Below are 72,089 nucleotides of genomic sequence, written 5' to 3'. Positions count from 1 at the left end.
AGGGGAGCGTAAAAGGAATAAATACAGTGATGAGAGTAGAGAGCAAAATCCAGATGCGAGAAGAAAGGAACAGAGGGAAGGAGGGAGAGAGAGAGAGAGGGAGGGAGAGAGAGAGAGAGAGAGAGAGAGAGAGAGAGAGGAGGGGAACGAATGCGTGCTTAATAGACCCAGACGGAGAAGGAAATAGCAAACAACTGATAAAGAATGATAGAGAAAGCGCGTGAACGGCATACATACGGAGAATAAAGAGTGGAATAGCAAGACGCCAGTAGACAAATAGAGAGATGCTGGCACGCGTGCGAGAGCGTATAAGAGAGATATACATACAGATAAAGTAGGAAGAAATCATGATCATGATCATGATCATGATCATCTCGTATGGATCTCAGTATTCTGGTGTTGCCTAAGTTGACCAAATATTTTTCTCGTCAGAATTCTTTCTAGAAAGATATCGAGTATTTTCGGGAGGGATCACTTGAAGGTTGCCAACATCCTAAGTAAAGGATTTTTTGTGGAACTGGATTGAATCTTGGAACAGCAAGGTCGTCTGTCTGTGTCAGTAACGAATTGACGATCTCATCCCTCAAGAAAATGAGATGAGCGACAAACAGCGGGAGATGCAGTTGAAAAAAAAGATTTAGTGACGGGGAAAAAGAAAATGACTTTCTAAATAATAACGTCATTATTTCAGCACGGTCCGTATTCTGTATAAGTCAGTTTTTTGTTTATTAAGTTTTTAGACGAAAGTGCAGAATAGTAAAAAAAAAAAAAAAAATACCCTCCCTTCTAAATAAGAACGTTATTATTTAAGCACAGTCCATATTCTGTATAAGTCAGTTTTTTTTTTATTTAATCATTTGTTAGATGAAAGTACAGAATAGTTACAAAACACCCTCCCCTCCCCAGAGTAAAAATGACTTTCTAAATAATGACGTTATTATTTCTGCACGATCCGTATTCTGTATAAGTCTTTTTAAATTTAAATTGTTAAGTGAAAGTACAGAATAGTTACCAAACACCCTGTTTCACCATATTAAGAATGGCTTTCTAAATAAAACGTTATATTCAGTGTGAGTCCGAATTTTTAAAATTATATTGTTAGATGAAAGTAGCGGCAAAGAAAAGAGATAGAGAGAGACAGCAGACAAAAATGATAAAGGAAGAGCGATGAAATAACAAAGACAGACAGTTGGATGAGGATGGGGCTTGTGACAATGGTGTTAACACAGAAAATAAAGGGGAAGATTGAAGGAGGTTAATTGGGGAGTAGACCGTGTGAAAAAAAAAGAGAGAGGGCGAAGATGGAGTGGGAAAATAGAAAGAAAAAGCAACCGAGTGCGATCGAGACTGGGAAAAGGGTAACAGGTGCAAATAAGAAAGTGTATATAAGGAAGAGAGGAACGGAAACACGAGTTAAAGAGGCCATGTAAAGAGAAAGCGAACGCAAGGGAATTAATAGACGGGGAAAACATGTACAACCGAGAGAAAAGGGAACGCCCGCGCGTGCGTGAAAGAGAACAGGGACGCGATGAAACGGTGAAGAGAGCAAGTAACCGGAAGAGCTTATATATATATATATATATATATATATATATATATATATATATATATATATATATATATATATAAAGCTGAACGTCTGTGTGTGTGTGTCTGGTCACAAATAGGCTCCTATATGGTTGACTATTATAGAAAAAAGATCACATATAATGATAGAAGATGTATCGAAACACACGAATGGGTATGTTTGATCTGTCATAATGATGATTCATTAAAATTGTGGGGTCTGCGTACGCGCCTGGTCCACAAAGTATGGAAATAAAAAATGTAAAAATTAAAAAAAAAAAAAACGTTTACAAGTGTATTTGATATAGATGTACATAAGAATACTTTGATAAGTATGTTTTAACTTAAATAGGGATGATATAATAAAATTGTGGAGTCTGCGTTCGCGCCTGGCCTTCATAGAATGGAAATAGGCACAAACTTTAATAAAGACTTTTCATATCTATCTGCGTAGGTATACTTTGATAATTATGTTTCAGTTTGAAGAAATATGGTATAATAAAATTATGGGGTGTTCGTTCGCGCCTGACCTCCATAGAATGGAAATAGGTTACAAAGTTTAACAAGGTTTTTTAATATAGATCCAGAAAATATTGTGATAAGTGTTTCAGTGTGAACAGGTATGGTATAATAAATTATGGGGTTTATCTATTTTATTTTTACTTTCATCACATTTTGCTTTGGTTTGATACCCCCAAATTCGAAGCTACAACCCTTCCTTTTCATAACCTATCATACTTTCATAAATCAGAGTCCATTTTAGGCTGTTTTTGAACCCAGTCAACGACGGATACTTTTGCCAATATATATATATATATATATATATATATATCTATATATATATATGTATATGTATATATATATACATATATATATCTATATATATATATGTATACATATATATATATGTATATATATATATATATATATATATATATATATATATATATATATATATATACTGGCAAAAGTATCCATCGTTGACTGAACAAATGAGCACAACCAAAAGGAGCAAACAAGTAAATTGAAAGATATTTAATGAAAAATGAGGAATAAAAATTATGTATAACTTTACTATATTATTAGAACAATAATGAAAAGTAAAAGGAAAAAATTAAGAAAAAAGAAACCTCTTTTAGGTTATTCCATTTCGAAGCTAAATGCTTCTCATCAGAAGAGGAGCTTCGAAATGTGAAATAGAGAGAATTTTCTTTTTTCTTTATTTGTCCCTTTTCCTTATTGTTCTGATAATATTATAAAGTTATGCACAACTTTTATTCACTTCCTTTCATTTAATGTAGTTCAGTTAGACGCTAGTTTAGATGTTTTTTTTTTTATTTGTTTCTGTTTTGTGATAATTTTTTAACTAATTCGATTATTTATACGAAAGTGCCTTTTTACCGAAATGCGAGTTGGGAATAATTTTCCTTTTGACTAATTTGGCACCCCCAAATGGGGAGCGGCATATTTATTGTTTTTTTTTAATATAATTATCCACTGACACGTGTTTCGTCGTCTACGACTCATTAGTTTCGCTAAATTTAATATATATATTATTTTATACATCTGCATAAAATTGTGACACTATATGACGTAAGCGCCACTGTGTTGTCCCCCCCCCCCAACGATCGCCGGGAAGTGATTTGGTAACTTACAGAAGAATACGGGGGAGAGGACAACAATGCAATTCGCCAGGACTTTTTTTTTTTCGTCAGCGAGAGCATGGGGTGAGCACGTATATTTTTGTCTTTTCGAAAAAGGTGGGGTACCTCCGCTTCCCCGGCAATAGTTTAGAATAGCTAAGGTTAGTTAGCTTTTTTTTTTTTGTTTAATTGTTAAATTAAATTGTTATGAGTTTTTAATTGTTTTTATTGTAATGTATTGTGTGATATTTAGTGTAAAAAATATTAAGATTTTCTCATGTATTACAATTTGTGTTGTGTATTGTTGATCTGCTTAACACATCAACACGCAGAATAACATTGAGAAGTCGTGGACAGCTCAACAAAAGAGGTACGTCACTATTTGATTTTTCAGAGCATTACAGACGATAGCTGGTTGAAAGAAAGAGATGAACAATAATAGAGAGGAAGAAACCAACCAGACTGAGGTATGCTTATTGTTTTCTAGAATACTGATGTTAATCCTCGCGGAATCGTTCACCAGTGGAGCAGAAGAGTCCCAATGGCAACTAGTTAACTCACTACATACATATTTTTTATTACATTTTCACCCCAAACAAGGCACATTGCCACTTTGATGTAAGGGGCTGTTCTTCAGATGCTGCACTTCTATTTCTTGTTCTCTTGCGGTGGAGGAGAAATCTTTCACGACTGAGACAATTTTTATTTTTGTACCTTTTCTCCACGTTAAAAAACGACCCTGGTGTCTAACTCTGTCCCGTGGGGAGGCATAGTAAATAGGTACTATCAGGAGCATAACCTACAGGGGTACTATGTGGGGAGTTAGGCAGCAAGATGTCAGTTCACATTACAATTAAACTTCTGCATGTCAGTACAGTTGGGGAAGCAAGAACCCGGAAAAGAATTTCAAAGTCTAGCGGTTCTGGGGAAGAAACTACTGGAGTAGAAGGCTCTCTTACATCTAGGGATCTCTACTGTGAAGGGGTGGGATTGTACTGCTTGTCGGGGTTGTCGGGGTTGTCGGGGGTTTTTACATCGAGGGGGTACAAGTGCTTGCAGTTCGTCAGGGCATTCACCGTTAAAGTACTTGTAGAACAAGCAGAGGGATGCTACATTTCGTCGTTTGGACAGAGGCTGAAGCTTAGAGGGCAGTTCAGGACCTATCAGGTTAGCGACTCTCTTTTGAACCTCGCCTAGGAGCGAGAGACTAGTAGTAGATGCGCCAGTACAAATTGGTTGCCGATACTAGGCTGTTCATGATAAAGGTAAACCTCTCCGGGTAAACCAGCTTTGTTATAAAATATTATGCATCTATTTTCAGTATTTACTTCGACAGTGCTCGATAAGTAAGTTGTGCTAGGTAGTAAGTTATATTTTTTCATACTAGTGTATTTGTTTATATATCTATTAATTATTATTATAACTATGATTATCATTTTTGTGTTGTTATTATTTATTCATGTGATTTTTAGTGTGCATGTTATTCTCCCAAGGTAAAGTTTATTTTGGTGTATACATACTTTTGCTATTTCACCCCTGCAGTTTAATTAGTTTGGGGTTCTGAAAATTTAGGATAACTAATTTCTTATTAAAACGCAGTCTACACGGGTCGCCTAAGTTTCTACATATGCTCAACTTTCGTGCTATTTTTCATTCTTCTATCAACAACCTTTCATTTTCCCTGAGCTCCTACGAGTGGTTTGCTAAAGTAATTTTTATTCATATATAATAAAATGAAAAACACCTAGATAAAAACGAGATCATTTCTCAAAATAAACAAAAGAGAAAGCTGATCCCCCCCCCCCAAAAGGACAAATAAATAGGTGAATTAGAGATTAAATTTTTTTTTGCCAGATAAACGCGCACCCATTGACTATGATAAATGAGGGTGTGACTAACAAAGAATCGAATTGGCTGATTAGAAAACCAAGTACAACGGAAACATGAAAATACGTAGCCTGACGAATCCATACAAGGATGAAGCGCGGAAAAGTCCGTGTAACTTAACTGTCATATGTGGATTTTTTCAAAACTTACTATATATATAATGCTAAAATACTAAATTTGTTTGTCACTATGTAAAATTTTAACGTCATGTCGTAATTTCTAGCAAACTTTACAAACTTAACGACTAAAGCTGGAGCGTTATAAGTTTTGGTTTCAATACTGGCTGATAGCACTTAAATTATATTAAAAACTTTTAAAATAGCCAGTATATGTTTAAACATGATACTTTAATTACAATAGAAAATGCGAGCATGACAAGTAATATGGTTAAGCTTAAACATGGAAAAGAAAAGAACAAGATATTCCAGTAAAAAAAATATAATAAATTTATAGCTTAAAATATTACAGCATTAAGAACATTTAAAAAAATTCAATTTATAACATTATATAATAAATTCTTAATGCTACAGTATTTTAAGTTATAAGTTTATTATATTTTTTACTAGAATATCTTTCCTTTTCTTTCCCATGTTTAAGCTTAAGTATATTAATTTTCATGTTCCCATTTTTCTATTGTAATCCATGATTTTTGAAGGCTTCCGGTAAATTCACTTCTTCTTTGTTTAAATTCAGTTTCATTTTTTCCCCTCATAAACATAACATCCACATATGTAATAACAATGTACGACACTCGTCTGCTTTCAGTAAAATTCCTCCCAATTATCTCCCTTCTATTCTTTCATTTTCTCTGTTTCACTTGTTACTTCTCTTTTCGCGAGAGCGGTGAATTGTTAGCAACACTAGTCGCTGAAGTGACGTGGTTACTATGGAAGCCAGTAAAAAAAAAACGTCGCTCACTTCCTTAGGTTATTTTTACGATTTTAACACCAATAAATTCATCATAACTTTTGTTTTACTGAACGAAAATTAGGTGAAAAATGTTCACAATATAGCTAAGATGGTATATAAACTGTAATAATAGAAGACTATAAACTGTAATACTAGTTTGAAATTTGGTAGAAAAATGAGTGAGCGGTGAAGCTTTAAAGCAGTTCTAAATAGCTAAAACTGCCAGTTAACCATATATTCAAACACTACCATATTTGAGTGGTAAATTATATATTTATAATTCATAGTTATTTCACCACACCACAAGAAATTAATTCTTAAATGTTTAACACTGTCTGGGACATAAAAAAAAGACACCTAGCTAGCCTTGTATGAGATCGCGACTTCCTGTCGCTCGATCACTATAGATCGTCTGAATTAAGTAGAGTTTGAATGATATATGCATATATTGTATATATTATTGTAGAGCTAATTCTCTAGTAATCATTATATTGTACCCAATATAAAGTAGCGCCACACCTGTGTGACCCGGTCGTAAAGTCCTCTAAAATCCATTTTAATTCAAGCAGAGTTCTTATTTATTATTACAGAACCAATACTTTATTGATTATTATATTTTACCCAGTATAGAATAGTGATTTTAAAAGTTAAATGAAATATAATTGTTTTTATACTAAAACTTTGAATTTGTCACCGTCTCAAATTTTAATAACGTGACATCACTTCTAACAAATATTTAAAACTAAATAATTTGGTTTCGATTCTAGCTGATGGTACCCAAGTCATATTTAATAATAAAAAAAGAATTTTAAATAATTACTATATACTGTGGACAATATAATAACCATTAGAGTATTGGCACTATAATAACAATTACAAAACTGCATGAATTAAAATATATTTAAGCGAAATCGATACTATATATTAGGTACAATATAACATTCAATAGAGAATTTGCTCTATACGAAATCTGCATGAATAAAAAAATATCATATGCATACAGAGTGCGTATATTTGAGGACACTTGTACTTTTGTAATTTAAAAATTTACTAATTAATGATTTTTTGTTTTCAGAAGATCCCATGGCAGATACTACTACAGCTAATGGAATGAAAATACACACTGCATATTGTCTATAAAAGCAAAACACAGCAATTAAGAAATTGTAAGATTTTAAAAAATAGCCAGTGATGTTTTGATGTATTAGCATTGTAGGGCACATTATACCTCCTCTTTTTTCAGGAGGGCTTTGGAATAAATGCAGATGTTTATACCGACACTCTTGAAAATTTGAATAGACAACGTAGTTAATAGAAGGGCCTATGTCTTCCAACAAAATTCAGAATAATTTCATAAAGCTCTCAAAACCCAGGATTGGATGACCGGGAATTTTTATGATCATGTCACACTAAACTTATGGCCTCCTAACTCACCAGACCTAAATCCTTTGATTATTATGCGTGGAGTCTCGGTGAAAAGGAAGTTAATAAGAATCCTCATAACACCGAATCCTCTCTGATGGAAGCAATAGTCTGAGCAGTAGAGGACATAAATAAGGACCACCTGATCAAGACTTGCAGTCGTTTTCAAACTTGAATTGAGTCGGTGATGGAAATCAAAGGAGGATATGTACAGAATAAAACGTAAATTAACGTTATTTGTTTTGTAACAGGAAATTATAAATTTCAATGATTTAACAATTTTATTTTCTGCTTTTTTTTCTAAAAGTGTGTAAGGTGTCTGAGGACACACACACACACAGATATATATATATATATATATATATATATATATATATATATATATATTCGCGTTTCAAATCATAAGCGCGGATATGTCTAACGAATGAGAGCGAAACTCGAGTCTTGGACTTCCGGTTTGTTAGCTTTCTTGGCTCTTGTAGGCTGCGACGTTGGTTCAGCTGTGGAAAATAATTATATATGTATATATATATATATATATATATATATATATATATATATATATATATATATATATATATATATATATATACTTACAAAGTTCCTTTAGTAAGTTTCCAGACTTTTTTCTTATGGGCACTTTTATTGACGACACTTTAGTCCGATTCGAAGTGATCTCCTTTGGCTGCAATTCAAATAATCAAAAGTCACAGAGAGGAGAACTGTCTTGATAACAATCCTGTGTCAAATAGTCTCTGCCAAGATGAATATCATGGCAACGTCTTTCTTTCTGATCTTCTCTGAGCACCGTTTATACAAACTTCGCACAAATCTTCCACATCTTCAGTTCCTCGCGAATAATTGTGTGTACAGTTCCCACACTGACATCCAGCCGCGTACTTATTGTCTTTATTTTATTTGGCCAAAACTCTGGTGTTCTGACCTCTTTATTCCTCCGTCATCTCTCATCATCCCTCACAGACTCCTTGCCTTCCTTGAATCTCTTATGCCACTCAAAACTGATGCTGAATTCATGCAAGATGGTCCAAAAGCTATCTAAAGCATTCCATACGTTTCTGTGGCATTTTTTTTCAAGTTTAAAACAGAATTTTATTGTATATTGTTCGTCTAAAGTGTCCTCACGTCCGGGTTGCATTTTTGAAATTCACCAGCTGTGACGATCACGATTTAGTAGGGTGTATTCCCATTCCTACTGTAGCTGTTCATTTGAACCTGAAATCAGAAAAATTGGCCAGACATGGCATAACACGCATAGTAATAACTGAATACTGAATTTTCAAGAGTTTACAATGATTTTTAATGTCTATATAAATGTCTGGAAACTTATTTAAGGCATCTCGGATTTCTTTTAAACTTTTTATTACGTATGTAATAACCTCGTATATCTATAATATAAAGCTGAATGTGTGTGTGTGTGTGTGTGCGTGTGTCTGGTCACGAATAGGCTCCTATATGGTTGACTGCTTTAAAAAACTGATTACATATAATGATAAGATCAAAGTGTAGTATCTGTTCTTCAGATGCTGCACTTCATTTTCTTGTTCTCTTTCGGTGGAGGAGAAATCCTTCACGACTGAGACAATTTTTATTTTTGTACCTTTTCTCCACGTTAAAAAACGACCCTGGTGTCTAACTCTGTCCCGTGGGGAGGCATAGTAAATAGGTACATATAATGATAGAAGATGTATCGAGACACAGGAATGGGTATGTTTGATCTGGAAGAACGGTGGTTCATTAAAATTGTGGGGTCTGCATTCGCGCCTGGTCCACAAAGTATGGAAGTAAAAAATTTAAAAATTAAAAAAAAAAAAAACGTTTACAAGTGTTTTTGATATAGATGTACATAATAATAATTTGATAAGTATATTTTAACTTTAATAGGGATGGTATAATAAAATTGTGGAGTCTGCGTTGGCGCCTGGTCTCCGTAGAATGGGAATAGGCACAAACTTTAATAAAGACTTTTCATATCTATCTGCGTAAGTATACTTTGATAATTGTGTTTCAGTTTGAAGAAATATGGTATAATAAAATTATGGGGTGTTTGTTCGCGCCTGACCTCCATAGAATGGAAATATGTCACAAAGTTTATCAAGGTTTTTTAATATAGATCCACAGAATATTGTGATAAGTGTTTCAATGTGAACAGGTATGGTATAATAAATTATGGGGTTTATCTATTTTATTTTTACTTTCATCATATTTTGCTTTGGTTTTGATACCCCCAAATTCGAAGCTATCTCTTTACAACCCTTCCTTTTCATAACCTATCATACTTTCATAAATCAGAGTTCATTTTAGGCTGTTTTTGAACCCAGTCAACGACGGGTACTTTTGCTAGAATATATATATATATATATATATATATATATATATATATATATATATATATATATATATATATATATATAAGAGTGCTCAATACGGAAGTAGAGCAAGTTATATTTTCAATTTGTCTTTTCATAAGCAGTAATTTGTTGCTACACAGTCATGAGCATGTTTCGGTCTTCTAGTAACTAGAGACCTCTTCAGCCACAACGCTTATTTTAATAAGACAAATAGAATATATATATATATATATATATGTGTGTGTGTGTGTGTGTGTGTGTGTGCGCGCGCGCGTGTGTGTGTACAGATGGATAATTCTGTTGCGTGAGAAGAGAACGACACATAGTAATTAAAAAACAAAAAAAATCTATTGTCAGCTTTTAATGATATCGTGTGATGCCACTAAACTTTATTTTATTTAGTAATTAATATGTCACAGAAAATTATTGTCAAAACATAAATGCAACAAAATGGCGGTGATGATTATGAAGGGTTAGCGAGATTTTTTTAAGACCGCGGCGGCGAAAATATATTAAAAAGAATAAACACATTAAGAAGAATTCATGTTGACATGTGTTGGCCATCCCGCTGACTAGACAAGTAAGTCTTGATAACTATTAGTAATCCGATGATCGATTCATGCAAGATGGTCCAAAAGCAGTCTGAAGCATTCCATACGTTTCTGTGCCATTTTTTTTCAAGTTTAAAACATAATTGTATTGCATATAATTCTTCTAAAGTGTCCTTACATCTAGATTTCATTTTAGAAATTCACCAGCTGTGACAATCAGGCTTCAGTAAGGTGTATTCCAATTACTGCTGTTACTGTTCATTTGAACCTGAAATCATAAAATATGGCCAATCGCATAAGATGTATAACAATAACATACTTCAATATATTTCAAGAGTCTATGACAATTTTAAATGTCTATACAAAATTGTTTGGAAACTTATTAAAAGGACCTCGCACATTAAAACAGATATTCTAAATATCCAAATTCGGCGCGTGAATAGTTCAATTTTTAGAAAAAATCCATTTTTAATTAGATTGGCTAGTTTTTAATGGTAATGTGAATTATAACATAAAAATTTTTTCTTTGAGTTAAAAGTCTTGGCTGCTCATGAGGCTTGTAGGTGTTTATATATGGCAAAAGAAATTAAATTTAAAAGTGGTGTACTTGTTCCGTGACTCCGTGATAGCAGATCATTTTATTCTTATTTTATCCCTTGATTGAATTTAGACAACAAACCAACGAAAATATTAACTCGCAGATTGCCTGGCTCTGTCTGGCATTGACCGATCATAAAATACGCTTAAATAGGCTATTTTAATTTGTTCCGATTCTGTATTTTCTTTAATATAGAGCCAATTCTTCACTGATTATTATATTGTACGCAATATATAGTGGCGATTTCAAAGATTTAAAATAATAGCTTGGGTACCATCAGCTAGAACCGTTCAAGCATTAGTGATTACCATTTAAGCTATCGTCAGATGGATAAGAAAACGAAAAAATATAACCAACTTTAACGTATAAATATATATTTGCGCAGCATAAGAGAGCACTTTAAGTTGACTTACGCCTGATGAGTTCCACTTTTAAAAAGTTTAACTCCTTAGCAGCTATTTTTACCGGCTAAAAGTCAAATCAGATTTGTACTACAGGTCCAAATCCACTATGTTTTAAGTTTGTAGACTAAAAGTCTAGAGAGGAGTTTAGTAGATACCTTTCCTCAGACAAACAGACAGTATCACACACACACACACACACACACACACACACACACACTTGTATATATATATATATATATATATATATATATATATATATATATATATAGAGAGAGAGAGAGAGAGAGAGAGAGATTAGATTTGTCGAATTCACATTTTGTGGAGTCAATGCTACGTGAAATGCTATTCGGACCATACGGCATAATCACATTGAAACACGAGTTCCAGTTAGATGACCGGAGTTAAGCATCGTTGAACCTGCTCAGTACTAAAATGGTAACCATTTGGGAAGATTAGGTATGATCACTTCAGTTCTGTATTTTTTCATGAACCTTCCGTGTGGGTTTTTAACCCAAACGACTTCTCTTTTTATTAAACTTCCTTCTAGTCATATCTAGTTCAGGCAACTGGTTAGTCTTAATGGCCTTTAATCGGATATAGCATTATAACATTTTCATGGCCCTCAGGTGTAGTCATTTAGTGTTCATACTGTTACAAGTGCAGTCCTAGGTGGTTCTGCTCGAACATCTACCAAGGTCCTGCAACACAGTACTAGTCGGTCTCACGAAGGCAAGGTTGGTATAACGATGGACGTCATAGCAGTGATGATCTCCTCTTTGCACTGAAATGAAAGATCATTCAACTTGGTTGTGTCTTCCTTCTTGAGTTCACTTGTAAGTATTAACAACAATAAACAACGTTTGCTCTGGTTGTAGTTTTCATATGAAATCAATTATTCACAAAAGAGAAAAATAATAAGTATGTACAGTTTTTCACAGAAGAATAAAAAATAAAAGAAATAAAATGTCGTCTGCAGTTTCCTTTTGTTGGTAGTTATGATAGTCGATGAACTATGTTGTACGTCAGTCGGCGCAGTGGAGGGTGACACGTCATCCTTCGGGGTGACGTTGTGACCCAGTAGACAGCCTTCAATATTGTACAATTCTTTCTTGCCACGATGATCTTAATGGTCATTTGCACCGTTCTAGAACTCCATTTCTACTCGACGAGTAGGCACGGCGAAACCACAAATGCACATCCCAATTCTTCGCACTAAAATTTTTGTTAGTGAATACGGCATCGTTGTCAGTTAGTATTTCAATCGACGGGCCTCGCTCAAGGAACACAATTGCGGATCTAGAGGGGCCAGAGTGAATGATAGAAAAATCTCACCATTGCAGTGGGTTATTTTCATCGCAACCTGCTCCAGTTATTCCTCACACTGAGTTCTCGTTCTTCCCAGCAAACAGATGCCAGACTATCGATCTACAGGTTTCACAGGCTTTTCACAACTGATATAGAAATTCCTTTGGATACTTGCAGGTCAACCATCCTGACGAAGTATAAGTACCGCTTCACACCCAGATGTCCAATTTGATGTCAGTTACTTGCGCCGCCTACCATTGCGCAACCCTCGAGCACTGTTTTTTCCTTTCTTGGGCAGATGCATCAACCTATGAAGCATTCCGGTGATACCATCCGTAGGACTTCACGAGTTTCACGTCTATGGTCAATCTATATTCTTCCGCCCGCCAGCGATCGCAAGATTCCTAACCGTGGTCTGCCTAGCACCACGCCAGCTGGCATCGTGTTCACACGTGCCTTTCCAGTTAAAGTGCACTGTCAGCTCTCCGCTGAAGGGCCAAATTAACTCTTTTAGGTGACGCATTGAGCTCTGCTAGATTAATGAACAGAACATCATTAGTTGGACATAGCCAACACGCATCCCTAATGACAGATCCATTCGTTGCTATGCAACTTGTAGCCACTCAGACTGCAATTTCTTTACCGTGCATTCATCAGTTTCCTCACTTGCACTCTGATCAGAGTATCTACTAGTATGTGACAGAGAGAGAGAGAGAGAGAGAGAGAGAGAGAGAGAGAGAGAGAGAGAGAGAGAGAGAGAATATTGATCCTATCATCCCAGCCATTTGTTATTGCAGTTGCCAGACGCTTGATAAATTCTACTGCTACTCTATGCCATCCACACGCAGGGAAGTGGTCTACAAGTTTGATACAGATAGAAAATACTGACTGTTAATCCATCAGGGATTTTCGTAATATGACTTCCTCGTTTCTATCGGAGAATGCCATTTTTATTCCAGACTTGCAAACCAAGAACCCTGGTTCCGTCTCTCAGTCGAACAGAATCCATGGAAACCACCCTATAGTCCAAAATGTTGTTTCAGGCGCGATGCAGAAACTATGCTTTCATCAGCGAAAATGTCATCAACATATGTTGATGTGGCACTTTTAATCGTATGTTCTTGAGATAGTTTCTATAACTTACTTCATAATGAGTGGCGCCATATTCAGCCCAAATCACAACTGTTTAAGACAGAAGCGCCGGCCCCTAAAATCATCGTTTGAAATGGTCATGGTGCCTTGTCGACATGGATGTGAAAATATGCATTTTGCAGATCCAAAAGTGACACATTGACTACTTGTCGCCGCCATTCTAAATTGGCAATGAAAGCATCCACAAAACGATTCAATTTGCGGTAGCCAAGCACCAGGCGCACCTTCTGTTTCTGTTCCTGCACGACCGCCATTAAGGGAATTAGAACCTTGGGTGGAACAAGTCCTTCTGGATATGTCAAGGCACCTATTTCGCTGCCACGGTAAGAGTTCGTTCTCATATGCATCTCTCGCATGAGAAGATATCGCGTGTTCTTACACTCTGTTAGTCAGTTCCATTGGAGAGCGACATTTCGCACACTTCCATGATGCAGCCCATTCTTTGTTATTGCGATTATAAGTCACGCTAAAACCCGGTTCGTCAATCGAGATTGCAGCACATCTGTTCAGGCCCCCGAAACGTGATTAACCTAATTCAATAAAATATACACCATCAAGATCCTTGATCGCACCAATCCTCAATAGTAGGTTGAATCCCAACAGTTGATTATCTACAACTAGACTTTCGATCTCGATAGCATATCCTTGGCAATTCAACGTCTTCTCATCAGCCGTTAGAACTCTTGCTGACTTCCGTTTTCAAAAGCGACACATAGCTTTTCCCTGGTACTGCGATGCTATATGTCCATGGTGACCGCCGAAATAGCTTCTAATTTGAAAATCAGTTTCAATAATATTGTAATCTTTAATCCACGGTTTTTCTAATCATCTTCAACAATCTGCAGCATGTGTATTTCTCCGTAACACGTCTTATTCCAACGCAACCTCCTGTTTTCTCCATGGTTCCTTTTATGCGTCTGGTATGATCTCATTTACATAGAGTTTTCGCTGCTCATACATGATCATTAAGTATAAAAGCTATTGCGAAGCGCCATTTTTTTCTTGTCAAGCGACTGAACCCTACAAAACACACACTATCCTGGCAAGTTACGATTTTCCCTACATGTAGATAACTTTCCTAATTCTTCTAGTTACAATACCATCACCCAAAAAACATGTTTATCCCCTTCTTTCTGCGATTTATAGCTCGTATTTATTTTCGTATATTTCCTCTTGCATTTGACAACAACGTGTCGAATATTGAAAGCATACATTATTTCGGCAGGCATTAAATTTCCCTTTACATTCTAATTTGGCGTTGGTCTGTAAACCATGAGAAAAGTTTGAATATTTTTCTCTTCAGTATCAAAACCGTTGGCCTTTTTTAAAATGTTCTTTTAAATGTATCGACAAGCCTCTCTGCCAGACCGTTATACGTCAATGTTGTTATGTGTTCAACCGCTAACAATCACAATAAATTTTAAATTCACTTCCGGTGGACATCGTACCATTGTCACTTACTATGGTATTCGGTACTCCCAACCGACTAAAAACTTCGTTAGCACTCTTATCATATTTACAGCTATTGCGTGTTTATATTTGAAAGTCTCTAACCATTTAGAGTAACTATCTATGATAATATCCATTTAATGGCTTTAAATCTTATGCCAGAACTGAGTTCTTACTGGTGGTGATTTGGCTGCTAATTAACACCATTTACAATGTCGTACCAAATCCCCAATGCCCTGGTCAATTTTAAACCAATACGTTAACTTCTCATTAGTGATTTTATTATGGATATATCTAGATGACCCAAATGGAATTCTTTCAAAACTCTCTTTCATAGAAGGCGTGGTATTACTATTCCGTGTGCATACATCAACGTCTCGTCACAAATTGAAAATGGCGATACTTTTAGTTTTTTTCTTTTTTAATCTTTCCCGTTTTCTTTCACTTGTTTAATCATGTTGGTTATGTACTGGTCCGTTTTAGTTGCTTTTGTAAATTTCTTCCAGCATAACTGGTAATTCGCTAACGGTGTTAATCAATATTTCCGTTAGTTCTTATTCTTGGTTCAGTGCTCAATCACTTTTTCTTCCAACAGTTGAGTGTTTTCTGGAATTAGCCTCGAAAGACCATCTGCCGGCGCGATTTTCTTGGTTGGGATATATTGTATTTTGAAGTTTTAACTCAATAAAATCAAACTTCATCTTCTCATCTTTTTTGCGGAAGTGGTAGAAACATCCTTGTCGATAATAATAGGAAGTGGTACGAATACCCTTATCGACAATAATAGTTTATTGTCGGTTTGAAGAATGAGTGTTCTTCCATGAATTTTCTTCAAAGCATACGTTATTACGAGTCCTCACTTCGACTATAATTTATCTCCACAGGAAGTAAAACCCTTGAAGCTAATATGTTTTGTTACGCCATCCTTAAATTTATGTAGGAGAACGGCTCTCATGCCATAATCACTTGCGTCTGCAGCTACAATTAATTCCTTTTTTGGATCGTAGTGACCTAACGCTAAGTCTGATAATAAATGCTTCTTTATTTTATTAAATGCATTTTTGCATTTTATCGTCCAGCACCATTTTTTAATTTTTCCTCAACAATTTAATCACTGGAGCTTTCAATTCGAACATATAAGGAATATATAAATTATAGTAGTTTTCTAAACCAAGAAATGAGTGTAGTTTAGTTACGTTATTCTTATTTTTATGGTTTCCGTTCTTTTTGGTTTCGGTTTTCACAATCGGTTTTCTGAACCAAATATTCTATTTTGTTCATAAAATACTGCACTTTTCAAGTCTAACCTTAAATCCGTATTTCTTAATACTTTTAAAAACTTCTCGGACGTTATTTTGTGTCCTTCGAAATTGACACTCTTTATTAATATGTCGTCTAAGTATACCGTTGCGTATTCCAGGTCAAACAGCATCGCATGCATTATTTTTCAGTCCTACTTTCAAACCGAAAGGCAAATGTGTAAATCTCTTGTTTCTGGTATATTTCTTGGACAAACTGATGTTACAATTGTTGTACTGCGGCGCCTGGTGTTTTTCTTTTTTATCAATTCCGTTAATTGTTCCATATTCAACATAAAACAAAATATGTACACGTAACACAAAAATCAAACAAACCAGTTGCTTAACAGTTAAACAATTTTTGTAAGCCAACGTTTTACTTTCAATGGAAGGGGGAGGGGCAATAAAATACCACTTACTTTAACTCTTTATTTTGCACTCATTTGATTTTTTTTAAACAATTCAATCTTTGTTATATTTCCGGGCGTGTTGAAATCTTTTTTAAGTGGATTCAATTGTTTTGTTTTTTTATATTAGTTTTATTTTAATTCCTCCGTTTTGAACCTAATACAGTGACAAAAAATCTCTACGCCGTTCGTCCAAATTTTGCAAATTATTTGTGATGAAAGCTCGTTCTCTGCCCTTAAATGTGTTGTATAAGTTTATTGCAAGCTCGTAATTGAATTCAGAGTCGTCAGGCACATATGGATTGTGAGCAAGTTCGTAGTCAAAACCTCCTTTGTCCATCTGTTGTAGATCATGTGTTATTTCGTACTCGAATCCTTGATTTTCAATCTGAGGGAGATTTAATGCGGGTTCTTTATCAAACTATTCGTCGCCAAAAGATACGGATTGTATGTGAGTTCGATCTTGAACCCTTTGTTGCGAAATGTATATATATCTGGAAGGATATAATCAGTAAAAATTTATCAGATGAAATTAAACTCAAAACACAGAGTAAGCTATAACAAGTTCATTGTACAACGGTACACTGTAACAAAATATTGACACTCGAACGCATACTGAATGCCGTAGTATCAAGATTAATACGCCCCTGGCCTGATTACCTCATCCTAGCGTATTTTATAGACTTGAGTAATCCATTTTCAAGGTGTGTCAACATCTTACATCTCTCTCTCTCTCTCTCTCTCTCTCTCTCTCTCTCTCTCTCTCTCTATATATATATATATATATATATATATATATATATATATATATTCATTTATTACATAATATGTTTCATTTAACGATTTCATTATTTTCTTCTTTTATTTTTTTATTATTACTTATAATTATGTTTGTTTTTAAATTATTTGCTCCATGTTTCTGTACAACTATAGCTAAGTTTAAGTGTATTCTTATTAAATGTTGTCCAATGTTGTCCACATACTGGGAAGAAGTTTTCTCCATTATATTAACAAATATTACGTGATTATTATTTTTATAGCTCTTGTTTTTTTCACGCATTAAATTGTTTACTCAATAAAATTCTTTTTATTATTGTAAATTTGGAGTTTAATGGGACGAAATTTTTTTTTACGATTGTAGAGCAAAAGCAATAACAAAATGGCGTCGGTAATAGAGAATGACGACAATGGATGAATAGGGAAGAAAGAAAAAGAAACGAAAATAAAAACATGGTTAAGAAGCGTCAATTTGATTTACACGTTTAGCGATGAAAATGATACATCCATCTGAAAACATGACAGACTAAACGTAAATGCTTTTGTCGAACTTACGATTAAGAGACTAACATACGTCCTATTTTAGCGTTAAGGGCGAAAGAATGGCGGGCACTTGTACAGTTTAGTAAAGACGTTAAAAAAATGAAAATATCGGAAAAAAGTTTAAATAGTATGCATCCGTTATGGAATGACGTTCTCAGAAAAAAAATTCACTTAATTTCATCAAGTAGTTTTTATTTTACAGCGAAAAAACAATTTGTTATGATACCGAGCAAAAGGTTCGATTTTTAGGAAGAAAAGCTAGTAATAAAGATGGGGAGGGAGTGACGGCGCTTTACATTGAGTTATCTCCCCGTGGCGTGTTCAGCAAATTTCACAATGGCTGACTTCAACGCGCTCTCATAAAAAAAAAAAAAAAAAAACTACTCGATCAAATAAAATGAATTTTTTTTCGGAGATCTTCAGTCCAAAAGAGATACGTACAATATAACTTTTTTTTCGATATTTTCATTTTTTAATGTCTTGGCTAAACTGTATAAGTACCGAAAATTGAGTGAAATATAAAAAAAATAAAATAAAGTAAAACAGTGCTAACATCTAACAGATCAACAAAACACTATTTAAAACTTATGCGTCACACATCCTTTTATACAGATTGTGGCAACTATACTGAAGTGCTTCTCTTCAATATACACATCTGCTTATTAAAATGAGATTTTAAACTGAAGACCGCGATACCGGCTGAGACTCTCAAGAGATACACGACGAAGACAAAAAAAAAAGAAGGTCAGAACATTTCCTCGCCTGTCTTTCGTTGCCCACGCACTCAACAGTCGTATTCTTCTTCTTTACAAAATCACAATTACGTTTGATCGCGTCAACGAGATTACATTCTGTCTTTCTCTCTCAAAAAAAAAAAAGAAAAAGAAAAAAAATAGAAAATGTCCTTACACGTAGTCACTTTTAATCCCGACGGTACCACAATTTGCTTTGCATCTCTCTCTCTCTCTCTCTCTCTCTCTCTCTCTCTCTCTCTCTCTCTCTCTTTTCTTCTTCTTCTTCTTCTTCTTCTTCTTCTTTTTCTTACTGGACGGATTCCGGGTTCGAAGACGAGCAGTTCTTTTGTGAATCCGATTTTGTTAACCCTGCAGAAACAACGGATTGTTGTCCAGTTCCGAAATCCGACAAACCTTAATTCTGTTCCATGGATGAATAGATTCGTCTTGCAGTAAACAGAAGATCAGTAACCATGGGTGGGGTGGGATCATGACCCATGCATGGAAAAGCGACGATTGCAGAAACGTATGCATAAAATCTTTGTTGATCTGTCTCTTGATCGCCCACAAGTGAAAACATGGTTATTAAAGAAACGATATCATTTCATAGGTCATCTACACCAAACATCTAATTTACCTATACATTTAGAAAAATGAAGATTAAGCCCTAAAAATCTAGAGACATTCTCCACTATAATGACGACTGTGTATTTTTATTTGTATATGCATGTTCCGTTGAACAGCAGGGATAATTCTTGTTTGTTTCTCTTACGACCCTTTTTTTCATTGACACACACCAATGTTTGAAAACTCAGGCATCTCCAATTATGACATTTTAGCAATACATTTTCTTCTTCAAGTGTCCGGTCTGGTCATGCAGACATTAACAATCATGGCTCTCCATTCTTCTCTTCCTAGTCATAAAATACGCTTAAACGTGTTATTTTAATTTATGCAAATTTCGTATTTATTACGATTATTATTTTGTACATAATATATAGCAGTGATATCAAAAGTAAATAAATGACGTATCTCATCATCTAGAATCAAAACAAAAATACAACTCTCCAGCTTTATCTGTTAACGTAAGACCTAATTTCTATACAAACTCCGCAAAAAATGTTGTTTAACCTATAACTTTTAATTATTAATTAACTATTAATCAACCTATAACTTTTAATTTGCGCATGGGCAGCAAAAGGGTATAGTCAACTGTCGCCAGGCCAATATCAATGTTTTTTTAACCAATTTTGTCCTGTTAGCAACAATTTTACCGGTAAACAACAAATCGCGTCCAAATACCATATATATCAAATTTCAACTTTGTAAACCAAATATTCAGAGAGGAGTTTGATAGAGACTTTTAGCACACACACCTAGAACGTTACTTCTCTATATATAACAACCTCGAATCTTTCACAACTTCTAATTCCCCTTCAATCAATTACTTTCGACCCAGATGTTCTGGCGGCATAATTAACAGCACTAGTAACAGGGATAGTAATAGCTTTTCGCTCAGCAATTTCCAAAATAGAATTGCCGGTTACCCACCCGTCCTTACTGGCCCTATTACTTTTCCTCCTCCAAATCCTTAAATAGATAATCTCAACAACTATTATCTACATTCTTCTCCTGCCCGGAACTATTATGGTAATCAATATCCCAGTAAAAAAATAAACAGTTCCCACCTAAAATATACACATATATTGGCTCGACTTTCACTTTGATTAAACTTAGAATATCTTATCACATGTCTTTGTTTAATAATATTAACACATGCAACAACCGACTGTAACGGCTTTAATAAAAAAGCTTATATCTAAGAACACTTCCTTTACGATCAATTCGTCTATTGTCATTAAATCCAAATAAAATACCACAAGGTCCAAATGTTGTCGCCTATGTATTTCTGAGGCTGTTAAGATAATAATATCTCTTTTAAGTAAAATGTAATTAACACAAAAAACGAACTAATTTTCCAATGAAAACATAAAGGCAAAATACAAATACAGTAGCTTTAAAATCACTTAGCATTAATTGAATCCCATAGTATACCTATTCACAAATTTAAAATTACTCTCGCACACCACTTGAAATAAAAAGCGCATTTTCTTATATATCAAACCCTATTTTTTTCTTCCTTTACAATCTTCTTATTTTCCTCAAATCAAATAATATTTTTTTACCCAATAGGTCACATAAGCCCTCTATATTATTCTGGAACCTTTTTTGGGTTATGAAGTTTCATTATAGCCTTGGAGTTGTTCCCTGGACTCTCCTAAACGTTGTAATAGTGGGATTTGATTTGTATTTTTCTAAACTAGTCTACCCATATCTTCTACCTTTATATCTGTACGTGCATGTATATGGACCTTTATGTTTGTGCACACGTCTGTTTATATATTTATATGTGTATATATGAGTATGTATATGTATGTATATTTATGTGTGTATGCATTTGTGTGTATGTGTATATGTATGTGTGTGTGTATATGTGTGCAATTGGTATATATATGCCAATATGTGTGTATATATGGGTATATGTTTCCGTATATATGTGTATATTTATGTGTATATATATGCATATGGATATTATGTGTGTATGTATGTATATATATTTGTGTGCATAAATTTATATTTATTTTTTATATAAATATATACTTGTATATATGTATGTGGATTTGTATGTGTATATGTATATATGTATATAGTTGTGTATGTATTTATATATATATGTATGTGTGTGTATTTATGTGTATAATGTATGTGTATATGTATATATAAACGTTTGAATACTTCTATTATTATTATTAGTAGTAGTAGAAAATCTCGAAGAGGCGAAAATATGTCTTTTATTTATTTTTTTCTTATGTGTGTAAACGGGGGGAAGAAAAATAATTTTCTCCAAAAATTTACTGCAACAAAAATGACTTCTTCAAAAACAATAATAATGTCAACGGTTCACTAAAATAAAAATGTTCACTTCCAATCACAGCCAGGAAAAGCAATATATATATATATATATATATATATATATATATATATATATATATATATATATATAAAATTTTCGAGGAGAAAAAAAATTGAAAAATTTAAAAGTTTCAGTTGGCAATGAATTAATCCCGAATAAATTAACTGTGACACAATGTCGCAAAATTAGTTCAGCCTTTAAAAATGAACAGTTTCGTTTTTATTAAAGTACAGTTGCGTTTTTTAAGCTTAATGTCTAATTTGCATAAAAGTGTACAGTTATATATAAACTTTAGGATATTTCTTCCTTGTCTTCACAAAGTAAAAAGTTCAAACTATCAAGAGTTTATAAGAAAAAAGATATTTCTTCCTTGTCTTCACAAAGTAAAAAGTTCAAACTATCAAGAGTTTATAAGAAAACGAAAAAAAATAAAACTACTTGGTTTTTGCCCAACTAGCAAAGAATAAAAACAACATTACTAAAACGTCTGGTTTACAGGTTTTTTTCGTGAAGAGACAGGGAGGTTTTACTTACAATTCGTTCAACTTTTTTTACATAAGCATCACCACTTATCAAGGCCAAGAGGCCACTCGAGGATAAGGGTTAAAAAGTGTACTGGTAGAAATTGGACAATATAGTAATTGGTAGCAATGGAAATTCGGGCAAGTCCTTTCTAGCAGCTCCTGCCCAGATGTAGCAACAGTACTCCATCCTTGAACGTACCTGGCTCTTATATAGATGGAGAATTGCATCGTTAGTGAGATATCTAATGGATCGATAGAAGGATCCCACCATTTTTCCAGCGGCATTGGCAACGGATTTAATGTATGTGCTCCATTTAAGATCAGGAATAAAGGTCAAGCCCAAAAGCTTGTCAAAACATGAGACCTTCCCAAGACGAGAGCGATTCATTTCAATTGATGCCAGATGGGGATCAGAGCATTGATGATGTAAAGATTGGTTTTAGATGCATTAAAAGTAACAAGCCACCTCTTTCCGTATTGTACCACTTACTTAAGATCAGATGAGAGAGTCGAAGACAACTTGGTCGTTTACGGTCTTAGATGTGCTACCATAGATAGTAGTGTCATCAGCATAAATGTCTACGAATGATGTAAGGATGTGATTTGGAAGATCATTAATGTAGATCAGGAAGAGAGTTGGACCCAGGATGGAATCCTGAGGGACTCCAGCATTAATACTGGGAGCTTCTGATTTCTGCTCATCAACAACTACTCTTATGAACCTATCAGAAAGAAATGATTTAATAACTGAGAAGACATTTCCAGCTATACCGTAGCTGGAGATCTTGTGAAGTAAACCATTATGCCATACTCTATTAAAAGCCTTTGATATGTCAAGAGCAATTTCCCTAGAAAGGTAGCCTCCGTCGAGAGATTTGCTAATCCTATGAGATATAACTGTAAGCACATCTACTGTAGATTTAGCAGAACGGAAACCATATTGCGTGTCACTAAGAAGGTTATTTTTGCTTATTTTCTCTATTTAACATAGATTCCAGCAACTTACTCATAACGCACAGAAGACATTGGTCTGTACTGTGAGGGAGATGAGTGATCACCTGAATTCTTAAATACAGGGAATACTGATGAAATTTTCCAGGGTGATGGGAAGCAATTCTCCTTAAGACAACGTTTAAACAGTTTTGTAAGTATGGGTGCTAGTTCGGGTTGAAGTTTTTTGAGTACTATAATTGGAATACCGTTAGGGGCGGTTGCTTTACTGGAATCAAGGCTTTTGATTAGCTTGGCAACATCACGTACAGATATATGTATATCACATAGTTTGTTTTCTGATACAGGAGGAAATATTGGGGGTTGGCGGCCTTGGTCGCAAAGGGTAGAATTAGCTGCAAAGTTCTTGGCAAAGAGCTTGGCTTTGTCTGATGCTGACGAGATTACCTCAGGTCCATTTATGATAGTTGGGATAGAACAAACGCTTCTGTTCAGGATTCTGTTTGCTATTTGCCAAAACTGGTGGGTACCACGCCACTGCTCAGCTACTTTGGACTTGACAGACTGAGCATACAACTCTCTAGTGTTCTTTATAACTTTTTTTACAGTGGTTGCTGGTAGTTCTGAAAGCGGCTTTCATCTCAGTACATCTATTACGCTGGAAGCAATGGAAAAAGTGATTTCTATGCGCAATAGCAGCAGCACATTCTGGAGACAACCACGGTTGGCTGTTAGGTTGTTGCTGGAATTTTTTTCGAGGGTATGAAACGGTCTATACGTACGATTAACCATTCCGTCAGATCTGATACTATAGAGGACACATCCTTTTTAAACATTGAACACAGAGGCAGATCTGATATAAATGTACGGAAGCTATCCCAGTCAGCCATAGAGTATCGATATACTGTACGATGGAGAGGTACATCTGAGGACTTATTACATTTCATTTTTATCGTAACTGATACAACAGAGTGGTCGGAAGATCCAAGTTGAGACAAAACGGAAGCTGAACACAGTTCGGAGCAAGTTGTGAGAAAAGGTCTAGGAGACTTGCATACTGGCCGTCAGTATCGGTCACACGGGTGGGTTCATGAAGCAATGGAGAAATCATTACAGAATCTCCCCTCATCCTCGGTCTTGTTTGAGTGAGTTAACCATTCCACATTGTGAACATTGAAATCTCCACAGACATGAATATTAGGTGAAGGATAAGCAGATAGGACGTGATCAATTTCCTCAGATATGCTTTTAAAGATAGTAACTCCGTTGTTGTGGGAGCGATAGAGCAAATATAAACGTAGTAGTTTGAGCAAGTGCAACCCGAAAGCACATATGGGGTAAGTCTGGAGATGTCCCTACCACATAGAAAGCTATCTTTAATATAGGCACATATTCCATGCCTATGGCGATCTTGGGGGTCAGATTTGGAAGTTAAATTAGAGTATCCTTTAATTACGAAGCATCTAGGGAAATAATCTGTCCAATGCCAGTTTCGCTTAGAAATAATGTCTGGTGTAGTCTCCTGTAATTGGGTTTCAACGTCTGGAAGGTTAGAACGTAGACCCCTGATGTTCGAGAAGGAGACATGGTAGTGGGGGTCTACGTTAAAAGTTGGAGATCTGGGTTTCAGCGTGTATTTTTTATTGAAAATTTTCATGATGGAGTTTTGGGATTTGTGGCCTATGTCGACAGACTTGCTTCAAGCAAGGCAGCGAGAGAAAGAAAGACAGAAATAGAAATGAAAAATATTTTTTTGTAGCACATGAAAAGGTAAAGCCATAACATAACCCTTATCCCTGAGTGGCTTCCGGGCCTTGATAAGTGGTGATCACTGTGTAAAAAAAAAAACAAAAAAAAAAAAAATTACACACTAATATGGCATCGAGAGGCCCCAACAGAAGCTACTTTCTCACATTTAAAGAATAAGCTTACTTACATCTTTCTTTTTTTTTTTTTTAAAGTTCTCGCGTCGACTGTTTAAAATAGTCGCTGACAAGTTATTTTGTGTAAAGTCGAATTTTTTCGTCGCCAAAGTATTTTTTTTTTCGTTTTCCGTTTCTAAATAACTTCCAAGATTTATTCATTCTGTAAATGTTTTTGTTTATATCAATGCGCTGTGAATTCATTTCTAGTCGTACACACACACACACACACACATATATATACACACACACGCGCGCACACACATACACACACACATAAATAAAATTATATAAACATTGTGCGGTGTCTACGCGGATCGACCAACGTTTCTACATTCTTCAAGTAAGGTCAGGACTGCATATGCGGGTACATAAAGAATGTAGAATCGTTAATCGGTCTGCCTAAACTCCGCGTATTAGCTTCTTTTGAAGAAATATTGACTTTTTTTTACATAGGCATCATCACTTATCAAGGACAAGAAGCCATTCGAATATAAAGGTTAAAGAGTGTACAGTAGTCAATTGAACAGTATAGTAGTCGTTAGTTATAGAAATTCGGTTAATCTGTTAACAGCTCACCAAAAACTTGTTTACGTTGGACTTGAAGACGGCCATATTGTAGTCAGCTGGAAAGCAGGCAAACAGAAGCCAATTCCATATTAATTAATGATTAAATGAAGTAGTCATATATATATATATATATATATATAAATTTATTTATACAAACATTGATGGCTACATATGTGCATAATCACCCGTTATTGGGGAGATTACGTCTTCAGGCGAAGAATTACCCTTGTAAACTGAAATTTCAAGATACGAAAAACATGTTCTTATTTCATTTACAAAATTAGAATCTTGTCATCTAATAGGGGTGGGGGTAAGGTATGGGGGAGGATAAGTAAGGTCTCTGAACAATCCATTCCTCACAGGCTTTTATCGCTTCATATCTTAACTTCGGTAAGGGACAATTTTTATTTTTTTATTACTTTTTATATCCTTTTTTTATGACCTAAAGGTTAAGTATATTCTCTTTAGTTTTGCGTTATAATTTACTCGAGAAGTCCGACATTATGTCGCCCATAGCCAGCGGTCAAAAACATTAGGTACTCCGCATATTCCGGACGGCCATCCAGTGTGGGGGAAAACGGTATTTTCGATTTACACACGCATATTTCAGAAGAAAACACACACACACACACACACACACACACACACACACACACACACACACACACACACACACATATATATATATATATATACATATATACTCAGAAGTGGATACACACCGTTTTGTATATATCCTTACACATATGCACAGAAATATAAAATATAAATAAATATACAATGTAAGAAAACTACCAACTTCTACATGTATAAATATACATAAATATATGCATAAACATCTATACTCTTATACACCCGCGTACATATATGCATAGACATACACGCATATATATATATATATATATATATATATATATATATATATATATATATATGTATATATACAATGTAAAGTTACAGTTCCATATATTCACACTAAACGTAAACGCACATCCATATAATATATATAAATATCTATACACGTAGTTATACCTATACATATACATAAAAACATAAACATACACACATACGCATACATAAAAACATAAACATACACACATATATATAGTCCATTTACTTACCTACATACACATACACGGAGGAAACTATTTCTACACAAAATATGAATAAAGCTATGATTTGTTATAGATACTTAAGTCATTTTGCAGGAAAATTTTCGCTAAGTTATTACATGTATCGTGGGAAAAATTTCATGCACTCGTAGAGCACTACATACACTTTCGATGTATGGAAGTTACATATAAATTAACATATACACACATGCATACCTATTGACATACATACAATACAGATACAAGCAAATACAACGTAGGCCTACCTACGTACATATATATATATATATATATATATATATATATATGTATATATATATGTGTGTGTGTGTGTGTGTGTGTGTGTGTATAGATACACCTATATACATACCATTCATATACATATATATATTTTTTATTCAATTTTCACCCCAAACAAGGCACAGTGCCACTTTGAAGCAGGGGGCTACTATCAGGGACATAATTTGCGGGGGCATTATGAAGGGAGATGAGTAGAAAGATGTTTAGTCACATTACACTTGAACTTCTGCATATCAGTACAGTTGGGAAAGCAGAATCCCGGAAGGGAGTTCGAAAGACCTGCAGTTCTGGGGAAGAAACTATCGGAGTAAAAGGTTTTCTTGCACCTACGGATCTCTACTGTAAAGGGATGAGACTTACTAGCTTGTCGGGTTTGTCGGGGGTAGTTACGTCGAGGAGGTACAAGTGTTTGCAGTTCGTCAGAGCATTCACCATTAAAGTATTTGTAGGACAGGCAGAGGGATGCAACATCTCGTCGATGGGACAGAGGCTGAAGCCTAGATGACATATATACAAATACATAGACGCACATAATAATATACGTTTCTATACACACCCAACCACATACACACATCTCTATATATATGAATATAAATATAAAAATAATTGTCGTCGACATACATATAGATCTAACTGTGATTAATCAATAGTTAGTATAAAAAAAATACGTATTTTCAACATTATGACCTACTACATAAGCTTGCGGGGAAATATTTACTGTAATGGACTACGAAATACGAATAGATATACAAAAGTATATACCGCTGTTATTATACCAATACTAATATAATTATCGATTAGGAATTTTTTAAATATCCAAGAGTCAAAATTAAAAACCTGTAGATCATAATCTGATTTACTTTTCGATAAACATGTATATGCACACATACATGCATGCACACATATACATACACATATATATGTAGATTATATACTCATAGATACAGATACACCCCTAGCCACACATATGCATAAACCCACAAAGATATATATACAATACACACATGAGACACATATACATACATTGATATATAGATATCCATGTACACATTAGTACACACTTACATATATACATAAATATACATACATACAGGTACACCCACGTACTAATACATATAAATATACAGCCATACATATACATACACATGACCATACATTCAACACGTACATATATGTATTATCTTAGTTAATAGTCAAAAACCTTACTTAATAAGGTGCCCTCTAACTTCTGTAGTATGGTAACCCCATTATATGAAACAGCGTATTATTATAGTTTACATAGTCATACATACATACATACATACATACATACATACATACATACATACATACACTCTGGCAATATATACGCTATTGCAACCCCTCTATATGAGACAGACTGTTTTAATTATTCAGATATACATAATGATTGATGATTGCAACGTCTTGTCAGACGAGTGCCACTCCCTCAGACACTTAAAGTCCATGAGTCCAAAAATTACTTCCATCGCCACAGGACCATTTTTATAGACAAATCCCTGAGGGAGTATCTATACACAGATGATATTACAGAGTCTTAGCTTTGTACGACAGCTAAGTATCTCTCTCGGTTCAAAATGTTGAGATCCAGCAAGAAGCAAGAGCAAGATAGCCAGCAACAAGTTAAACTGCAGGCCAGCTTAATGAGGGTGCTGGTCTCCTGCTTTATGTTTTTTTTTAAAGATTTGCTTTCCTAGAAAGGTTGCCTTCACCACAGCTTACAGGAGCCCTCTCCACCCCAACACACACATACATACACACAAACACACACGGTGCTAGTTAGCCGTTGACCCCGTGTGTGTCAGATATACATATATACATACACACATACATACATATATACACACATATGTACACTCACACATACATGATACATCTAAATAGATATAGATATGAACGCATTCTATACATTTTTTACCAACACCCTATACGCGTAAATATGAATTTAAGTTCACACAATTATATTACGCGCACGCACCCGCTTGCTATTTCTCGCAAGTTGTACGGGTTTTTTTTCTACATAAAAAAACATTATAGTGAATGCTCATTGAAGTCCATAGGTCTATCCTCAGATCAAGCAACTACTCCCTCGAGGTTTATACAGATATATAACGATATATAACAACACATTCAGAACATTTAGGCTATACAAACGGAATACAAATGTTTATATATTGTTGTACTTACCTTATGTATTCCATAACATCGTATATACATATATACATACCGATATATACACCACATACACATCTACTAACATACACATACATATGAATACAGATTATATATATATATATATATATATATATATATATATATATATACATGCATACACACATCCACATGCATACATTATTTTGAGTTTCGCCTAACTTTTTATTATCTCTTATATACCTATTATATAAGTATTTTTTTTTACACAGTGGTCACCACTTATCAAGGCCCGGAAGCCACTCAGTAATAAGGGTTATTGCAAGCACATTACGTTAGTGTAGAGATTTGATGAAGTGTTTACTTAAGGAGGCGGTTCATTAGGAATTTGTTAACGTTGGATTTGAAGACATCCAAGTTGTAGTCAGGTGGGAAGCAGGCAGACGGAACAGACTAGTAATATTATACTGCTTGACAAAATAGAATATTAAGAGACTTATGTGATCAATTGGGTAAGATCATAATTATGACATCACTTATCCTTTTTTGGGGAGGGATAGGATGGGGGATAGTTGCTCTTATAGTAGTTCTGATCTTCATAACTTAGAGTTCCTTAAGCGCATGTATTCTGAAATGTTTGCAGGATATAGCAGTTTCTTGTTTGATATTTAATAGTTTGTCCCTGCCCTTAAACCTAGTTACCTCAAGTTTTTCTGATAGGCATAACGGACATGGCGAGTTTAATGATTGCCAAGTACTGGCTCTTCTAATTATCTTCCATTCTATCTTAGATGTTTTATTTTCCCTAACTTGTTTCCAGTAGTATAACGATAACGAGGCGTCTTTTTCATACGTTTGATTATTCATCGAACGTGTAAGTCCATAAAATCTATTTTTTAATGTGACTTGGGTACTACCTATGTAGAATTTTTCATCCCTCGGGTTCTCCACTGGGAATATTTTAGCCTGGTATACCATTGATGGGGTCAGACATTCATTTTTATGGGGCATTCCTCAGGTTTTTGGCAGTTACATTTATTCACAACTGTGTTATCACTAATATTTATACTTTCTCTATTGTTACATGAAAAAGGCTTGTCCCCTTTTTCATGTAAGTAAAAATAAAGAGAATTAGTAAATGAAAATAAAATCAGAGAAAACGGGAATCGAACCCTGGAGATAAGTTTTAAAGAACAATAGGTTTTAAATGGAATGTCCAGTAAATTGTTGATTCTGATAAAATATTTAATAAATACAAATTTGGCTGGAAACTATGCAAATTGTTAAGTAGAATGAATAATAAAACATGGGTTATATGAATTAGATTAGTAGGTTAAATTCCTTTGTAAAACAACAAAAGGAAATTGGGAAACTTCCTGGTCATCAGAATATTTAAAAAACGTGCAAATCGCGCATGTTGATGACACGTGAATTATAGTCACGTTGGCCAGACATACATGTGATTTCTCAATATAGGAGAGAGTTCGAAGTTAGAGTTAGTTAGAGAGAGAGAGAGTCAGAGAGTCGGTGAGTCAGACGAGAGTCCGACCAGGGACGCAGAGAGGTTCAGACCGAACCTTGGCACCGTCTGGAAGCGAGAGGGTTTTAGAAGAAGAAAATGTAAAGAAGAAACTTTGAATTCCTGGATGAAATGCCATTAACCGGTCATATGGAAGAAATAAATGATCATCATGTTTTTCATAACTGCCGTCTTCTGTGTTCATCATTACAACGAGAAAAGGTATTGTCCATTTATGTATAAGAACCTTTGATAAAATCATCATCTAAAAAATGTGTGTTAGAAAGTATATGTGCCAAACTATTTATGTTATATAAACACTCCCGTTTCATACAGAACTGCCAAAAGCATAAATGCCAATCTCTCGGTCTATTTATCTAGATATACATTCGCCTGTCAAAGTGTATTTATATGCACTCTCTCTCTCTTTATATATACTTGTTAATGTCTCCATCCCATCTCTTACAATATGAACATCCCAACAATATGAACACTCACAATGAATATATATAATAACTAGCATCTCTTCCAACAACATGATTAAGACTCTAATCTCTCACTAAGACTCTTAGTCTTCTTATAACATGAACAACAAAAGAACGTTCATCATTCTAATAATAACACCACTACGTAATGTTATATATAGGAGTCTTATTATTATTATGATTATTCTTTTTGTTGTTCTTGTTGTTATTGTTCTTGTTAGGTCTTATTAAAAGTGAGAGTCTTAGAGAGTCTTAGTGAGAGATGTTGATGATGATATTGAGAGACTTAAAGAGAGAGATGTTGTTGAGAGTCTTATTAAGAGGGATGTTGTTGCGTTCTGTGTTCATGTTATGAAGAGATTCATATACATATAAAATGTTCATACTTAGAAGTGTTAGTGAGGAGGTAGTGTTGAGACAGTCTTAGTGTTCACATTGTATATATGAGATGTCGAGACATCGTGTATGTAAAGACATTTTAAAACACATGATATATAAGACATATAATCACTTTACCTTTTGGTAGAATTACAACACAAAGATGACGTTTATAAAAACACATGATGGGTTTATTTCTTCTTCGACCGGTCGTGGTTTTCTTAGCCAAGAATTCAAAGTTTTGCATTCTATGTTTCAAAGGTGACCGTCTCGCTTCCAGACGTTCGACTCCCATGTCCAGACTGTCGTCTGTCGTCCTCAGACTCTCTCTCAGACTCTCCCTCAGTTTCTCTCTGCTTAACTCTAAAGTTTCTAAATATATCGAGAACTTTCCATTTTCCATGACGTCATACACATGTTAAAACATGTGTCTTCTTTCACAAAAGGAATTTTAACTATATTCCCAGTGTTAGAGAATGGATAGATAGATAGATAGACAGATAGAGAGAGAGAGAGAGAGAGAGAGAGAGAGAGAGAGAGAGAGAGAGAGGGTGGAATCATAGTGTAGCCACGTTGACCGGAAGTAAAAGATCAGCTGATTTGATTGCGTGTGAGTCATGTGATCAGATTAGCTGAATCGTTGAGATTTGATTTTCCGTTGTTTCCTCCTCTTCACTGGGGGGGACGAACGCTGACGTGTGTAGAAGAAGAACCCACACAGGCCGATTTCACTTTCCACCTTCTGCAGGACATCTGGGAAAAGTGAAATAAACTATAGAACTAATTCCTGTTCTTGGAGTGATTGAATCTTCATCCAAAAACAGGTATCAAGTCTCCCTCCAGGACGAGAAATTCCAGATGGTCCAACATCGAAGAAGTAGAGGTAGGTTCTGAAAATACATGTCACTCACACACGATTCCCTTTATGATGCAACATAAATATATAATATAACACGTCATCTCTTCTAATCCATTATTAGAGATGACGCAACAAACACTCAACCCTTTATTATAGAGCAACAACGTAACACCAGTAACCTATATTTCCAATATGTTAAAAACATGTTTATTAAATTATCTTGTAGTTGCATTCTTTCAATTGAATTTGATAACAGAATTGACAATGCGCATTCTTTTCTTAAAACTATGTTATCTCTAAGCTAAACAATGGTTTGTTTTACATTCCATTTTCTAATTCTCTCTCGTAATCTATTTCTAAACCTAATTTACGAGGTTCGAATTTCGTCTATTCTATTTCATTTTTACATCTAACTAAATCTCTCTATTTTTATATTTACATTAAAAGGGGACAGCCCTTACCATGTAACAGTAACACTATTATTTATCCTTAAAATGCTTCTATTATGCTTTTTTTATGATTCTTTCCAAGTTATCTTCACAGCTATAACTTACTTTTGATGTATTTTTATCAAAGATTTTATGTAACATATTATTTGGTGAGAAATTCTTGATAATAAGTTGTAAAAATTTGGTACCAAGTTTTGCTTCCAGCATAATATTGAAGGGGGTATAAACCAGATAACTTTCCTATTACGGTTTCTAGACCTATTTGTGCTAGTATTAGTGACTTTATATTTTATATCTATGTCCTTATACCCACTATTTTTAGTGCTGTATTATAAATAGTTTTGCAGCCATTAAAAGTTACTTCATCAGATGAATTGTTACTTATTCTACTTTCAATAGATAACGGTATATGTTTAATAATGGATGGTGGATGGTTAGACTGTGGGTGTATATAAATAGGGTTAGTGTTTCCCTTCATAAAGGGTTTAATTCAAGATCCAAAGTAACGTTGAGGAAGTTAACCTTCTTTAAGTTTGCATTAATTTCGCCTTTTAGACCAAAATTATTTATCTCTCTATAGATTACTCTTCTAACCTGATCATATTTAACACTTGTAGCGTTCCACACTATTATTGGCTCATCATCACGATATAAGCCTATGTCATTCCCATCAATAGTGTTATTTTTTGTTAAATTGTAAAGTCCCATGAGATCTGTTGCTACTGCAGAGTCCAACGATCCCATTGATACCCCAAAAAGTCATTTTGTCCATTTTTAGCCCACTGTTCTCCATTATAGTCAAGAAGAGTTGTATGGCATTTCATAATAATTTCAAAATCATCATCGGAGGGATTGGTATGGACCTTAGCAAATGCAATCGCCTTTTCTAAAAAGATTCTTTGTGATTGATAGGTAATAATCTATTATGTCAAATTGCACAAAAGCACATTTTTCTTGTTTGCAATGCCAATATATATAATGACGTTTATATATATATATATATATATATATATATATATATATATATGTATATATATATATATATATATATAAAGTCATTATTTTTGCACCACGCTAATATATATATATATATATATATATATATATATATATATATATATATATATATATATATATATATATCAATGGCTTTACTTCGTGAACGAAGATTCTTTGAAGGTGGTTGTCCACGTCAACTGCAGGCACGTTTGTGGCTGATGAGCCCAATGCGAGACAAGCAGGCTCGGCCACAGCGGCTGCATTCAAAAGTTCCATCAGGTGAGGTTGCTGAGACTTCCCGAATCTTCCTCTTGTAGCACCTTTCGCGCAGGATCTCTATGCGAGAGAATTCAAAGGAGGTGACGGCCTGGTGGACTGTGCGTCGCCAGGTGATACGGTCTGCAGCAAGAGTAGACCACTGGCGTTGGTCAATGTGGCAGGTTTCAAGTGACTTCTTCAAAGAGTCCTTGTAACGTTTCTTCGGAGCTCCTCTATCACGGGAGCCGGTGGATAGTTTGCCGTAAAGAGTTATCTTGGGCTGTCGGTGATCCTCCATTCTGGAGACATGCCCCGCCAAGCGCAGTTGTGATTTTAGCAGCATAGCCTCGATGCTGGTGGTCCTCGCCCGCTGGATGACCTCAACATTGGTGACGTAGTCATACCAGAGTACATTGAGGATGGTGCGGAGACAGCGCTGATGGAAACGCTCGAGGAGTCGCATGTGATGGCAGTAGGTTACCCATGTCTCAGAGCCGTAAAGAAGGGTTGGCAGTACTACGGCTCTGTAGACACAGATTTTTTTGTCCTTCCTCAGGTGTTTATTCCGCCAGACTCTGTTGTATAGTCTGCCAAAAGCACTGTTCGCCTTGGCTAGTCGGTTATCGATTTCCTTGTCGAGCTTTGCATCTGAGGTGATAGTGCATCCCAGGTAGGTGAACTGGTGTACTGTCTTTAGCTCGGTTTCACCTATGGTGATGTGGGGAGGGTTATACTCTTCCCGAGGAGCGGGCTGGTGGAGGACCTCCGTCTTTTTCATGCTGACCTCGAGTCCAAAGAGTTGGTCAGCCTTTGCGAAGCAGGATGTGAGATGCTGCACGGCTCTTTCGGTATGGGCAAGAAGGGCTGCATCATCGGCAAAGAGAAGATCTCGAATCATATGCTCGAAAGTCTTTGTGTGGGCTTGCAGCCTTCTAAAGTTGAATAAGCTGCCGCCAAGGCGATATCGGATATAGATCGCATTGTCGTTGTCGTCAAGGTCTTCGGTTGCATGTTTAAGCATCATGCTAAAGAAGATGCTGAACAGAGTCGGTGCTAAGACGCATCCCTGTTTCACGCCGTTGTTGATGAGGAAGGGTTCTGATAGGTTGTTGTTCACTCTGATTTGGCCGCTCTGATTCTCATGCAGCTGAATAATCATGTGGAGGATTTTTGGGGAGCAGCCGAGGCGCTCCATAATCAGCCAAAGCCCTTCTCTGCTCACTGTATTGAATGCCTTGGTCAAGTCCACAAACGTAATGTAAAGTCCCCTGTTCTGCTCTCGACATTTCTCTTGGAGTTGCCTGAGGACGAAAACCATGTCTGTTGTGCCCCTGTTTTCTCTGAAGCCACACTGGGTTTCTGGGAGATGGTCTTCCACGATAACAGGTATCAGTCTGCGCAAGAGCACACGGGCAAGGATTTTACCTGCGATAGAGAGCAGGGTGATTCCCCGGTAGTTTGAGCAGGCCGATCTTTCCCCCTTGTTTTTGTATAAGGCAATGATGACTGAGTCGCGGAGGTCCCGTGGGAGTTTTCCTTGCTCCCAACAACAGGCAAGGAGTTCATGGAGCTTGATGTGCAGTTCGGAACCTCCATATTTCCAGATCTCTGGAGGGATCCCATCAATTCCTGGGCCCTTGCCGCACCTCAAATGTCTAATGGCCTCAGTGAGTTCCTCCATGGAAGGAGGCTCATCCAATCCCATTTTAGTTGGCAACTGAGGAATACGGAGTATTGCTGAGTCATGAATGGTACGGTCGATTCCGAACAGAGTCTGAAAATACTCTGACCAACGACTCAGGATGGATGTTACGCCCGTGAGGAGTACCTGACCGTCTGCACTGTGCAGAGGACTCTGGACACGGTGTGTGGGGCCATACACTGATTTGAGTAGTCACCAGTGTCTGCGCACTGTTGAGTTTTTATTGTGAGGTTGGACCACCACTCGTTTTGTATACCTCTGAGCTTTTGCTGGAGGATGCTGCAGCTATGACGGAAGGCTGCTCTCCTCAATAGGCAGGATGGTCGAGCCAGGTGGGCCCGATGGGCCGCTCCCTTTTCCGCTAATAGGTTATTTATTTCAATGTTGTTCTCATCAAACCAGTCCCGGTTCTTTTTGGTAGAGAATCCCAGGACCTCTTCAGATGTCTGCAGGATGTCTGTTTTCAGTTTATCCCAGAGTAGTTCAGGTGAGGGGTCTATTTGGCTACTGTCGCTTTCAAAATTATTTTGCAAGCTTGCTTGGAAAACGGCTTTTATCTCGTCTGATTGTAGCCTGCAATGGTTGTACTTTTTTCTGGGTGGTCCTCCCTTCCTTGTTATGGGTTTAGGGCGTATTCGGATTCTGCAACGCACTAGGCGGTGATCAGTATGGCATTCTGCGCTGGGCATCACTCGGGTATGTAAGACGTCTCTGAGATCTCTTTGGTGAACTAGAATATAGTCTATGAGGTGCCAATGCCTGGACCGAGGATGCATCCAGGTTGTCTTTAACTTGTCTTTTTGCTGGAAGATGGTGTTGGTAATGTCAAGTTGCAGCTCCATGCAAATCTCCAGCAGTAAGTGCCCATTGTCGTTGCAGTTTCCGACGCCATGCCTGCCAAGCACAACCCTCCAGGCATCTGCGTCTTGGCCCACTCTGGCGTTGAAGTCGCCAAGGATAATCATCTTGTCCGCTGGAGGAGTGCGTCGCAGGACATGGCGGAGCTCTGAGTAGAATCTGTCCTTTTCTCCAGATTTAGCTTGAAGAGTTGGGGCATACACACTGAGAATCGTGGAATATTCCTTGTTCTTTAGTGGGAAGCGCAAGGACATAATGCGGTCAGAATGACCAGTTGGCAGGCTTTCTAGTGTGGAAGCGATGGATGTTTTGATAATGAAGCCAACGACTGGGTGATTCCCCTCTGTTGCAGGCCTCCCTGACCAGAAGAGTGTGTATCCAGCGCCGTGTTCCTGAAGGCAGCCTTCCCCTGAAAAGCGAACCTCGCGAAGGGCAGCGATATCTATATCCAGTCTGGACAGTTCAAGTGCAATCAGGGCAGAGCGACGCTCTGGCCTGTTGCTGTCGTCTTTGTCATGCATGGTTCTGATATTCCAACATGCAAGTTTCAGTACTTTTGCACCCTTACAGGTGGGTGCATACCTTCCATTTCTTGTTGAATTTCGACCGCATTAGGAGATGCCCGTTGACCGCGGCTAGCCAACTGGGGTTGACGGAAATGAGCTTTTTGTTTAGGCCAGCTTTTCTAGGCCCCTCTCCTTGTGGAGCAAGCAGTGCTGTCCCTAGATAAGGCTGCTTGGTCATTCAGGGTACTGCTGAGTGATGCTGTCATCTCCAGGTTCAACATCAAGCGACCAATATCCTGAATCGCCTGTATGCAGGAATCGGGACTGCGGCTTCCAGTGATCATCTTCCACCTGCCGTTTTCGCCCCTTCCCATCGCTACAGGACTTGGTAGAGTTGTTAGCAAGTGAACTTGGACATGTCCTTCAAGTCTGTGCAGTGGAATTTTATGGTGAGATGCAGCTTGCACAGTACTGGTTCCACCCATTACACCCGTGGTTCATCTGTCATGGCCCAGCAAAGTGGGACGGTGATAGTGAGGTCCTTGGGTCGTAGGTTTTATATCAGACTGTCCTTGTCCTAGCCTCTGGCTCAAGAACCTTCCCCCGGAGGCACGAGGAACATATTGGCCGTGTGATCTCTCTTGGAACCCATCCGTCCTGACCGGTGACTTCGTATTAAGTTCATTCGCTCAGTGGTGCCAAGTTAGACACCACCCTCTCACATGGTTTTGCCCGCCAGCTGGAGCGGTTTACCGGTATATGGCGCTTGGAGCCAACATGTGAGAGATTTAGGGATGAGTCGGGACCAGTGATGTGCGTCCACCCTATTTGATAGGGAGCAGCATGCCGGACATCAAAAGTACTACCCCCTTCAGAACCCATAACATATATATATATATATATATATATATATATATATATATATATATATATATATATATATATATATATATATATATATATATATATATAAACGTACAGTAGAACTCCAGGATACGGCATTAAAAATTAATAACAAAATACAGTATAAAATACAAATGCATATAATAACTTAATAAATGACACCGTAAGATAATCCACATACCATAACGAGGGTCCGCAAAAGCATCGTATTTCACATCGTAATTCGAAAACAAAACTTATTCTAGGGCCACCGTATCCCAGGGTTCTACTGTATATATATATATATATATATATATATATATATATATATATATATATATATATATATATAGTAATTTATAAAATATATATGGCGATTAAGCTACACTGAATATTCGGCGTTTCATCCACTCTAGGATTCCTCAGGCTAAGCCTGAGGAATCCTAGAGTGGATGAAACGCCGAATATTCAGTGTAACTTAATCGCCATATATATTTTATAAATTACTAACTAGCTCTACCTACGCATTGAGCACTTTTGAAGTAAATACTTAAAGTTTACGCATAAATCTATACTTTCGTATATTAATTTTATGTGAGTAAATGAAGTAGTTATATATATATATATATATATATATATATATATATATATATATATATATATATTATATGGAAAAATGCGCGCATGAAAAGTAATATTCTTAAGATTTTATTAAACCTGGAAAAGTAAAGGACAAGAAATTCAACCTGGAAAAGTAAAGAACAAGATATTCTAGTAAAGTAAAAAATAAGAATTTTTTAGACTTAAAATATTGCAGCTAAAAATAAAATTTGAATATTGATAAATATTTTATTTATTATTTGCATATGTTGTTGTTTATTGTTGAGTTAGAAAGGGTGGCAGTTGCTGGATTGAACTTATTTCCCCCCTATTATTTGCATATATTTATGTAGTGAAAATTGTTTGCATAAAATTAATTCATTAGTTAGTTAGTTAGTAGACGGAATTAATAATTTTATAATTTACATAAAAATTAATAATTTTATTATATCATAAGTAGGATCATTTAATTTTTTTCTAACTCATTATTTGAGTTCATTCAAAGAATATGTATATCATAGAATTCACTAATATTTTTAATCGATAAATTCACCATTTTTTGCTATAAAATCATAAGGAGAGTTAAAAAAAATTAGCTATTAAAAAAAAGTTCGTTTTTTAATTATAAAAAAAACGATACACGGGATTGAACCTAAAATCTTTCCACCAACTCCCGGTACTCTAACCGTTACGCGAACATGTCATATTGGCAAAATCGCAGTAAAAAATATTTATATACAAAAATAGTTATGCAAAATAAAAAAAAAGCGTTAGTCACTTATGTACTTACTCTCCTGTTTGTGAACCCACATATTTTGTTGTAACTTTTTTTCTACTGAACCAATTTTCGAAATTTTTTTTTTCAAAATGTAGCTAATGAGGTGTTCTATCCAACTTTATAACTTGTTTGAAATTTGGTTGCGAACGGAATTAGTGGTGGGGGTTTGAATAAGTCTCGATTCATTCAATTTCGGACTTAAGCATATATTCAACCACTACCGTGGTTGAATGATATATATATATATATTTTATATAGATAATCTGAAAGTGTTATATTCTTTTTAATCAATAACCTAATATGCCCTGCACTATTGACCAAACTTTAAGTCCTGTTCAATCACGGCCATGTTAAATCCACGTGTCGGTTTTACAAATATTTTAATAAGATTTGCTCTGACGAACTCATCGCACTTGTGCTCTTTTGACGAACTGCTGCACTTTGGAATTCTCTGACGGTTTCCTGCCTCCCTGACTGCAATAACGCATAATGTGAATGGACATCTTGTTGCTCAACTCCCTACATAGTGTCCCTGTAGATATGGTCTCAAAAGTTGCATTTTGCATTTTTTGGAGTGAACAAAATCCTGACAGATATTACCACTTTACATTGGTAATTTACATTTACAAGTAATGTCCTCACAACCGCATATGGACGTTTTAAAAGTAAACTAAAAAGTTGAAGAGCTACGAAGACAGAAGTAATACAATTAAAACATGTGCCCTTTTTTGACCCAGCACCTCCATTCTCAATGTGCCAGCGATGATTCCTTGGCCGCAAAAGTCAGCGTGTGCAGAAATCGTCCACTTCTTCACGGCTGCGATTACGGCGTTGTTGTCGAGGAAATGCCGCCCACATCTGCGTCTTTAAAAACAAGTGGAAGTCTGATGGTGCCAGATGTGGATTATACAATGGGTGAGACAGCATCGAACTTTGTTACACATTCTGTGGTCTTCAAACTGGGGTATATTGTTAGAAAAGAAGAAGAAGAAAAAAAAAGAAACGTACCGGGCGTATCTGCTTCGCCCTTTGAGAGAGAAGAAGGAAAGGATGGCCAGTGCATTTGTATATGCGAAGGGCATCTTGGGAAGGCAGAGCATGATGGGAGAAGCTATTTTTTCCTGTCTCTTCCTTTTTTTCTAGATAGGAGGATATAAAAGCTGGGAAAAATTCCCTGGGGGAGCAGAGAGAAAAGAGTCGTGACATAACTGTCTTCTCTGATCTTTCTTATTTATATTTATGTCTCGGCAGCAGTGTGAAAAGCATGTCTTATTTTTCTTTTATTAATATTATTGGAATTATTCCCCTTTTCCCTTGTACATATTTGTTAATTTTCCATGGATTTCGGCCTTTGGATTATTTTGGACCATCTTCCAATTACGGGCTTTCCTTGGATTTTACTTGTGCAAATGGAAATTCAATTAACTTTCTTGAAGTTATATTTTTGGATTTTACTTGTGCAAATGGAAATTCAATTAATTTTCTTGGAGTTATATTTTTGGATTTTACCGTCATTGGATTATTTACCTTCCACCAGACTATCGATTCGCGTGTAATCACCTTTTTCTTCACCATATTCCCTCTGCTTCATTTTTTTGTTATCAAGTAAGATCTTTGACTTACTTGTTGTTTCATCAAATACTTTTGTATGCAAAATCCGATCCCGCATTTTGCTAATTCCTACCCTCTGATGAGAAGGAAAGTATTTCTTCGAAACTCCACGGATTAAGGACTATCCACTTTTTAGATGAAATATGTTTTTAACTCTTTTTTTCAAAGTGTTTTTAGCATGTTTTATAAACTGTTTGCTCATATATATATATATATATATATATATATATATATATATATATATATATATATATATATAAATTTATATATGTAAAATATTTTAAACCTTTATATATCTAATTTTAAATAAATAAGAATGTAAATATACTAAATACTAATCATAGTGGGGGGGGATAAGTAGTTAAATGGATTAATCTGTAATCTTATAAATACAAGACTGATAAATTAAAAAATATATCCATTTTAAATGTGGAAATTGATGAATCGCACAGGTAAGAAATTCATTTTTATAGTATGAAAAGGTTAGTAACTGCAATTAAGAATAGGAAATTGGATCAAATGTTTGTAACACGTCTTCTTCCTAAGATTGATCAACACTGTTGGGGAGCCATGATGTAATATACTGTTTTGTTTTTAAATCCCCGAAACAGTGTTTCATGGTAAACAACTGATGATCCCTTGAAAAATAAATTATTGGTACTATAGTAAATTCGAGAGTGAGTTGATATAGTGATTGCAGATGATTAAATAAATTACTGACTAGATGGTTTTCTAACGAATGATAAAAAATATTTTTTTGTATAGTTTTAAAGGTTAAAAACTTCAAAGACTATATATATATATATATATATATATATATATATATATATATATATATGCAATTTGATTAATTCGGCCGGAATAAAAAAAATAGGAGCCATTACTTTTGGAACGACCCTCGTATTATATATATATATATATATATATATATATATATATATATATATATATATATATATATATATATATATGATTACCTGCATACGGAGTCTTTATATTAATGTCTTTCTACGTTTTCATTTATGTATTTAGTCATATTTTTATGACTCGCCTCTGTGCACACCTCTTCTTGCGCCAATCTCTTGATGTGCATATTGGATATTTAATGAAATATTTGTATGGCAATATTGAATAACCAATATTGAATAATCGATAATAGAAGTAAGTACGCTGATGAAATATGCACAAATCGAAATATTTAATAAAATATCTATAATATGAAACGTCTGGTACATCGCATTATTAAAAATATGAATCGTTTATTACTCTGTTTCTGTCTCTGTCTGTCTTTTTATCTGTCTCTCTCTCTTTGTATATATACCGTATATTTTGGCGTATAAGACGAACATTAAATATCATCTTTAAAAACGAATATTTCATAAGATACCAGGTGTTGCAATCTGTAGCCTAGGCTAAGCAGTCATATATAGATAAATAGATAGACAAATAGATAGATTGGATGCAATATATAGTAATGGTTTAAAAAGTATAAAAAAAGGACTCATGCGCCACCACCGAGAATCGAACCCAAAATGTTCAGCTCACGATTTATTTTGCCTCTTCCGTCAATGACTGGGCTATGAAAACATGTTTAGTGCAAGGCTAAAAATTAAAACATGAACCAATAGCAACTATGTTATGCATTCGTAATGCCGGCGTTCTACCTTCACCTAACAAATTTCATTTTTTTAATTTTCACATTTTGCCCCGATTTTTCCGGGCTAAAACCCAAATATAAAGTTTTGCATGGATTTAAATACCTTATATATGAAGTTTCATGTCTGTAGACCAAAAACTCGTAAAGTAGTTTGTTAGGCAAAATTTGTGCAACAAAAATATATACATATACATTAAATATATATGGAAACAATTTCGCGTTTGCTATAAACTTTTACGCAAATATTATGCAAGTATAAATCATGTAGCATATCTGCATGAATATGATTACACGTAATAGTTAACTAAAGATGATTATCCCATTATAAAATCGAAGCAGCTACTTAAAATTATAATTAAAACTAATTAAAATTATTAATAGACTAATTAAAATTATTATTATAGAGAAGTAATTAAAATTAATGTTTAAAACAATATGCAAATTAGCTAGATCTTTTGCTAGCGAATGCATTTCCACATCCCATATATAAGAACATTGTATTTTCTTTTTAAAGAAATAGAAAAGAGGGTTTTGAATAAGAATATCAATACACACAAAAGAAAAACGAATTTATAGGAGTATATATATATATATATATATATATATATATATATATATATATACATACATATATATATATATATATATATATATATATATATATATATATATATCTCCGAAACAGTGTTTCATGGTAAACAACTGATGATCCCTTGAAAAATTAAAAATAAATATATCTATATATATAAACCCCCGAAACAGTGTTTCATGGTAAACAACTGATGATCCCTTGAAAAATTAAAAAGAAAATCGGTATTATAGTAAATTAGAGATAGTTGATGCAGTGATTGCAGGTGATTAAATGACTTACTGACTAGATGTTTTTTAACGAATGATAAAAAGTAATTTTTGTCCTCAATAAATACCATTAATAAATAATAATTAATCAATAAATACAATTAATAAATAATAATTAATCAATAAATACCATTAATAAATAATAATTAATTAATAAATACAATTAATAAATAATAATTAATCAATAAATACAATTAATAAATAATAATTAATCAATAAATACAATTAATAAATAATAATTAATCAATAAATACAATTAATAAATAATAATTAATCAATAAATACAATTAATAAATAATAATTAATTAATAAATACAATTAATAAATAATAATTAATCAATAAATACAATTAATAAATAATAATTAATCAATAAATACAATTAATAAATAATAATTAATCAATAAATACAATTAATAAATAATAATTAATCAATAAATACCATTAATAAATAATAATTAATTAATAAATACAATTAATAAATAATAATTAATCAATAAATACAATTAATAAATAATAATTAATCAATAAATACAATTAATAAATAACAATCAATCAATAAATACAATTAATAAATAATAATTAATCAATAAATACCATTAATAAATAATAATTAATCAATAAATACAATTAATAAATAATAATTAATCAATAAATACAATTAATAAATAATAATTAATCAATAAATACAATTAATAAATAACAATCAATCAATAAATACAATTAATAAATAATAATTAATCAATAAATACAATTAATAAATAATAATTAATCAATAAATACAATTAATAAATAATAATTAATCAATAAATACAATTAATAAATAATAATTAATCAATAAATACAATTAATAAATAATAATTAATCAATAAATACAATTAATAAATAATAATTAATCAATAAATACAATTAATAAATAATAATTAATCAATAAATACAATTAATAAATAATAATTAATCAATAAATACAATTAATAAATAATAATTATTCAATAAATACAATTAATAAATAATAATTAATCAATAAATACAATTAATAAATAATAATTAATCAATAAATACAATTAATAAATAACAATCAATCAATAAATACAATTAATAAATAATAATTAATCAATAAATACAATTAATAAATAATAATTAATCAATAAATACAATTAATAAATAATAATTAATCAATAAATACCATTAATAAATAATAATTAATTAATAAATACAATTAATAAATAATAATTAATCAATAAATACAATTAATAAATAATAATTAATCAATAAATACAATTAATAAATAACAATCAATCAATAAATACAATTAATAAATAATAATTAATCAATAAATACAATTAATAAATAATAATTAATCAATAAATACAATTAATAAATAATAATTAATCAATAAATACAATTAATAAATAACAATCAATCAATAAATACAATTAATAAATAATAATTAATCAATAAATACAATTAATAAATAATAATTAATCAATAAATACAATTAATAAATAATAATTAATCAATAAATACAATTAATAAATAATAATTAATCAATAAATACAATTAATAAATAATAATTAATCAATAAATACAATTAATAAATAATAATTAATCAATAAATACAATTAATAAATAATAATTAATCAATAAATACAATTAATAAATAACAATCAATCAATAAATACAATTAATAAATAATAATTAATCAATAAATACAATTAATAAATAATAATTAATCAATAAATACAATTAATAAATAATAATTAATCAATAAATACCATTAATAAATAATAATTAATTAATAAATACAATTAATAAATAATAATTAATCAATAAATACAATTAATAAATAATAATTAATCAATAAATACAATTAATAAATAACAATCAATCAATAAATACAATTAATAAATAATAATTAATCAATAAATACAATTAATAAATAATAATTAATCAATAAATACAATTAATAAATAATTAATCAATAAATACAATTAATAAATAATAATTAATCAATAAATACAATTAATAAATAACAATCAATCAATAAATACAATTAATAAATAATAATTAATCAATAAATACAATTAATAAATAATAATTAATCAATAAATACAATTAATAAATAATAATTAATCAATAAATACAATTAATAAATAATAATTAATCAATAAATACAATTAATAAATAACAATCAATCAATAAATACAATTAATAAATAATAATTGATCAATAAATACAATTAATAAATAATAATTAATCAATAAATACAATTAATAAATAATAATTAATCAATAAATACAATTAATAAATAATAATTGTCCTCAATAAATACAATTAATAAATAATAATCAATCAATAAATACAATTAATAAATAATAATTAATCAATAAATACAATAATAAATAATAATTAATCAATAAATACAATTAATAAATAATAATTAATCAATAAATACAATTAATAAATAATAATTAATCAATAAATACAATTAATAAATAATAATCAATCAATAAATACAATTAATAAATAATAATTAATCAATAAATACAATTAATAAATAATAATTAATCAATAAATACAATTAATAAATAATAATTAATCAATAAATACAATTAATAAATAATAATTAATCAATAAATACAATTAATAAATAATAATTAATCAATAAATACAATTAATAAATAATAATTAATCAATAAATACAATTAATAAATAATAATTAATCAATAAATACAATTAATAAATAACAATCAATCAATAAATACAATTAATAAATAATAATTAATCAATAAATACAATTAATAAATAATAATTAATCAATAAATACTATTAATAAATAACAATCAATCAATAAATACAATTAATAAATAATAATTAATCAATAAATACAATTAATAAATAATAATTAATCAATAAATACAATTAATAAATAATAATTAATCAATAAATACAATTAATAAATAATAATTAATCAATAAATACAATTAATAAATAATAATTAATCAATAAATACAATTAATAAATAATAATTAATCAATAAATACCATTAATAAATAATAATCAATCAATAAATACAATTAATAAATAATAATCAATCAATAAATACAATTAATAAATAATAATCAATCAATAAATACAATTAATAAATAATAATTAATCAATAAATACAATTAATAAATAATAATTAATCAATAAATACAATTAATAAATAATAATTAATCAATAAATACAATTAATAAATAACAATCAATCAATAAATACAATTAATAAATAATAATTAATCAATAAATACAATTAATAAATAATAATTAATCAATAAATACAATTAATAAATAATAATTAATCAATAAATACAATTAATAAATAATAATTAATCAATAAATACAATTAATAAATAATAATTAATCAATAAATACAATTAATAAATAATAATTAATCAATAAATACAATTAATAAATAATAATTAATCAATAAATACAATTAATAAATAACAATCAATCAATAAATACAATTAATAAATAATAATTAATCAATAAATACAATTAATAAATAATAATTAATCAATAAATACAATTAATAAATAACAATCAATCAATAAATACAATTAATAAATAATAATTAATCAATAAATACAATTAATAAATAATAATTAATCAATAAATACAATTAATAAATAATAATTAATCAATAAATACAATTAATAAATAATAATTAATCAATAAATACAATTAATAAATAATAATTAATCAATAAATACAATTAATAAATAACAATCAATCAATAAATACAATTAATAAATAATAATTAATCAATACATACAATTAATAAATAATAATTAATCAATAAATACAATTAATAAATAACAATCAATCAATAAATACAATTAATAAATAATAATTAATCAATAAATACAATTAATAAATAACAATCAATCAATAAATACAATTAATAAATAATAATTAATCAATAAATACAATTAATAAATAACAATCAATCAATAAATACAATTAATAAATAATAATTAATCAATAAATACAATTAATAAATAATAATTAATCAATAAATACAATTAATAAATAATAATTAATCAATAAATACAATTAATAAATAATAATTAATCAATAAATACAATTAATAAATAATAATTAATCAATAAATACAATTAATAAATAATAATTAATCAATAAATACAATTAATAAATAACAATCAATCAATAAATACAATTAATAAATAATAATTAATCAATAAATACAATTAATAAATAATAATTAATCAATAAATACAATTAATAAATAATAATTAATCAATAAATACAATTAATAAATAATAATTAATCAATAAATACAATTAATAAATAATAATTATTCAATAAATACAATTAATAAATAATAATTAATCAATAAATACAATTAATAAATAATAATTAATCAATAAATACAATTAATAAATAACAATCAATCAATAAATACAATTAATAAATAATAATTAATCAATAAATACAATTAATAAATAATAATTAATCAATAAATACAATTAATAAATAATAATTAATCAATAAATACAATTAATAAATAATAATTAATCAATAAATACAATTAATAAATAATAATTAATCAATAAATACAATTAATAAATAATAATTAATCAATAAATACAATTAATAAATAATAATCAATCAATAAATACAATTAATAAATAATAATCAATCAATAAATACAATTAATAAATAATAATTAATCAATAAATACAATTAATAAATAATAATTAATCAATAAATACAATTAATAAATAATAATTAATCAATAAATACAATTAATAAATAACAATCAATCAATAAATACAATTAATAAATAATAATTAATCAATAAATACAATTAATAAATAATAATTAATCAATAAATACAATTAATAAATAATAATTAATTAATAAATACAATTAATAAATAATAATTAATCAATAAATACAATTAATAAATAACAATCAATCAATAAATACAATTAATAAATAATAATTAATCAATAAATACAATTAATAAATAATAATTAATCAATAAATACAATTAATAAATAATAATTAATTAATAAATACAATTAATAAATAATAATTAATCAATAAATACAATTTATAAATAATACTCATCTCAATGAATTCCAATGAAATAATATAAATACTATTTGTTTACGTCCAAAAAAAAATGGTCGATTTTCTAAGAAACGCTATTACCCGTATTATCGTTTAAAATGCAAAAAATCTACATAAGTTTAATAACGATAAAAAATACTACTTTGTAGCCTAACTTAACGTATCTATATTATACTAAAATAGAATGTGTGTTATTTTGTGTGTCACCCATCTTTTTTCTTCCGAGTGACTGTCGTTTAATTGTTATGACCTTCCATTTCTTGTAATAAATAATTCCACCAACAAGAATTCTTCACAAGTTTTGGTTTCAGTTTCGATTATAGCTGAAGGATCTCAAGTTATATATATATATTATGCAAGAGGCTCGGGTTGTGGAATTTATTATATACAATCTCTCACATTCTGAAAATCATATATATTCTTCATAAGTTTTGGTTTCGATTAAAGCTGATGCACCCAAGTGATATGGATATATTTCTTTAGTTGTAAAATCACAAGTTTATAATATGTAAGAATCGATAGAAAATTGACTCTATAATAGTATATAAGAAATCTGCATTAAAATATTAAAATATCATATTTAAGCGTACTTTACGATCGGGCTTTGTCGGGCGTCCCTGCTAACTTAGATAAATACTTTTGCAGTTTTAACAAAAGAGCTACAATGATATCAGGACGTCTCTATTTACGATGAACATCCACAGAATGCCAACATCAATATATTAATATTACATATGAAAAAGCCTTTTTTTTTATCTGCAGACACTAGTGCTTCATGCTTTCGCAATCATCAGTGAAGAAAGTGACAATTGCTACTGATCGGGAGATTCGAACCCGATCAAGAAGACATTTTGACTCAATTTGCTAGAAACGTTACCACCATCAACCGCCATGAGAATAAAGGAAAGTAATAACTGTAAATGTCAAATACAGGCATAACGTCCAAAAGAGTCACTAGCGATAAAACGACAAGAAATCGTGATCTCGCAGAAGTATGGTGCTATCGCTTCCCCGGGGAGAATTACTTGGTTGAGGGACGTCCTGAGAACGCAACCAGCTCCCCCGGGGAATAAACGATACCCCAACGATAAAGATATGGTTAGAAATCTTAGAAACGGTCCCATGAAGATGTGAAGATGAGCCAATCATTAGGGATTGTGTATCAAGAAGAAAAGTATACCTGACATGTGGGATGTGGGTGTGTGCATTCTCTCAAGATGACATCTTCACCCTGGTGGCATTCTGGTTAGAACCTTCTTCCTTCGTCCTCCGGACCGCTTCGTTGTTTAATGGAGACATTTATGGCAGACACAAGAAAACACACAACAGGACAGAATCGTAATATATATAAAATTTAATTAACTATTTTATTTTATATTATGTATACAATATATATTGCAATACTTTTGCAGTTTGCATAGCCTACAATTGATTTTTCAGCATTATTAAACTAACTATTCTTAACTAGTGTTGTGGGGGAGGGGGTGCACCGTCTCGTTTACGGAGAGACAGAAATATGCGTGCTGTCTGGACGAAAAGAGTTCGATAGAGGAAAGGGAATTATGGGGCTGCACTTTTTTTTACATGGGGGGGGGGTCACCATTTATCAAGGCCCAGGGGCCACTCGGGGATAAGGGTTATTGTGTGTACAGGTATCAATGGGATAGACCTGTAGTAATAGTTAGTATTGGGGATTTGATAAGGTGTCATTACTTAGAGGGGAGGTTCATCAGGAATTTGTTTGTGTTGGACTTGAAGACATCCAAGTTGAATTCGGGGGGGGGCAGGCAAGCGATAGAGAGTTCCACAGCCGTGAAGTTCTAAGAAAGAAGCTTTGTTCATGGAATCTACGTTTTGATTTAGGCACGGATAAAGAGTGGGGAAAATTATTGACAGTGGTTTCAGCTAGTCGAGTGTTTTTCGTGAAAGATTGGCAAGGGGGGGCAGAGAATGGAGCTCAGACGAGCACTTGCCATGGAAATAACGATAAAACAGAGACAGGTTCGCAACGTCTCTTTGGTGGGAGAGAGGTTGCAGGGAAGAGAAAAGGGCATCCCCCAGCAAACCACGAAACCTATTTTGAATTCTGTCAAGGCAGGATAGACCGTTTTTAGCAGCTCCTGCCCAGATGTGGAGCAGTACTACATCCTTGGACGTACTTGGCTTTTATATAGATAGAGAATTGCATCATTAGTGAGATATCTTCTGGAGAAGGATCCTACCATTTCCCCAGCGACTTTGGCCACAGACTTGATGTATGTGTTCCATTTCAGATCAGGAGTAAAGGTCAAACCCAGAAGCTTATCAAAACATGGGCCTCCCCTAGACGAGAGCCATTCATTTCAATCAATGCCAGATGGGGATAAGAGCGTTTATGATGTAATAGGAGCTTGGTCTTAGATGCATTAAAGGTAACCAGCCACCTCTTCCCCCACTGAACCATGCGCTCAAGATCTGAGGAGAGAGAATTAGAGAGAACTTTGTCATTTATGGCCTTTGATGTGTTGCCATAGATAGTCGTGTCATCAGCATAGATGTCAACGAATGATTTTAGCATGTGTTTTGGGAGATCATTGATGTAGATCAAGAAGAGAGTTGGCCCCAGGATGGACCCCTGAGGGGCTCCAGCGTTAATACTGTGGGCCTCTGATTTCTGCCCATCAACCACTACTCTTATGAGCCTATCTGAGAGAAATGATTTAATGATAGAGAAAACATTTCCAGTTATACCATAGCTGGAAATCTTGTGAAGTAGGCCTTTATGCCATACCTTTTCGAAGGCCTTTGATATGTCAAGAGCAATTGCCCTAGAAATGAAGCCTTTGTCGAGAGATTCGCTAATTTTATGTGATATAACTGTTAGCACGTCTGCTGTAGATCTAGCAGAACGGAAGCCATATTGCGTGTCACTAAGAAGGTTATTTCTGCTGAGGTGGTTGACTACTTCTCTATTTAATATGTATTCCAGCAACTTCTTTGTATCCTTCCGCCTACAGCCAAATTACCACCTGGCCATGTAGGGGGAAGGTGCATAAGCTACTACCAACCATGACACTAAGATATAGTGCCACAGAAGACCAGTCAACTCTCTTCTTGATCTACATCAATGATCTCCCAAAACACATGCTAAAATCATTCGTTGACATCTATGCTGATGACACGACTATCCATGGCAACACATCAAAGGCCGTCAATGACAACGCCTAAGACATTACTAAACCATAATAACTTTATTCTTAAAGAGGTTAAATAATTATACACCATTACGTCTTATTTACAAACACAGTTCCTATTTTCTGTCGTTGAATACTCTCTGACTATGTACAATATATGCACGCTAATTTGACAAGTATAGGTACTTAATTACCCTCAATTCCTGTGTTAATTTTTCGTAGCCTGTAGGTAGAATGCTAGCGTACGGAATCAAGGGCGATTGGTAGTAATTATCACGCCCTGCATTGATGATTGTGTAAGGCTAAGACTCTAGTGTCTGTACGTGTAAAATACGTGTTAATATTTATAAAGTCTCATAGTAGCAGCCGAATAGTGCAACGCTTAGAGGCTCCGACTGTCGTTTGGGTGGTCAGGTTTCGATCCTGGCTTGAGGTAGTTGCTTGTCTAGCCGTACTGGTGAGTTGCGAAACAGTGCTGTATGAGGATGACTTTATATATATATATATATATATATATATATATATATATATATATATAGAGAGAGAGAGAGAGAGAGATGTTTCGCTTTCTATACTTCTAATGTATATGACCATATCTATTATAGTTAGAATGTGTGTGCAGACATTTATCAACTTATATACTCAACGAATTTTAATCTACAGACTTGAAAGTTTTTTTTATAGTGCATTCAGACAGGTGGAAAGCTTTTTAATCAGTTTTTATCCGGACAAAAGGGCTGCTAAGGAGTCAAGCATGAAAAATTGGTACGTGGGACTGATCGCATTTTTATATGTTTATCAAATGATTTACTAATACGCATGCGCGGCTGTGAAACATGAGAGCTTCTTTATGTTAAGAATAAGTAGGTTACAAAACACGTTTCAAAAGCGTGTCAAGTTGGTGTAATGCTTACCGTACTTGATTCACTGCTTTTAGGCTTTGCTTTTGGTCTCAGTACGAGTATTCTTTAAAACATAATACTTGCATGCACATGTCTCAATTTCTGTATTAATGAAAATATAATATTTATGCGTATTTTACGACCGAGTTACGCCGGGCGGTCTGCTAGTATCTATCTATCTATCTATCTTTCTCTCTCTCTCTCTCTCTCTCTCTCTCTCTCTCTCTATATATATATATATATATATATATATGTATTGTATATATATATATATATATATATATATATATATATATAAAAGTGAACGTGTCTGTCTGTCTCTATACATTTTCCTTCGTAATAACTCTGTTAATTTCAGTCTACAGAGTCAAAAATTGATATACAGGATACTGAGATTTAGGGAAAATCTACGTGATCTATTTCGGCCAGAAATTTGGCGATTAAGAGGTCAAAGTTCAACGATTTTACCTTTGAGAACTCTACCAAACTCCTCCCAAAATCTGGTGTCTCCACACTTGAAATTTTAGATATAGGTACCTTGGACATGGATCTAACTTAGTAACTTGATTTGAGCCTAAAACAATAAATTTTAAGGAGTCGTAATAGATGTCAATGATAAAAATATTGACCCCCTTTTTTGCTTTTTTTTTTTTTTTTGCTCAGCATACACCTCCAAACACCCGGGCAACGCCGGGCACCCGTGCTAGTATATCTATAAAAGTGAACGTGTCTGTGTACCTGTCTGTCTGTGTGTCTGTGTGTGCACATTTCCCTACGCAATAACTCTGTCAATTTTAAGTATACAGACTCGAAATTTGATATACAGGGTACTGAGATTTAGGAAAATCGATGTGATCGGTTTTCGGCCAGAAATTTGGCTGTTAAGGGGTCAAAGTTCAACGATTTGACATTTGAGATCTCTATAAAACTCCTCTGACAATTTCCGGTCTAAACACTTGAAAATTTAGATATAGGTTCCTTGGACATGGGTCTAACTTTATAAATTTATTTGAACCCAAAATAATAAATTTTAAGGGGTCATAATAGGGATCAAAGTTAAAAAAATTGACCGCTTTTTTATTTTTTTGCTAAACATGCACCTCCAAATACCCGGACAACGCCGGGCACCTATGCGAGTATATCTATAAAGTGAACGTGTCTGTGTATCTGTGTGTCTGTGTGTCTGTGTGTGTACATTTCTCTACACAATAACTCTGTCGATTTTAAGTCTACAGACTCGAATTTCGATATCCAGGGTAATGAGATTTGGGAAAATCTTTGTGATCCATTTTCGGCCAGAAATTTGGCTGTTAAGGGTTCAAAGTTCAATGATTTGACCTCTGAGAACTCTACCAAACTCCCCCGACAATTTTGGGTATAAACACTAGAAATTGTAGATATATGTTCCTTGGACATGGATCTAACATACTAACTCGATTTGAGCCCAAATCAATAAATTTTAAGGGATCATAATAGGAGTCAAACATTTTAAATAATTTACCTTTGCGGTCTCTACCAAATTACTCAGGCAATTTCTGGTCTAAACATTTGAAATTTTACATAAAAGGTATTCAGAGATAGGGCTAGCTTTTTAATCGGTTTGGGTCGAAAATATTTAGTTACCAATATATAAATGTATGTATGTATGTATGTATGCATGTATGTATGTATGTTAGCATGTCTGCCTAAAACTTTCGACAGATGCGACGGATAGTACCAAGATCAGTATCGTTTTGTAGTTCGACCTTTCAAACGACAAATATCGAAAAATAGGCTAAAAACATTAATATCTTCACCTACAACTGGTCACTTTTCAACAGAGGGGGTCGCTTTTTATAATTTGATATACGGTTTTTGTCAAAACGATTTTACATTTGAAATCTCTACCAAACTCCTCCGACAATTTTGGGTCTATGCACTTGAAATTGTAGATACAGGTTCCTTGGACATGGCTCTAACTTGATAACTTTATTTGATCCCCAAACAATAAATGTTAAGGGGTCATAATAGGGATCAAAGTTAAAAAAAATTGACAGTTTTTTTTTTTGCTCAGCATACACCTCCAAAAACCCGGCAACGCCGGGCACCCATGCTAGAATATATATTGAAGTGAACATGTCTGTGTGTGTTTCTGTGTGTATCTGAGTGCGTGTCTGCGTGTGTGTGTATATTTCCCTACGCAATAACTCTGACAATTTTAAGTCTACAGACTTGAAATTTGATATACAGGGTACTGAGATTTGGAGAAAATCTTTGTAATCCGTTTTCTGACAGAAATGTGGCTGTTAAGGGGGTCAAAGTTAAAGAAATTGACCGGTTTTTTTTTGCTCAGCATACACCTCCAAACACCCGGACAACGCCGGGCTGAAATGCTAGTATATATATAAAAGTAAACGTGTTTGTCGGTCTGTCTTTCTCTGCGTGTGTCTGTGTACATTTCCCTACACAATAAGTCTATAAATCTTCAGTCTACAGACTCGAAATTTGATATACAGGGTACTGAGATTTGGGGAAATCTTTGTAATCGGGTTTCTGTCAGAAATTTGGCTGTTAAGGGGTCAAAGTTCAACGATTAGACCTTTGAAAATTCTATCAAACTTCTCGGACAATTTTTGGTATAAAACTTGAAATTTTAGATATAGGTTCCTTGGACATGGATCTAACAAAATAACTTGATTTGAGCCCAAAACAATAAATATTAAGGGGTTATAATTGGCGTCAAAGTTTTTAAAAAATTGACCTGTGCGGTGTCTACCAAATTACTCAGACAATTTCTAGTCTAAACATTTGAAAATTTACATAAAGGCTATTCAGAGATTGGGCAAGCTTTTTAATTGGTTTGGGTCGAAAATTTGAGCTCCCAATATATAAATGTATGTATGTATGTTTGCATGTCTGCCTAAAACTTTTGACAGAGGCGACGGATTTTTACAAGATCAGTATCGTTTTAAGCTCGACCCCTCAGACGACAAATACCGAAAATTTGGCTAAAAACATTAATTTCTTCACCATCAACTGGACACTTTTCTACAGGGAGGGGTCGCTTTTTTTTTCGCCGATATTTTCGAAAGTCATTCTCTCTTTTCGATTGTTGAGCCTTAATTTAAACCTATGTCATTTTCGGTTTGGCGGGGGTCGTAACAGCAAAGATGTCACGTTTTTTTTCACGTTCTTTTCCTCCTCCGTGGTACGGGTTCGAGCCTGCCTTCCTACTACCACTTTTTTTTTTTGCTCAACATACACCTCCAAACCCCCGGCCAACGCCGGGCTTAAAGGCTAGTATATCTATAAAAGTGAAAATCTGTGTGTGTGTGTATGTGTTTATATTTCCCTATACAATAACTCAGTCAATTTTAGGTCTACAGGCTAAAAATTTGGCATAACGGGTATTGAGATGTGGAAAACTCTTCTTGATCGTTTTTTGTTTTTGGCCCAGAAATTTGGCTGTTAAGGAGTCAAAATTCAACAATTTGACCTTTGAAAACTCTACCAAACTCCTCCGCCAATGTTGGGTCTAAACACTTTAAATTTTAGATGTATGTTCTTTGGACAGAGATCAAACTTTACAATTTGATTTAACCCCAAACCAATAAATGCTAAGGGGTCCAAATTGGGGTCAAATTTAAAAAAAATTGACCTCTGTGGTCTCTACCAAATTGCTCAGTCAATTTTTGGTCTAAACATTTGAAATTTTACATAAAGGGTATTCTGACAGGCAGCAAGATTTTTAATCAGTTTTGGAGCGAAAGTTTCGCTGCCAAGAGGGCCCCAGCAAAGCCGGCCGGAACTGCTAGTGTTATGTTGTTGCTCTACAATAAAGGGTTGAGTGTTTGTTGCGTCATCTCTAATAATGGATTAGAAGAGATGACGTGTTATATTATATATTATGTTGTATCATAAAGGGAATCGTGTGTGAGTGACATGTATTTTCAGAACCTACCTCTGCTTCTTCGATGTTGGACCATCTGAAAATTCTCGTCCTGGAGGGAGACTTGATACCTGTTTTTGGATGAAGATTCAATCACTCCAAGACAAGGAATTAGTTCTATAGTTTATTTCACTTTTCCCAGATGTCCTGCAGAAGGTGGAAAGTGAAATAGGCCTGTGTGGGTTTTCTTCTACACACGTCAGCGTTCGTTCCCCCCAGTGAAGAGGAGGAGACAACGGGAAGCCGTCCGTTGTCTTCTGAGTCCAAATCAAATCTCAACGATTCAGCTAACCTGATCACATGACTCGCACGCAATCCAATCAGCTGATCTTAACTTCCGGTCAACGTGTCTACACAATAACTCACCTCTTCCCCCTCTCTCTCTCTTTCTCCCTCTCTCTATCCATTCTCTAACACTAGTATAAGCCAAATTTTCTGTCTGTGCGTGTGTCTGTGTGTGTACATTTCCCTACCAAACTAGTCTCGCAATTTTTAATCTACAGAATCCAGATTTGACTAATCACTCAGTCAATTTTTGGTTTAAACATTTGAAAATTTACATAAAGTGTAATCAGACATAGGGCAAGCTTTTAAATCCGTTTTTGGTCGAAAATTAGGCTGCTAAAAGGACGACGTTAAAAAGATTTAACCTTTGCGGTCTCTAGCGAACTATTCAGCCAATTTTGTCTTTGAGCATTTGAAATTTTATATAACAGGTTTTCAGACATGCAGCACGATATTTTATCAGTTTTTAGGCGATAATTTGGCTGCCAAGAGATCAAAGTTGAAAGAATTGACCTTTGCAGACTCTAGCAAACTCATCCGCCAGTTTTGGGTCTAAACACTTTACACTTTAAATGTACGTTACCTGGACGTGAGTCGAAATTTTAATATATATATATATATATATATATATATATATACACACATATGCACATAACGTCATGAACAGTACATAATGCCCGAGCAAAGCCGGGCTTAACTGCTAGTATACACACACACACCGACACACACACATAGACACACACAGACACAGACACACACGCACACACATATATATATAACTATATATATAACTATATATATATATATATATATATATATATATATATATATATATGAAAAGGAAGAAACAGACAGGGTTTAACATATAATATCGTACATAAATTCAAAAGTAAATAAATATACTGAAACTGATATTTTGCTATTATGTTTAATGAGAAATATATTACATGATAGTTTTATATTTAAAGATTTAAAAAGAAATGAATCAGAGAAATTATGAGAAATTATGAGGAAAAGTTTCCTGCGAAATTCGTCCTAATTAAATAGACAATATAATTTACTTTATGCCTGACATAATGACAGTAAAATAGGAATTTATTGGATTTGTAAACTACTTAACCCTTACTGCACACATCATGCCATCAGAGCAAGCAATGGTGATCTAGAGCGGCCTCTTGTGAACCGTAAAATACAGATACACGATCGATAGAGATTGATAAAGAGGAGTAGGCGATAAATATAGTAGACTAGCATGGCTCCCCGGCGTTGCCCAGGTGATATAGTAAGGCAACAAACTCCCTAAAAATAAATGAATTGTTTCAATGAAAATAGCAGAGAGTACCCGTGCGAGCTAAAAAAAAAACCCAGGTTCAAACCTGTAGTGCTAAAGAGGAAAAGCAGGTTAAAAAAAATAGAAAAGCTAAAACGTTATCTGTCTTGCCCCTGGCACTTGTGACGTCACAGGACTTCGAAATAAGATCTTTTAAACGTACGTCGAGATCGTTAGGCGTGAATAACTTGCAAAAATGTCGACGCAGAAACTGACCCCTTCTTGCAAAAGACGGCCCAGCTAACGGTCAACGAGTTAATGTTTTGGGCCAATTCTTTTAATATTTGTCGTCCGAGACATCGATCTTTCTTACGATATCGATTTTGTCAGTGTTCGTTGCAATAGTTTTTAAGACACATACAAACATATACAGACACACACACTAACACACATTTTGCCTTTTATATAATAGATGAGACGGAGTCAAGATCGTGAAATTGGCATACATAAAAGTAAGCGGTAGTCTGTGAAATAGGGACAGGTGACTGCCATGTTATGTCTGATGCCCTTAGAATCATTCAGACAACCTTATAGCTGACCGTGAATGGTGGAATGCTTGCTACGTTGTTAAGTACTTGGGGTCTTTGTTTCAGTGTTGTCTGTTCGTGTTCATTAATTTTGAACTGAGATGACGCATCTTCAGTAGCTTCCAAGTCATCAACTGTTCAAGTTATTTTATGATTCTATCTTAACGAGAAAATAACGTTAATTTCCTGATGGATTTCGAACAAAGAAAACTACAACTGCTCTATTCTGAACAAAAAAAAAGAAAAGAAAAAACAACAACAAAAAAACCGATAAAAACTTTTCTGGAATTCTGAGATTGCTTGAGAATATGGCGGAAGATAGCGGAATAAGATCAAAATCGCTGCAAAGATTGAATACGCCAAGTTCGTTATCTTTATCTAGAATCCATTTCGTAGATCGGAAGGACAGAAGATAAGATATTCCCTGAAATATAAATATATTGCTATAATCTATTTTGCGAACACGCGCTGTTTATGTTTCAATGTAGATATCTAGTCCCTCGTGTGTAACACGAAGGTATGTAATTCGGTATATATTCAAGCGAAAATATGCATCAGCATTGCTTGTAATTTAAACATGATTATAACATTCTGCAAGTGATTTGAGTTATAAAACATGTCGGACATCAAAGAATGGCAAAAAATGAGTCCTGTTTAATTTTACAATGTTTACATAAGTCATGCGTTTGTGCAAGTGCAACCACTTTTCTACAATAAGTGAAATATAGAAAATGTGTGCGTGGGAATAAGGATCTGGAAATGATAACTCGGCGTTTTGGGCGTTCGATTCAGAAGAAGATGTCTTCTATTTGAGGTGCCGCTAGAAGAGAGTGGGGCAATGAATAAGGTAGGTGACCTGTCGGGTGTCAAGCAGACAAGGGTGTTATTCGCCATTTGTTTAAAACTCTCCGTTTATTATCTCGTTTGTTATTGTTGTGAATATGTGAAAACACATACACATAGAAAGACTATTAAATATAACAAATCGAAACGTACAGACACTTCATATACAAAGAAAAGTAACTTTATAATTCTAACCACTAGACGATACATGAGCATCGATTACAATAAAAAACATGTGTACTTTATATACACTGGACATAGATACGGTTATGTAAACCCGACAATACAACAATATACTAAAATATATTTAAGTAACCACGATATTAATCTTACTATTTATAAACCTAATAGCAGAGTATTGTCACAAAATGTACTTAAAATGAAATGGGCAAGATTAAGCTGTGTATCACCATCGAAATACACGCACAAATGCTGTGATAGGTGTCTTCAAATTACTCGGACCTAAAACAACACTTGTGAATCGGTTTGCTTTTGTGCGACGGAATTGTAAAAAGTGTAGGTTAGTCTATAGCAACTGGATTTGAATTTTTCAATATGTTTACAGTTAACAGCCATGTATGGAGCAAACATTAGTATGTTTATCTATTTACAATATACAATATTTTTGTAGAACACACTACCACGGAACTGCTTCCCAGCAAATTATAATTTGTTCATCTAAAAATCCAATGTCATCATATTTTATCAAAAAACGTTTCCACAAGTATTGGAAATTAGTTCTAGCTACTATTTTATCTCCTTAACCTCGAGTCGATTCTGGCCTTGGAAACCGATAACAATTTTTAATAGTTACAAAATGATACAATTAGCATTACATGACAACAAATTTATTTATTTGATGATGACCCTCTGGTCAGTGTTAAATTATTACTAACTGGGCACCAACAACACTACACGATATCAATAACTTGTGCTAGTGTGGCCTATCAACATTGATACAGTTGTTGCTTTTTTTTAATTCATTTTTCTTGTGTTGATTGAAGATACCCTAAGCATAGTCAGGGCGAAGTTAGCGGGGGATCCTCGTAAGCCAACATCTCTTGGGAATATGGTTGTTTACCAACCATTTCTGACAAATTGCTCCTCGTATTTTCATTGCTTTTCTTTTAAAAAAACTTAATTTATTAAATATACTCTAAAACTTTAACGTCTCAGATCTTACAATGAAATTTGGATGCAACTATCGAAATGTACAAGGTGCCCTGGATAAGTTTTTAAGACTTTTTGTACAGGTATTTTAAATTGTCATAGACTCTTGAAAATTCACTATATTATTGTCATGCATCTTATGAGATGACTGACCAATTTATATGATTTCAAGTTCAAATGAACAGTTATACTAGGAATTGGAATACATCCTACTGAAGCCTGATTGCCACAGTTGGTAAATTACAAAAATGCAATCTGAACGTGAGGACACTTTAAAATAATCATAATTATGTTTTAAACTTTAAAAAATGCCACAGAAACCTATGCTATGCTTCATGCTGCTTTTGAACCATTTTGCATGATTTAAGCATCAGTTTTTGGCTGTCATAAGAGATTCAAGGAAGGCTGGAAGTCTATGAGGGATAATGAGAGGTGTGTAAGGAGTAAGGAAGACAGAACACCAGAGTTGATTGGCCAAATAAAGAATTTCATGGATAAGGATCGTCGTGTGTCTATAGAGACAACAAGTGAACAGTTTGATCTCAGTGTGGGAACTGTACACACAGTTATTCACAAGGGAATTAAAGATGTGGAAGATTTGCGCGAATGCACCAGTCCACAACTTCATAATTGTCACAGACGATTTGATCAAGAGGGGCATCAAGACAGTTCCTCATCCTCCCTATAGTCCAACATTTGCTCCGTGTGGAAACTTATTGAAGGCACCTCGTATTTTGAGTTGGATGTTTTTTTAAAGGTGAAAAATTTAGCATTAAAATAAATCACAGCAAATATTTTTATTACATAAACATGTGATTTACTTTAAAGATTAAGTTTTGCCATTTCTAATTTCAATACAATTTCGGACGTATGGCCCTCGCCCGTTCGTATATGGCGTAATCTAGAAATCCAATTTTCACAAACTCTATGCATTAAATTAGGCTGTTTCGGCAATAACATATCAAATATCAAATGTTGTCTTCCAACTGGTCTATTATGTCTGAGTTATCAGCTAGATATAGGACTCTACATATCCCCAAAGAAAAATAATCCAATTAGGTTAAATTGCACGAACAGGGTGGCCAGTTCACAAGTCCATTTCATGAAACTATTCGCTCAGGAAGTTTTTTTGTTGTTTTTTTTTTACATGGGGGTCACCACTTATCAAAGCCCGAAGGCCACTCAGGGATAAGGGTTATTGCGTGTACAGTAATCAATGAGATAGTATTGTAGTAATCATTAGTATTGGGAGTTTTGATAGAGTGTCTTACTTAAGGGGGCGGTTTGTCAGGAGTTTGTTTATGTTGGACTTGAAGCCGTCCAAATTGTAGTCAGGTGGGAAACAGGCAAGCGGCAGAGAGTTCCACTGGCGGGCAGTTCTAAGAAAGAAGCTTTGCTCATGGAATCTACGTTTTGATTTAGGCACAGATAAAGAGTGGGGAAAATTATTGGCAGTAGTTTCAGCCAGACGAGTGTTTCTCGTGAAAGATTGGCGAGGGGGGACGAGGGATTGGAGCTCAGACGAGCACCTGCCATGGAAATAGCGATAAAACAAAGACAGGCTTGCAACGTCTCTTCTGTGGGAGAGAGGTTGCAGGGAAGAGAAAAGGGCATCCCCCACTAAACAACGAAGTCTATTTTGTACTCTGTCAAGGCAGGATAGGCTGTTTTTAGTAGCTCCTGCCCAGATGTGGCAGCAGTACTCCATCCTTGGACGTACTTGGCTTTTATATAGATAGAGAATTGCATCAGTAGTGAGATATCTTCTGGAGCTGTAGAAGGATCCCACCATTTTCCCAGCGTCCCTGGCAACACATTTGATGTACGTGTTCCATTTTAGATCAGGAGTAAAGGTCAAACCCAGAAGCTTGTCAAAGCATGGAGCTTCTCCAAGACGAGAGCCATCCATTTCAATTGATGCCAGATGGGGATCAGAGCGTTGATGATGTAAAGATAGAAGCTTGGTTTTGGATGCATTAAAAGTGACCATTGGTTTTGGATGCATTAAAAGTGTTTCAAAATGATTTTCAAAATAAACGTGCACAATTTGCAACCGATGCTCGAGTGTCGGTCTCTTTATGGTGAATTATCAAACCAAACTGAACTCAAAATAACATATAGTTGCGAAATTTGCAACTAAAGAAAATACAGTTAAGTTAGAGTTGTATAGTTAAAGCTCTGTAAATACGATGTACATTGCTCTGTAAAAATACTTAATGCAAAATGTTTTTCTTTGGGTTTTTTTTTGCTTATTAAAAAATTCCAGTTGTAATCTTCCGACACTTCTTTTGGCGTCAGCAAAGTATCTCTTTAATTAGTTTCGTATAATTTCTCATTACATACTCGTATATAGTACAAATCTGTTTAGAGTTGCCAGTTTCCCACATACACTACATTGATCGAATGTATTATCACCCCATAAGTTTTAGTTGACAGGTGCACGTAAGATGTCGTAGAACGGTTTTATGTGGAAATGTTATCTTTGTGTGTGTGTGTGTGTGTGTGTGTGTGTGTGTGTGCGTGTGTGTGTTTTAACGCCGTCAGGGTTTGTCAGGGCTGGCTGTGGTTGCTATTTTCTCTTGGATCCAAGTTTATTTCGATTCCTGCATCGGATATGGTTTTCTGTATGTTTTTCTTATATTTTTTATGAACTTGTTTTGTTGGGGGTTGAATCGAGTTATATTTATAGTTTTATCGGCTGGTATTAAATAGTTGGGTGATTTTTATGGTGTTTACGTTCTCTGTTCGTTTACGTTGGAACACGTCCGTTTTATGATGGAATTTTATGTTTTGATCGAGGTCAGTGAGGTCTTTTCCAACTTTTAAAGTTCATCTATTTCTTATGGACACTTTCTGGATTTAAACCGAAATCTTTACTATTTTGTTATTAGTGTCATTTATATTATTTAGTGAAAAGTGTTTGCAGCTTTCTATCGCATTCCTTTCATGAGCTTTTCTATTTATTCATTAAGTGTAAGTTGTACTCTAGTGTGTTGGGAGTAACGAGGTTTTTCAGGAAAACAGCGACGCTAATTTTATCAGCCCCAACCAATGCATAGACATAGTACATAGAAGGGTAAGCTGGTTTGTTTAATCAGCACATTGTTCTTCTTTGAGTAATTTAATATACTAGCATTTCATCCCGGCGTTGCCCGGGTGTTTGTAGGTGTATGGTGAGCAAAAAAAACAAAAAAACAAAAAAAAAACAGTCAATTTTTTAAAACTTTGACCCCTATTATGACCTTTTAAAAATTATTGTTTTGGGTTCAAATCGAGTTATTAAGTTAGATCCATGTCCAAGGAATCTATATCTAAAATTTCAAGTGTTTAGACCCAAAATTGTCGGAGGAGTTCGGTAGAGCTCTCAACGGTCAAATCGTTAACTTTTGACCCCTTAACAGCCAAATTTCTGGCCGACAACCGATCACGTCGATTTTCCTAAATCTCAGTACCCTGTATATCAAATTTTTAGTCTGCAGACTTAAAATTGACAGAGTTATTGCTTAGGGAAATGTACACACGCAGACACACACACACACACACACACACACACACTTTCAACTTTTATAGATATATAGACTAGCATTTCAGCCCGGCGTTGCTCGGGTGTTTGGAGGTGTATGTTGAGCAAAAAAAGAAAAAAAAAACAACAAAAAAAAAACGGTCAATTTTTTAAAACTTTGACCCATATTATGACCCCTTGACATTTATTGTTTTGGGTTCAAAGTTAGTTATTAAGTTAGATCCATGTTCAAGGAACCTATATCTAAAATCTCAAGTGTTTTGACCCCAAATTGTGGGAAGAGTTTGGTAGAGTTCTCAAAGGTCAAATCGTTGAACTTTGACCCCTTAACAGCCAAATTTCTGGCCGACAACCGATCACGTAGATTTTCCCAAATCTCAGTACCCTGTATATCAAATTTCGAGTCTGTAGACTTTAAATTGACAGAGTTATTGTGAAGCAAAATGTACATAGGCACACAGACAAGCAGACAGACACACAAATACGTTCACTTTTATGGATATATAGATAAATTAGGTTGAGAAGAAAGTTCTTGCGGAATTTTTATTCTTGATTTCAAACGATGTATTTTCAAATAAATTTTCGTTATAATACTTTTACTTTATACATTCATTTAAAAGAACATTTTTCACTCTATCTAATCGTATAAATTACAATCGTTTTTTAAAAAAAGTATGCCCTCTTTTCAGAACGTTGAATTCAAGATGGGAAAAACCCAAATTCGCACATTTTTTAAAATTTTAATTCAAGCTAGGCCAAAATCTTCTGAACTAGCTCGCAATATTAACGAAGCGTTTAGTCCAGGAACCACTATTGAACGCACAGCACAATGCCAATTCAAGAAATGTCGTGGCATCGACAGGAGTCTTAAAGATGCTGAGTGTAGTGGTCGGCCACGCAAACTGTCCGAGAATTTATTTCTGAATCAAACGTAAATTATACGACGATTTGTTTGTTACTTATTTTCCGCGTTATTTGACGAAGAAGAACTTGGAATTATCACCCCCTAACAATAGCCGCCGTCTGCATACTACACAAGTACTCCCGAAATGACTTTTAAACGATACTCTCCCCTCCCTATGTTGAGAATGTCTTTAAAAATAATAACGTTATTATTTTAGCGCGGTACCAAATATGCATAAGTACCGTGTTTTCTTTTTTGTTGTTTCGTAATAACACAAATGTTTTTGTTGTTTCGTAATAACACAAATCTTCTAAATAAAATAATTGTTTTCTTTGATAATACGTAAGTGTTTTCTTTCTTTTATTTTTGTTTCGTAATCATCACACAAAAATGTTCAAACTAAAGTATTTTTCAAAATAAATATGTGGTTTCGTTTTTCGTGTCTGGACTCCGTGATCAAGTTTATTTTTTTAATACAAGAGTTGAAAATAATTTTTTAAAAATATTATGGGATGTGTATTCTGTTTTAAAGACAATATCTTCTTCAATAACGGTCATAAAATGTGTTTTCAATCGATATTCATTCAATAAGGCACCAGTCTTCCCACCTAGGAACAACGGGTGAGTTTTCCAGGTACGAGTTATCCGGGTACGAGTTTACCATATATATATATATATATATATATATATATATATATATATATATATATATATATATATATATATATCAGAGAGGCGGTAGCACTCTCTATATAGGGATGGCCCGTACACGCCTATATACGCCTACAAAACAAAACTATCCAAATCTCAACTAAAATCAACTTATAAGTTTCAAAAAGCACATATTCTTACAGAGAAGCGTCTTACAAATCCAGCGAGTGTCAGAACGTCGGTTAAAATGTCAAAAGAGAGCAAAAAACAAAGGGTACAAAAATGGCCAATTGTTCTTCTTTCTTCTTTCTTCTTCTTTCTTCTTTCTTTTGAGACGATGTATCTCGGTGTACGAACGGTCTCTGACAACAGTTCAAGCATCAATCGACTGCTCTTTACACGGAGAAGTGCAGTGACCCATCGCTTTTTAGCTAACTCCATAATTAAATAAGATTACGTGTAATAACAAGTTTTAAACACCATATACCCAATGTAGACAGACCACTTCGAACACGGAACTTCTCTCAAAAGGGACAGCTCCAAATAATACACCGGATGCTCACAGACGTTCCAGTTTGCCAGTGGCCTATATTTCTTGGACGCTGAATATTTGAGGTGAACGTTAAGGTTTTTTCTTTAAACAGTAACCCACCAGCGTTAATGAAACCACGAAATCTTTATCTCAGTTGATCAAAATTGTTATAATAGTAACCTATCAGCAAGTACGACGTCAAAAAACAATGTTATAAAAACAAATAATTCTTCAGATTTTGGACTGTAAAATATGTACAAAATGTCAATGCTGTGACCAGGATTCGAACCTAGGTTAGCACGGCCACAACGTGGGGTCCTAACCTCTAGACGATCACGGCTAACACTGACGTCTGTCGCTCTTGGCAGAAAGACACATGACTACTGTCAAACTATTGAAAAATAAGGAGGAAACTTGAAATTCTCACGCATGCGCAAAAACACACTATAGCAACCATTGTTAAATGCAGCTGAATCTCTTCGCTCGCTAAGAAAAGTAGATCAGACCAGTTCTTCTAAGAACTCACCAAACGCCAAAGGAAATAAGTTAAATTAACCGCAAAAGAAACTGCAAGAAAGTCATCTTCTAAGAACTCACTGGAAGCTGTCCAAAAAGAATCAAAATCCAAGCCCTAGCCACAAAAATAACTAGATATTGTGGCTACTATACACAATCTACTAATAAAAACAAGTAAGTTTTCTAAAATAAACTACAATAAATTAACCAAGTAACCTCACACTGTCACTGATTAGGACTTCATATAAAGATAACAACTACACTATTGATGTATATACCGTTCCACACTTTAACTATTGGTGACGGGGCAGTATCTCAATTCTACGAGAGTTGTCTTGCTATAAGATAAGTGATATTATAGTAAGATACACATAAGTGTTATATGTTTACATTTAATAAAAAATGCCAAAGTCAGCACGTAGTAAAAAAGCTCAGAGAAATATAGACTATGAAAAAAACAAAGTCAAGGTATTATCTGAGCAAAAAGAATACTATCAGAAAAATGCTGAAATAATAAAAATTAAGTATCATGCAAATCCTGAGGCAAAGAAGGTTGCCTCACGTGCTGACTCAAAAGCACGGTATAACAGGGATCCCGAGGGGAAAAAACTGCCTCACGTGCTCTTTATAACAAAGAACCAGAAAAAAAGAAGGCTGCCTCACGTGCTGACTCAAAAGCACGGTATAACAGGGATTCCAAGGGAAAAAAGCTGCCTCACGTGCTCTTTATAACAAAGAACCAGAAAAAAAGAAGGCTGCCTCACGTGCTGACTCAAAAGCACGGTATAACAGGGATTCCGAGGGAAAAAAGCTGCCTCACGTGCTCTTTATAACAAAGAACCAGAAAAAAAGAAGGCTGCCTCACGTGCTGACTCAAAAGTACGGTATTACAGGGATCCCAAGGGGGAAAAAGCTGCCTCATGCACAAACTATTATAAATATAAATATCAAAAACTGCCAAATCTTTGCCAAAACGCCAAAGAATGAACCAAGAAAAATTTAATAGTGAAGGTATGAACATTTTAGAACTTTATAATACTCTAACTGTTTTATCAGATAGGCGGTAGCACTCTCTATGTAATATAGAACCGATGGAGGACCAAGAGGCAACTCCTAAGGCCCAAAACCCAAAGACCTAAAACCCAGCAGGAAGCGACCTGCTGCTAATGGAGGCGGCAATGAGCCGCCTCCTAAAAAAGACAATACTATCATGAATGTAAGTTTAAAAATAAGACTGTAAGTAAAAATACTAATTAACAAGAATAAAAAAGCATTGGAAATGCAAAAGGATATAGGGATGGTATGCCAAAAAGTATACAAACAAGATAGCTATGAATGGCTAGGCACATGGAAATAATATTGCATCCAAAGTATAGCCCTATAGCTTTTTACAACCGTAATGATGGCACGGAATGAAGATTGGAGAAAAGCTATAGGGCTATACTTTGGATGCAATTCTATTTCCATGTGCCTAGCCATTCATAGCTATCTTGTTTGTATACCTTTTGGCATACCATCCCTATATCCTTTTGCATTTCCAATGCTTTTTTATTCTTGTATATATATATATATATATATATATATATATATATATATATATATATTTATATATATATATACGCACACAGTACTGTTTCGCAGCTCATCAGTGCGGCTACACAGGCAACTGCCTCAAGCCAGGATCGTAACCCAACCGCCTAAATGACAGTTAAGGCTTCTCACCCTTACGCTATACGGCTGCTGCTGTGAAGGTAATGAATTAACGATGTTTTGACATCGTCCAAATGCCTCCGCTCGATTTGTTTACACAAAGAGCGTCGCTTAATACGCTAATGGCAGTTTGTATATCACTTCCCGATATGCTCAACCCAAGATAAGGAGCATAGGTTTCCCAGCTTTTCTTTTCTTTTATATCCAAACCAAATAGTGAAATTGGCAATTTAGAAACATGGATGAATTATTTTTCTTCCATGTTTATTACAAGAATTATTCCGATTTATGATGACGAAAGGCAATAATTGAAACAAGCAATAAAACAAATGACATGTCTTAGTTGTGAACACAAGATGACAGAAAAAATTATTATTACCGCCTCGCATAGATCATAAATTGTTTGATTATAAAGAGAAACATTACAAAAACATAAACAGAAAGAGAAGTATATGATAGTCTTAATAAAGTAAGAATATTTATCTATTTTAAAAAATTATAATTAAAGAATTAATTTTCCATTTGCAAAATAAACAACACTTCAAATGGCACGATGGTTAGCCATGGTTGTTCAACCGGATAAAGGCGGAGGCTAAACATGTCAGAATATTTGTTTCTAATGTAATTTTGCATACTTTTAAAGTTGAATATGTTTTGAGAATAAATTCCAGAAATTCTGACATCGATAAAGCTATCGCATCAAATCAAATTCTCTAGTTTTGTTCTTAGATCAACAATTATCTGTGATATATATATATATATATATATATATATATATATATATATATATATATATATATATATATATATATATATAGTGTTATAATGGAATGATTCCAGGAGGAAATCCGGGTATGAGAGCTCAATGTGGTAAACAGAGCAATAACATAAAAATATAACACGGAAATTATATAATTGTCGATGCAATAATTTATTTCAACCTTATGGTATTTTCAAGCATCTAAATGGTATCATGGTATTTTCAGTATCAAAAATGTAATTGTCTAGTTTAGATGCTTGAAAATACCATAAGGTTGAAATAAATTATTGCATCGACAATTATGTAATTTCCGTGTTATATTTATATATATATATATATATATATAGTCATCCACATACAGTACTGTTTCGCTGTTTCACAGCTCATCAGTGCGGCTAGACAGGTAACTACCTCAAGCCATGATTGAAACCCGACCGTTTACACGGCAGTCAAGGCTTCTAACCATTACGCTATTGGCGGCTGCTTGAACGAGTAGTGAGTTTAACGATGTTTTGATATCGTCCGAAATACCTCCGCTCGATTTGTTTACACAAAGAGCGTCGCTTATATGCTGATGGTAATTCGTTTTTCACTATATATATATATATATATATATATATATATATATATATATATATATATATATCTGTCTGAAAGTTGAACTTTTATGGTTGCGCTGGTGTAGCTTGATTTAATGCCATACGTTTTCGATAGGATTGAGGTCTAGCGATTGTATAGGCCAATCCAAACACGGAATATCATGCTCTTCCAGGAATCTCTTGACATTGCCAGCTGTGTGAATGGCAGCATTATCCTGCATGAAGATGGGATTATCATCCAAATTCCGACCAAAGTAGGGTAGAAAATGCTCAGTCCACATATTAATGTACTTGGTCGAATTAATTCAACCTTGCAAGCGAACTATAGGCCCTGGACCATTGGTACTAATAATGCTCTACATTAAAACTGAATATCCACCATCTTGCAGCATTGAAACTGAGCATCTAGAATCAAATTCTTCGTTTTTCCTCCAACGGATGTACTGCCTACCATCACTAGGCTCTTGAACTTGCTTTCGTCGCTAAAAAGCAATTTTAACCAATATGAAAATTCATTGCATCTGACGAAGTCCAGACGGCGCTTTCAAAGTTTTAAGCATGTCAAAGTTACCTACGTCTAAAATTTCAAGTCTTTAGACACAAAATTGGCGGATGAATTTGGTAGAATCTGCAAATATCAATTCTTTCAACTTTGACCTTTTGGCATCAAATTTTCGCCCCAAAACTAATTAAAATGCTTGCCGCATGTTCTGAATATCTGTTATGTATAAATTTCAAATGTTTAAACCCAAAATTTGCTGAGTAGTTTGCTGGACACCGCAAGGTCAAATGTTTTAAATTTTGACCACTTGGCATCTAAAATGTTCGACCCAAACCGATTAAAAAGCGTGCCCTATCTCTGAATACCCTTTAGGTAAAGTTTCAAAAGTTTAGACCAGCAATTGACTGAGTAATTTGGTAGAAACCGCAGAGATCGAATTCTTTTAACTTTGACCCCCAATTTTGACCCCTTAAACTTTATATTTTGGGGCTCAAATCGAATTAAAAAGTTTGATCCATGTCAAAGTAACCTACATTTAAAATTTCAAGTGTTTATACAAAAAATTGGCGGAGGAGTTATTTGGTAGGAAAATGTACACAGACACACACACATACATTTTTACTTTATAGATATACTAGCAGTTTAGTCTGGCTTTGCCCGGGCCCTATGTACTGTTCATAACTTTATGTGCATATGTATATATTAAAAAGTGTGAATATGTATGGTAATTGTTGTGGTTGCAAGGTTGAACAATAATTAGTAAGGAAATACAATGAAGACGCAAACAACAAGATAACGCAATAATAAGTGTATTAAAGAAAAGGTATATTTACAATATGTACAAATGACGGTGTCGGGTCAGAGAGTCTTGGTGGGAGGACATGTACGCTCTTCGGCGTTACTTCTGGTGGCATTTGAGTAAGACACACCACGGCCAACCTAGGCTTGCCATTTATAGTGTTATGTTATTCGCATATGCAAATAAGTGGTTGTCACCACAACAGTAATGCTTTCTATATAATAGGCATCCTTAACAACAATAGGGAAAAGGTGGTAGAGACCGCAGATGTCAATTTCTTTTAACTTTGATCCCAATCTTGACCCGTTAACATTCATTGTTTTGGAATCAAATGAATTAAAATGTTTGATCCATGTCC

General features: G+C 33.6%; 1 protein-coding gene across 1 annotated transcript; it reads right to left on the bottom strand.

Moving 5' to 3' along the window:
* Nucleotides 1-36,292: 36,292 nt before the first annotated feature.
* Nucleotides 36,293-37,564, bottom strand: LOC145280372 (protein CFDP2-like). Its single transcript, XM_080132143.1, has one exon. The coding sequence runs from the start codon at nt 37,562-37,564 to the stop codon at nt 36,293-36,295; it is 1,272 nt and encodes a 423-aa protein (XP_079988269.1).
* Nucleotides 37,565-72,089: the final 34,525 nt, after the last annotated feature.

This window comes from Euprymna scolopes, chromosome 7, assembly GCF_053919585.1.
Source record: "Euprymna scolopes isolate OS-2025 chromosome 7, ASM5391958v1, whole genome shotgun sequence".
NCBI lineage: Eukaryota > Metazoa > Mollusca > Cephalopoda > Sepiida > Sepiolidae > Euprymna > Euprymna scolopes.
The sequence above is the reverse complement of the archived record's forward strand: the minus strand, read 5'-3'. Positions and strand labels throughout refer to the sequence as shown.

What these genes read in the sequence shown, in the direction of transcription:
- LOC145280372 (XM_080132143.1), bottom strand. Translation starts at nt 37,564, where the DNA reads ATGCATGACAAAGACGACAGCAACAGGCCAGAGCGTCGCTCTGCCCTG.